Source organism: Stegodyphus dumicola, chromosome 3 (genome assembly GCF_044657685.1).
Source record: "Stegodyphus dumicola isolate Sdum_Otavi_A_Nest chromosome 3, ASM4465768v1".
In the NCBI taxonomy this organism is placed as follows: domain Eukaryota; kingdom Metazoa; phylum Arthropoda; class Arachnida; order Araneae; family Eresidae; genus Stegodyphus; species Stegodyphus dumicola.
Genome location: NC_140770.1, coordinates 203854609 through 203926697, shown reverse-complemented (window position 1 = coordinate 203926697; position 72089 = coordinate 203854609). Strand labels below are relative to the sequence as shown.

General features: G+C 33.1%; 1 protein-coding gene across 1 annotated transcript; it reads left to right on the top strand.

The window, feature by feature from the left end:
• The first annotated feature begins 40298 nt into the window (after positions 1–40298).
• Positions 40299–61424, top strand: GABPI (zinc finger DHHC-type palmitoyltransferase GABPI). Its single transcript, XM_085813781.1, has 4 exons — positions 40299–40386; positions 40579–41078; positions 50188–50364; positions 60317–61424. Exons 2-4 carry the CDS (start codon positions 40600–40602, stop codon positions 60504–60506), a joined length of 846 nt encoding a protein of 281 aa, XP_085669907.1. The 5' UTR covers positions 40299–40386; positions 40579–40599; the 3' UTR covers positions 60507–61424.
• Positions 61425–72089: the final 10665 nt, after the last annotated feature.

Here is a 72089-nt window from a genome sequence, read left to right as displayed (position 1 = left end):
CGAGAGAGGGAAAGAAGCTAAGTCAGTTAAACGTATCAAAAATATTAATTTATTTTACTTTATTTAATTATTATTTTTTTTATAAGCCAACTTCGCTGCGTTAGGTACAATGAATTTTACGCTATTAGTCATCTAGTAATTTAAATCCTCTGTTTAAAATTATTTAAGGGAGCAGGTGTTAAATATGCAGATGGTTTATATAGTTCATTAGTGGGTAGAATGTATAAGTCTGGTCAACGGTGCTAGTTCGATATTGTTTATAATCTCAGCAAATGGGCTGACTGCATAAATACTTTTATAAATTTCCCTTATATGAAATTCAAATACATGCCAGTTTCCCTTAGAAAGTCTTCCATAAAGCCATCCCTTCCCAAAGATGGATAACCTCCACTTCCTTTGCCGTACTCAGTTCAATAATAGCAAGCATATATGAAATGCTAATTATAGCGATATAAAGTAAGATTACATACATCATCAACAGCAAGCCAAAACTACATATTAACGAAATCAGTTTTATGCAGAAGAAAAGAATTTTTCTCGTAAATGCAGCAGAGAATAATAACTTCCCCTCATAAATTTTTGGTATGGGTTTGATTTTGCAAAAATCGATGTTCTACACCAGGCATTCCCAAATCTGTTCTTAGATTGATCCCTGTTAAAGGTTTCTTCATCTACCCACTTACATTTTTCTTTATAATATACAGTCTGCAATATAACAATAATAATAATTGCATATATGTGACTTAAAAATAATAATTAGAACTAAGAACATAAACAAAAATTTTGAAAAAAAATGCACATATATGATTCAAAGATAATATTCAGACTAAGAACATACACAAAAGTTTTGAAAAAAATGGTTTACTAGATTTATGTTTTATTATGTTTCGTATAATTATTAAGTTATTTACAAATATAAAAAGTTTTCAGGGAAAAAATTACAGATTTTTAATTTCCTAAAAGTTCGATTTTAATCACTGCGCTTCATATATTGATGCAAATTTTTAAATATTTAGCATAAAATTGCTTATGCCGTATTATTCTTTGTTTCCCGTAATAAGTTGACTAAAGCTTTCTTAAGTGAGAAGATGGGAAAAATCAATGGTGCTGGGCTAGATAAAAGCTTTTATTTTGTAATACTTCTTTCGAATGACTTTTATTCCAAGACTTAAAGTTATTATAACTATACTCCAAAATTCAACTTATATATATATGCATGTATTGTGAATAAGTCTTGTCTTCCTGTGATATAGCATTATATGAATAACTAATTAAATATCACTTTTATCAAATAAAGTTTCGTAATTAATGGGATCTTTGTTGTACCAATTAACTGTCCATGCAAATTCGGCTATCGACTCTCATTGTATTCCTTGATCATTATTTACCTCCTTTAAAATTTTATCGACAACCAGGGGGTCAATACCGACCCCGCTGAAAACCTCTCTTCTACACCATAATTCTAATACGTTTATCAAAAACAAATACATTATACTTTTAATCATAGTGAAAAATAAAAAAGTGCAATATTAATATTAAAGGGTATCACTGATGTCCTCGGACGGGAATGCGAACATTTTCTTTGTTTTTTCTGGATTCATCATATAATAGCTTAAGTTCTAAAATTTTAATATGAAAGTTATTAATTTTTCGATTCTAGACTTATTTATTATTAAAAATTTTTCCCCAGTTATAAAGCTTCTTTTCTTTTTTCATAGAAAGTAAACATTTAAATGTAGCAAGAAACTCTTTTTCTATTTAAGAACAAAGGCGTGTGAACGAATAGAAGGAACGCAATTGCGAGAATGACCACAGGAGACGTAATCAGCCTTAGGGATAAAGGGAGCAGGAGGGGTGCAGCCAACTTGACCCGAAAATGAGAAAGTGAACAGTAAGGATCTAACATCTTCGAAAGATACTTTGAAAGTTTTCATAAAAATTTAGTTGTGTGTTACAAAAATAATGTTTTAATTTGTAACGAGTTACTATAAAAAATTTAATATGGGACATCCTGAATAAAAGTAATTAGAAAAAAAAAAAAAAAAAAAAAAAAAACCTTTTATGAGTGCCCTCTAAGAAATTCTACATTTTCTAAATGAATTCTACCTAGTGCACTTCTGTTTTGGAATAGGTAAGCAATTCCCTCTTTTTTGAAAGTTATGGATATTATATAATTTATAATAAGAACTTTTTATGTCATTAAAAATTCATTGCAGTTGTGTATTTAAATGTATTTACCTAAGCTGAAAATTTCTGTAAAGGTAATTTGTTCAATTATTAATTATCTGATTAAGAATTGTACTTCAAACTTTTTTTTCTTTTGCAGTAATCTCAGTTTTATTAAATATGCTATTCAGTGATGCTATTACACAGAGAGTTATTGATTCCTCGTTGTGCAGTTAGACAAAATCATTGTCTTAACAAAATTATTCCTTTAATGTATGATATTAATAAGAGGATAGTTATTTTAATTCTTATGTAAAAATTTTTCTTTGAAAAGTAGCTGATCACAAATGATTGATTGAATTAAGATTTGCTAATAATGCCTGAACTTACTTATTTTATAGAGCTGTAGAGGGATAATATCTTATACTTATCTATATGCCGAAACATTTTCATTGTTCCCATATACAGGAATTGAAGTGCTTAAAACTCTTATGCTGTATTAAAAATTCTAAGAAATGTGAGAACCGAGTTAGTGATGTGGGAAAAAGAATAAAGCCCCCTTTCTACTTCTTTAACAGTGAAGAATTAACTGTAAACACGTTATAATCTTTGCTGTTTCTATCAATTAAAAAGAATTAATGTAATTTGACTTTTCACTTAAGAAAGAGTTAAAGTGTAATTGAGCATATTTAAAGTATTATAGAATCTATCGCAAAATTCTAATTCATAAATTAGTAAACTCAGAATTAAAATAAAAGTTTAGAAATAATTTTAACTTGAATTATAATCTCAGTGATTTAAAAGTAAGTTAAAAAAACTATATTATTTTTGAATTTTTTCATGTTTAATAAAAACAATAAAAGGCAAACATTTTTACTTCTTTGAACGAAAAAAAGGATATATTGTAATCACGAAGAATTTCGGGTATCATATTTCAATACAAATATTCATTTTGATCTTTCGCGAATCAATTCGGACAATTTTTTTGTATGACGTCTGTACGTACGGACAAAATAAAGAATTATTTTTTTCCAAAATGGATTGTAAAATGGATTTAAAATATACTCAAAAGGGATTTTTTTTCGTGACGTCTGTACGCCGTACATTGTGCACTCACCCCTTTACCCAGCCTTTATTTTCTCAATTGTTGGTCTTTTCATATATTTTATAATTATAGTTGTATTTTAAATGAAGAAAATATTCACCTCTTGTCAAAAAAAAATTATTAAATAAATAAAATGAAATAAAAAATAATTTTCGTCGAGTATCGAAATCAAACTTTTATTGCGATCTCCCGGTTTCTATACTCGTATTTGATAAAGTTTTGTATTTGTTATAAAAAAAATATATAAGAAGTTTGGCTTCCGTACGATAAAAATTGGAAAAAATATTTTATTTCAAAAGTTGAAATGTTTTATATCATTTTCAACTTGATTGAGGAATTGGTTAATTAAGTTAGAATAATTCGAGGAAATAAGTTTAAATAAACTATAGCAAAGAATGTGTATAATTTAATAGGTCGTATAATGTTTACCGCTATATATCCACGTATTAAAAACTATTTATCAAGACAAAATGTACGTTTTTAAATAATATAAATAAAACACTTAAATCGTACATTAAAATTAATAAATTCTTATAAATCGTTTAAATGAAAATTGCTAAGTGAAAAATTATAAATCCTTTAGGGTTATTACCTGATAGATGTCCGCCATTACCTCCTATGAAGGTACGGACATATACACCAATGCCTTCTCCGATACTCAAACCTGGGCCCTTCGATCTGCTACCTTAATCACTATACCGTCTGGGGAACGTAAAAAAACGCAAAATGGCGTTTCATAGCTTAACAGTTATTCGGTTTGCAGATAAAGTCTTAAGTCTTTCCTAAAATCCAGTTTTATTTGAAATACCATTATTTATATTGAGGTAAAAATGTGAAGTGAAACTATTATACGATAAGTTTTAAATAGTGTTTTCAGACCTTTCTTATGTTCCTCAATGCAACAAAAAATTATTAAATGGACCTTCTTTTAAGTAAGTTTTCTTTTGAGTAAAGTGAGCTAGGTCCAAATATAAGACTATTTGTACATTATTATGTCTTACATTTTGGTGGCTAACAAATTTGTATTCTTGATTACACTAAATTCATAAGATCGCGTCATTCACCAAAGCAAGACATTTTATTTCGTAGATAATTTTTAGTTATTTATAACTGAAAACTGCAAAAGACATTGTAGATGTTGCTCTATTATGCAATTGCTTCATTATGCACCGTGATTTATAAATAAAATAAATATTTACAATCATTTAAAGAATTATGTCTGATAATAATAATTTAAGTAATCTGACTTTAAATGTGTTTTGTAAAGTATTTTAAAAAGTACATGAGAGAGATTTACTTTTTGAAATTCTTAAATTAAATAGTACAGAAAACCTAGTAGCTATATATTCAAAATGACAGAAAATTCGAAACTTTCAAAAACACATAAATTTTCATATTGAACAGGGTTCTAAATGGGCTGTTATTTAATAATTGCTAAGTTATAAAATATTTAAAGAAGCGACAAACAGTGCAGAAGTTGAGAGTATTCCGTCAATAATTAATGCACAGGCGCAGAAGAAATATCGAAAAAATTAATAAATGTTTGTTTTACAAACACATTATGTAATTTAGTTATATAAAAATTGTAACCTCTGTTTTCTATTACGTACCACATTTTATTTTGGATTATATAATAAAAACAGAGTTTCAAAGCTTTACGCATTCTATCTTCTATTACAAATGCTTATATGCTCATAAATAAAACCGCTGAACACTAGTAACTTGATCCAGGTTAAATTTCCAGGAACAAGATGACTGAGGCAGAGGCATTTTGTGGTTTGTTAAAGATTTTTAACGCTCTCGCTGAGTTTTTAGGCTGCTCTTACACTCCCATCTAACGCCTGCTAACTCATGTAACTCCCGTCCCTCCTGCTAACCCACTTTTATTTGTCTTTTTAGCTGTATTATTAAGCATCGCTTTCATGTACTTAGCCACATACAATTCACCAGCAAAATCACAATTTTTTTAAAAGCAGCATATTTTTAGAATTCCCGATGCAGTGTTAAATGTTGCCATATATTTTTATATTTTCAATGTTTTCTCATTTCATATTATCAATGCCCAATATTAGTAAAAGATGGCTTACAAAACTTGTTTCCTGCCTTTTCATTACTAACTTTGTGTATGTTAACTTTATTTAATAAATATAAACTTTCATTACATAAAATTCAATTCAGCAACAAAATCACAAAATATTTGATATTGAAAGATAAATATGCTACATTTTTCAAGGCACAAGAGGATCAAGCCAAAGTAGAACACAAAAAAGGTAAAGCGACAACCTTGTATTTGGTGTAGATATGTAAATTCTCAATCGATGAAAAGGGACCCGTTTGCCTTCGATTGAGGATTTACAAAATCTAAGCTAAAATCAAGTTGTCGTTTTACCTGTTTCTTCTTACATTTTTCCCGAATTGCAGCTGCCTCCCGAGTTGGAGATGAAAATGTTAATGTTAAAATCGAACAGTGTTGCCACTGCTCGCTTTCAAACTTTGATATTGTTAATTAAAAATTAAAGTTTTAAAAATATGAAAAAATAATAAAACAAATTCTAAATTCAAAGTTCGCGCTTTTAGGTGAAGGATTGAGCGGTCGAGCGGTAAATTCGCTGAACACTGGTAGTTCGGTCCGAGGTTCGAATCCAGCGAACGGGATGGCAGCGTGGGTGTTTTCGTGGTTTTCCCCATGTGTAACGTATATACGAGCCAGTTTTCCTTAGAAAGTCCTCTACGAAGGCATCCTCCCCTTAGGCAGATAGCCCTCGAGACTTTGCCGTAATTAAATAACCTAACCTAAACCTAACCAGGTGAAGGATTACATTATTCAAAATTTAATGGCTCTGCGTACCATCGTTTTTTTTACAATACATGCAGATTCTTCACTATTTAATTTCTTTAAAAATAATACAGAGCGATAACATATTTAGTGGCAACAATCTAAAAAGTTACTCAGACATTTAAGTGTTTCCGATGCAAAATCCCGAAACAAGACTAATAGCGCTTATGTGTTTTTTACCTGTAAAAATTTAGCACAAAACACACAATTAATTTAACACAAATACAAAATACACGAATTAACATAAAAATTATGAAAATATATCAATGGAGCAGCACTATGCATCTTCGTTCATTGGTGAACTTAATTATGCAGGTCCGGCGCTTGTCGCTCCGCAAATCCAAAATTCTGCCGCCCAGTTCGTTCCTAAATCTAAAACTTTTGCCGCCCCAAAATTCTGCCGCACAGCACGGTCAAATGCTATGTTGCCGGCCTTGTAATTATGACTTCCAAATGAGAGCTGATTTATTTATGTATTGCTTTTATTTATAAACAGAATTTTCAATGATTTTTAATAACATAAAAAGCCTAGCAGTGGGCAAATAAATAAGAGCGTTGAATACTTTTATTCAACGTGGGTTCGAATCAAGACAAGTAAGCTGCTTGCATTAATGTTTTAAATTTCCACAAAGTGTAACGTAGGTATTAGTTCTCTTAGAAAGAATTATAACTGAAGCTTTTTTGCTAAATATCTTCATTAGGATGTATTTACATGGCTGGTATGTACTGCTGGTACATTTCTCTAGGGTTTCAGGTTAACTTTTCTCGGAGCAAAGCATGAACTTTGTTGGAATAATCATCTCTGAGCAACTTAAGTTTTCACTTTTAGAGCTACGCAAATGAATTGCGCTTTTTAACGCAAAATCGTGGCTTCTCAGTTTCAAAAAGTAAGATAAATTATTATAAAATTTATCTTTCTTTCACAAATATTCCAAATACGTTATTATATTTTAATTTTATCCATTTATTTTGTTCATAATTTAAGTGTTCGAACAAAGTTTATTTTTTCAGAAATAATTATAGTTTCTTCATAAAAACTGTTATCAATTTAACGAAAATCACCACATGAAATAGCGATAGCAAAATATTGTTTCCAGCATGAATAACTTTATGCAGATTTAAGTACTTCAGTAAAATTCACCTAAAATACTTCAGTAAAATTTTATATGAAGGGAGGGTACGCTTGTGTAGAATTTTTTGCATCCTTTGTAAATAAAATGTGAAATTTATAAGATTAATTCGCTTATCATATGCGTAGATAAAAGATAAACCGAGAAAATTCTAGAGAACAATTCCAATTCTACTTCATTTTTGTCATAACATTCCAGTTCTTAACAGAAATTATCTCTTCTTTCTGTTCCTTCATATGCTTTGGACATCAGCACTATATTCCTTCAAAACAAACTACCATTTATTAGCGAAGACACCTAATTCGCATTCTTCACAAATCATTTTCAGCCTCCATACTGTTATGTATTTCCAAAAGCAAAAATGTCTGGATGAAAAAAAATTGAATTTCTAACATGAGTGGCTTTGATGGCTTACAGTTAAAGTATGGTGCATACTGTTCATCATGCTCTCTTTTCCGTTTATTGTACAGTCGAGAACAGAAAGGAAATTTTTTTTCCCAGCCTTTCAAAAACTAGATGAAGGATCTTAACTTTTGAGTTTTTTGTTCCTCTTCGATTCTGGAATACAGTACTTGCCAAGATTGACAGGGTTCCGAAAAGGCTTCAAGACCCCACTATGAATTTCCACAATGCTGCTCGAGATATTCAAGCTTTACAAGACTATCTTCTACAAAACAGAGATGAGATATGCATGAAATCTCTTGAAAACGCCAAGGAACTGTGTAATGCTTGTAATGTCCAAGCTGAAAGACGACAGAGAAAGAAGAAAATGCCTGGAGAAATTGCAGAAGATGTAGGACTCACAGCAGAAAATGAAATGCTGCGATTGATGAAAATTATGCTGGACAAAATACACATACAAATGGCAGACAGATTCATCAGCTTAAAGAAAGTAAATTCTAATTTTGGCTTTCTTTTAGATATAAACGGACTAATGGCTACAGGCAACGAAAGTAGCTTGAAACAGTGCTGCATTTCCATGGAAAACGTTTACAATACAGACTTGGATGGCCTGGAGATGTATACTGAAATAATGGACTACCGAATGCTACTCAAGACAAGAGCTGATGTTAAGCTTTAGACGCCAGAGAACCTGCTTCGCTTTATTGTACAGTACGGAGAAGATGTATTTCCCAATCTGAGAGTAGGTCTTCAGAGTTTACTGACTACTGGAACCTCCATCGCCAGCTGTGAAAGATCTTTCAGTAAACTAAAACTTATCTTGTCCTACCTGAGATTATCCATGGCACAAGAAAGATTGTCTGCCTTAGCTTTGCTCAGTGGGGAACGGTGTGCGGAAAAAATGTCACCCGGAAAAAAGGGAAAAGGAAAGAATGTCCCCGGAAAATAAGGAACGGAAAAAATGTCACTCGGAAAATAAGGAACGGAAAAAATGTCACTCGGAAAATAAGGAACGGAAAAAAAGGAACTCTAAAATCTCGCCAAATAATGTCGCCGATTGGAGATGGGGAAACCTGCCAAACGGGCAGGATTATAGCGGGCTCTCTTGAGGGAGGTTTTAAGGGTAAGACGTTGAGCTGGCTGCAGCTGAGCAAGGTCATTTCGACAGCAGGTTTTTCCAACTTGCCTGCGGAAAATCGTATGTTCTCCCCCGTGATTTGCTTCACCCGTTTCCTTAAAGAAACCGACCCACCTCACCCGGAAGGAAAGAATTCACGGGGAGCAAATGTTTCTCCTCTGTTAAATAATGATTGCCGGTCTTTAAACTAAATTTCATCCATCCCTAACTGGAAGCTAACAGCTTGTTCACATTAAAGTGTTGATAAATGACGAATTGTTAGTAAAGACGGCACACGAAAGCTGCTAAACAGAACTATTGGCATAGTATAGTCTGTTATTTTTTATTACGGTTTAACGAATCTAGCAATAATATTATATTATGCATTCCGTTATTATTTAATCTATCCGTAATATGAAATATAATTTTCTAAACACTAATGATTTTTCATCAGTTAATTTATAAAACGACAGATATTTTATAGTGTCATTTTTTTTTTTTTCCACTTTAACGGTTTATCATTAAGTCCAAAGAGACTTTGATCCTGGAGGACTATTCTTTTCGTTTTGCGATTTAGCGTTGAATCACTATAAACGGCGAATCACTTTTCAAACTGTTGCCACCAAATGTTAGAGTCCTGCATTATATTCGAAGAAATTAAATAATGCAAAATCTGCATAAATATATGCATATTTCTCGCATTGTGATAAAACAACGGTACATAGTCTCAAAACGACATTTTGCGTGGTTTCACTTTCTGCGTTGATTCACTTTTCAAACTGTTGCTAAAAATATTATTGCCATGCATTATATTTAAAGAAACTAAATAATGAAGATTCTGCATGAATGCATGAATGTTTCTCGCATTTTCAAAAAACAACAGTACCTAGAGCCATCCAATTTTGAATAACGTAGTACTCCAACCAAACATGAGCACTTGAAATTCCGAATTTGAAATTTGTTTTATTAGCTATTCCCAATTTTGCAAAACTTTAACGAATTTTTTAATTAACAAACTCATCGATTTAAAAGCGTGCAACGGGAACACTGTACGAAAAAAGAAATGTATCTCCAGCGCCCGAAACTGTGTATTGGAAATTCTTAAATTTTGCGATTTTTAAATATTTTGTGATATTGCTGTGGAATTGAATTTTATGGTAAAGTGCGAAGAACATTGTATTTAATAAATAAAGGTACCACACAAAACGTTAAAAAAAATCCTTTTGGGCGCAATATGAAATATGAAAGCTTTCAGATTTTACTTTAAATAATGAAAAATCTGCATAAATGTATGTATATTTCTCGCATTGTGATAAAACAACGGTACATAGAGCCATCGAATTTTGAATGACGTAATCCTCCTACGAATATGGGCATGTGGAAGACCAAATTTGAAATTTGGAATTTAATTTATTATCGATTTTATATTTTGCAAAACTTTAACGAATTTTTGAATAACAATCTCAGCGATTTCAAAGGGAGCAATGGCAACACTCTACGGGTGGGAAAAACCTTTTTGTCTCCAGCGCGCGGAATTGTGTATCGGAAATTCTAAAGATATGCTGCGGCATTGCTATTGAATTGAATTTTATGGTTTAAGTGCAAAGAACATGATATTTAATAAATAAAGGTAACACACAAAACATTAAAAAAATGCCCTTTGGACGTAATTGAAAATCTGAAAACTTATCAGGTTCAATGTTCCTTCTAACCTTCTTCGGAAACATACAAGGACCTGACTAGGAACAGAGAGCTTACTAAAGCTATGTTCACTAATTGTAGTAAGTAGACAGGATACAGACGAAGGGTATACAAAACCCTTTATTTTTCTTTATATACAATGACTTCCGTACTTCGGAATACAATGACCCTCCACTCGGGGTCTAACGTAAACGATATCAAAAATAAAACTAAACTCTAATTTAACTTTAGAATAATACACGTGTAAGATTGGCCTTATAATAACAGGAAGCGTATGTAGCACAGAGACTGTGAACACTACAATACGTTTAATTTATCAAGAGGATTAAAACCTCTGGCCTGGAAGGCAAATAGCAACTGCGTAACTTCTAAGGTAAGCGGCCTGCTTCGAACACACTGCTTCCTCTCTCCCTTGCTTGGCAAAAAGCCACAACTTAAATACTTGGCGTTCGCCAGACAAACTTTGCATAAAATCCTTAACGCTTATAATTCTGGCCGGAAGTAGAAAATAAGAAGTGATAGTAAAGATTTAAAATAAAATAAACGTTAGTAAAACTTAAGATCCTTACATACTTCCCGCCAGAGTTAATTAGTTTGAAACTGAGGTCTAAAACGACCTTGTTGAAAACTTTTAGCTCTAAAATCTAACGCGAGGCCAACCTTTTACAATCATAACTTCGTTAGAAACTAGAAATTTAAAAGAAAGAAATTTGTTTTTTTTTTACAATAGCAGCTCCCAGGATCTACAACAATCTTTTTTTTCATCTGTACTGCATCTAAACAGGAGCTTTATTCAATTCTGGTTCCTTCCAGAGATCTGGAAGGAAAACTAGTTTAATGAAATGTTACACAATGACATTGCAAATAACATATACAATATACTTCTCTTAACATTCTTATTTCATTCATGACTATTTTAATTATCTCTCCCCGTGCTCTCTGACATGTGTTGTAAAAGAACACCAAACACGAATGTGTTTCTGTCTACGTGTGCCACACTTCCTCCTACAATCAAAACACTAACGTGTTAAAATTCAACATAGCAAGACCTCTTAACACACCCTAATTTCAACTCTAAACCCTGAGGTACTATTCTAAAAGTGTCTAACTCTAAAGTGTAGCGTCAGAGAGCCTAACTACATCATTCAACCTTTAACACATATTCGCCATGCTTTAGTCTTTTTACAGTCACACAAATAAAAAAAATTTTAACATTCACTTTTACCATATCACGGTATTTAACATTTAAAATAACAGTTCACACTGTATATAAGAACATATCAACATGCCGTTAATTTTACACATTTGAAAACATACATTAGTAGTACATTGTTAACTTCTATTCTTTTCAAAGCAAGTGCCAATTCTTTCTACATTGAAATACTACATTTCAAAAAGTCTTTCAGACTAAAACTTCTTTCTTGCTAGAATGTTTTAAATAAAATTTATACAATAACTTTTTACAATATTTAAGTCTTTACACAACGCTATTATACATCAACTTTAGTTTTACGCGCGAGTAATTGAAAAACATAATATCAAAATCGGTAACAACTGATTTCTCGCCCTTTTGGCGATAAAGGTAGACCTCGCATGAGGTAAAACTTCTTGAAATCTGCCACTTGCAGTAAGAATGAAAGATTAACTTAATGTTTGCAAAGTAACATAAAATTTTACTTATCTTTGTGATATTCGGACATCCTTTACTGGGCCCAGTCTTTAAAGGTATTGCAGATCGTTGTGTGATTTATCCTTCTTCTTGTACGGGCTCGCCCTTCAGTTCCTTCCTCTGGAAGCTTCCTTTTTTCACCAGTTCGGTCACCCTTGAATACCTTCTTTTTCTCCTCTGCTTGTGGTCTTGGCCGTTTGATAGCAGCTGGTCTTGGCGGAACCGGGAAACTTCTGTCGTGTTCCTGCTTGGACCTCGTTGTTGGCCGTTCAAATTTTCCTTGTAACTTTTCCTCCGCCGCTGATGGCCCTTCCGCAGTTCGGCTACATTTACTGCGGAGAGTCCTGTCGGATGAGTCGATCTTCCGTTTTAGAGCCGGGTTATAGTTGCCGTCATTTCTCCTGGTTCTCTTCACATACGTCGTCCTTCTCCCTTCTTCATTCTGGGGGTGTTCGTGAACTCTCTTTTCTGGACGGTGGAACGGCTTCTTTTTCTTGCTACCTTCAATTTTTCCGCGGGGCAATTTTCTTTTCACTTGCTCCTGCCTCTTATTGGCTTGCCCTTGTACTTGTCGTTTTCCCACCTCTGGAACTTGTACCTGCGGTGTCTGCCGTGCCGGATCCTGCAAAAGATCTGAAAAGATTTGCATTTTATTACGATCGAAGTAGGGCTTAATTTGATCAATATTTGCGGAACAGATTTCACCATTTCTGGCCTTTAACACTACAACAGCGTGAGTTATTTTTTCTATAACATATGGTCCTTCAAATCGTGGAAAAAATTTGGCAGTTTTATCTTCTGGTGCTGAAGAAAGTGAATGCTTAATTTTTAGTACTTCATCCCCTACTTTATAAGTTACTCCCCGTCGTTTCAAATCATAATACAATTTTTGTTTTCTCTGTGCTACTTCAGTATTCTTCTTTGCCTCCTTAATTAGTTTTTCTATATCACCCATTTTAAATTCTGGGGCTCTTTGTTGCACATAAAATAATTTATCTAACGGTGTTATAATCTTTCTGCCTAGAAATAACTCAGCAGGAGTTTTTCCCGTTGTATCATGTTTTGCGGTCCTAAGGGCGAAAGCAAATTCATTGACATAGTTATCCCAGCTTTTATGAAAATTTTTAACATAACTACGGATAATTTTCACTATATTTCTGTTGACCCGTTCCGCTATATTTGATTGCGGCCGATACGGGACCATTTTTAAATGACGTATGCCCAGTTTTTTGCACATGTCTTCAAATATATTACTTACAAATTGAGGACCATTATCCGATATAACTTTTAGGGGCGCCCCGTATTTTAAAATATATTTATTTAAAATAGAATCAGTAACTAATTTCGCGGAGGCTCGTTTTAAGGGAACAATTTCGGTCCATTTACTAAATGATCAACCATAACAAGGAGATAGCGACTTTTATTTAACTGACTTTTTGGGAAAGGTCCCAATAAATCGATGCCAATTATTTCATTTGGAAATTCGGATTTAATACTATTTAGAAACCCGGCCGGGCGGAAATTAATATAATTAACGGCTTAACATGTTGGGCAGGACTGGACATACGCCCTTGTTAACTTTTGCAGTTCAGGAAAGTAGACTGCCTCGCGTACGCGTTGGATAGTTTTTCGAATACCAGCATGAGAAGCTAAAGGGCTGTCATGGAGCTCTTGCAGGATATTTAATCTAAGACTACCTGGGATAACAGGTCGAAATTCGTTGTTGGAATTCGTAGTTTTTGTATAAAATAATAGACCATCTATTAGTTCGTAATGGGCCGCCCTATTTCTTATCGCCACAATATCTTGGTGGCTAAAATTTTCAGGATCCTTCAAATACTCATAAATACTTCCAAACTCAGGATCCTTACCCAGTTCGGTTATTACAGTTTCTCGGGAATTTATTGTACACACTGTCAGCATTGCAACTTTTACGGTATTACCCTGTTCGTCTAATTTAATTCGTGATAGGGCATCTGCTACGATATTTTCCTTTCCGGGGGTATGCTTGATTACCAGATTATATTCTTGCAGCTTGAGTGCCCATCTTATTAACCTTGGGGATAAATTTTTCCCTGAGTACAATCTAGTTACCGCCGCATGATCAGAATATACTGTTATCGGCGCCTTTCCAAAATAGACTCGGAACTTTTGCACTGCTAACAGAACTGCAAGTGCCTCTCTCTCGGTCGCGGAATAGTTTCTTTGTGTTTGATTTAAAGTTCGGCTAAAAAATGCCACGGGCTGCTGATTTTGCGAAAGTACCGCTCCTACCGCATAATCCGAAGCATCCGCTGAAATTTCTAAATTTTCATCCTTTTCAGGAAATTTCAACACAGGGGCTTGCGTTAATGCTTGTTTTAATTTTTCGAAAGCACTATTGGCTTCGGCCGTCCACGAGAATCTTGCCTTTTTCCTTTTTAATTTTAACAATGGCTCAGCGATAGCCACAAAATAATAATATGAACAAACCTATAATATGAACAAAGTCCTAGAAAAGAAGAGAGCTTCTTTGCCGTGTTTGGAGTCGGATACTTTTGTACAGCGATTATTTTTGATTCATCTGTCTCGATCCCTTTTTGCGATATTTTGTAACCTAAATATTTTAATTCAGGGGCTGCAAATTTGCACTTTTCGACATTAACTTTTAGACCGGCCTCATTTAATAAAGAAAACACCTGTCTTAAATCCTGTATATGTTGGTCGAGATTATCACTAGTAATAATGATATCGTCTAAATAGATAAATGTGGACTTTCCAAGAACAGGTCTTAACACAATGTCCATGCATCGCTGAAATGTTGCTGGGGCGCCTGAAAGGCCAAACGGCATACGCAAAAATGCATAAGTGCCAGACTTGGTTATAAAAGCAGTCTTAGGCACGTCCTCAGGCCTCACCCCTATTTGAAAATAACCATTCGTTAAGTCTAAAGTCGTCATAAATTTGGTTGATTTTATGTTCCTTAAAATTTCTTCTATGATCGGTAACGGATATACCGGATATTTCGTTATGGAATTTAATTTACGGTAATCAATAGCGAATCTCCACCTTTTTGGATGCTCCAAAGGATAATCATTATTTTTCTTACATAAAACCACCGGGCTAGCATAACTACTTGAGATGGGCGTTATGATCTTTTTACGTAGCATATCGGTAATATGCCATTCTATAATTTTTTCCTTATTCTTATCATACCGGTATGGTTTTTGACGAACCGGCAATGCATCTCCGATGTCAATACTATGGTTAGTAACCTGAGTAAATCCTGGAATATCACTAAATAAGGAAGCAAATTCACTTACCACTTGTCGGATTCTATCTTGCTCGTCATTAGGCAGGTGGTCAAGATTTAACCTTGGCGGTTCAACCTTTTCTACACGCACTGGTTTCATTGTCAGCCTAAGGGACACTTCATTAAAATCCAGTGTAGCTTGTGCGTCTGAAAGAAAGTCTATTCCTAGGATTAAATGTGCTTGCAAATTCTTTACTATAAAAAACATCACCTTTACTTGTTCGTCCTTGATACGGATATATAAAGGTAGTTTACCTACGCACTTACATTCTTTTCCTTGCGCCGCTAATACTGTCGTATTATCGGCATTATATATACGGTATTTGCGAAAATACTTTCTAAAAAAGACTTCTGCCACACAGGAACACTGCGCGCCGGTATCCAGGAGTGCGGTGGCCGGGATATTATTTACCAAGACTTCAATCTTCGGAAGAGTTACATTTTTCACCATTACTGTATTTAACTTGTAGGAAGAGGGGTTTTCGTGGCCTTCGGATTTCCGCACCCTCTCGTCAGCAGAAACCCGTTTTAGTTTAAATTATTTTTCCTTTCCGTGCTTTCCTTCTTTCTCCACTGGCCTTGAGACTTTTTTCCTGGGTTGCTATTGAACTGTCGACGTTCGCCGGCTGTTTTTGAATGCTCGGGTTTCCTTGCCCAGTGATTCGCTTTTTCTCCGTAGCCGTATGCTTGAGTTTGCTGTAGTCTTGGCGTATCAAATTGGTTTCGCTGTTGATATTGGCGTCTTCTTTCGACATCCGCCGTTCTTCTACTTTCAAACTGGATTGCTAGCTCAAATAACTTTTCCAGTGTAGTCGGATTTCTTAATTCAATAAAATCTTGCACTTGGGGCAGTAACCTCGGCAAAATCACTTGAATTATTTCAGGATCCGGACGGTTTCCATACAAGAGCTTGAAAACGTGAATTTTTCTTAAAATAAAGCTCGAGAGGTTTTCCATTCTTTGTTGATATATACTGAAAAGTTCTGTTTCTAATTTCGCACGATCCCTTACAACAGGGAAGGGTTTTAGTAGGGCAGTCTTGAAATTTTCGTAAGTATAGGTGGGACTTCCTGCTTGACCCAAGAGACTTCTGCCGATACATTTGAACCAGTTAAGCGCTTGGCCCCTCAAAGCGCTGGTAGCTAAGGTAACTTTTTGAAACTCGTGCACGGGGTAGGGCATGAAGTGGTCATCCAATTTTTCCAAAAAACTGGTTACCGGTGAGTTTCCATTAAACGTTGCTTCTGGTTTCATCGAAGCGCGCATGGTCTGGACGATGTACCCAAATCCTTCCAGGGCGGCAGCTGGCATTTCTGGATTCTGAGCCGTTTCTGCAGGCAGCACAGGTTCTTCTTGAAACTCGGCCATGGTTATTCTTCTTCGTCGGGCGCCACTATCAGGTTCAATGTTCCTTCTAACCTTCTTCGGAAACATACAAGGACCTGACTAGGAACAGAGAGCTTACTAAAGCTATGTTCACTAATTGTAGTAAGTAGACAGGATACAGACGAAGGGTATACAAAACCCTTTATTTTTCTTTATATACAATGACTTCCGTACTTCGGAATACAATGACCCTCCACTCGGGGTCTAACGTAAACGATATCAAAAATAAAACTAAACTCTAATTTAACTTTAGAATAATACACGTGTAAGATTGGTCTTATAATAACAGGAAGCGTATGTAGCACAGAGACTGTGAACACTACAATACGTTTAATTTATCAAGAGGATTAAAACCTCTGGCCTGGAAGGCAAATAGCAACTGCGTAACTTCTAAGGTAAGCGGCCTGCTTCGAACTCACTGCTTCCTCTCTCCCTTGCTTGGCAAAAAGCCACAACTTAAATACTTGGCGTTCGCCAGACAAACTTTGCATAAAATCCTTAACGCTTATAATTCTGGCCGGAAGTAGAAAATAAGAAGTGATAGTAAAGATTTAAAATAAAATAAACGTTAGTAAAACTTAAGATCCTTACAAACTCAGATATTTTTTTTTTCCCCAGTGGCGTGGTAAAATGAATCATTAAAAACGAAGCTGAGCTTCTTAATTACATTTTGCAGCTTTAGAATGATACCGCTAATTTGATTATCCAGAACTCGAAGTATTGAATAAATTTGAGTTAAATAAAATTCAAAATTAATGCGAAAGAATTTGTTTTAGCAAATTTCGTGAGATAGATTATGTTCTGCTGTTCTCTAATTTTTAATTAGGACCGTAAAAGAAATGTTTCTTGACGAAGAGGTGAAAACTGTTGAAAACAGTCAATTCCCTATTTATGAGAAAACTTTATTATGACTTTGGAGATTAAAAAGTACATATAAACATTATAGTTCTCATTTTTCATGTTTAAATAATTAGTAAGAAATATGGATTCTAATGCAGCAATTGTAGTGTAATTTTAAATGAACTATTTATAACATTGTTATCAATGAAGCAACAATCGTATAATTAAAAAAATGAATGCAAAATTCTATTCTTATTGTTTTGAGCTCAAGTTCTATGTTTCAAGAGCTTTCAAGTCTGAATTAATTACTTTTCAGACTTAAAATTGCAGTATAACTTTTGTATTTAAAATTTTGTTAGCAGTTTCTTAGCAGTTCTAAAACAAATATCATGCAGAATTTTAGCAGTATTAGAAAAGGACTCAAAAAGAGCTGACAAGGAAACTTCCTATCTTTTGGCTTTTTTAATTGTTGAAGTGTATGGAGTCAAAATTAAAGCTACTAACAACCAGTTTTAAAGGTTGTTATTAATTAAAACGTCTGTAATTTAATAAGCATCATGTTTATGAGGAAATGACAATTCAGATAATAAGTATTATCGTTTCCTTGTCATTCCTAGTATCATCAGGGCCGGTGCCAGAGCATATGCAATCGGTGCGGCCGCACCGGGCGGCAGAATTGAGAGAACGCAAAATTTTTAGAACTTTGGAAAGAGCTGGGCAGCAGAATTTTGAAGTTGTAAAGCAGGCACCGTGCGGCAAAAAGTCTAGCGCCGGCCTTGAGCATCATTCCAAGTCTTAGTAAATCAGCTTAGAATAATTAGAACTGATTCAGAAGTCAAACAACAAAAATCAGCGTTATATTTACAAAATTTTTCACAGGACTAGTTTCGATGGTTTTACCGAACCACCATCCTCAGCTGCAAAACCGCAAATGGTAAGAAATATTGCGGTTTTACAGCTGAGGATGGTGGTTCGGTAAAACCATCGAAACTAGTCCTGTGAAAAATTTTGTAAATATAACGCTGATTTTTGTTGTTTGACTTCTGAATTAGTATTTATTCGGCGTGTTATTGTGTCTTAGTTAGAACTGATTTATAGGAATTTAGCAAAACTGCGCTGCAGTAACATATCATTGATAAAAGTATATCCCAGGAGAAAATATTCTTTTTATTATACTATACTGTTCCCTTAAAAAGAATGTAATATTTAGCAATCATACTTAGTATTGCCGATTTTTCAAGAAACACAAAATTCACAAGGTTTTGCAAGCGACTACACCATTCAATACTTTACAAATGAGTCGCACTTGATCAAACAAACCATAGGCTTATACACAACCGTCCAGGAGTAATTTAGTCAGGTATTTTTTTAAATGTTAATATGCAAAATATAGAATTAATACTAAATATGCATAAATTTTAGACTTGAGCCTTCTTGACGTGCTTTCGTGGTGTAGTGGTCTGCACGCTGGGCGCATATTCCAGAGATCCGCGGTTCGATACCCGGAGAGGGGGTTGCTCATTTTTCAAGTCTCCTGCTTCCATAAAATATCGAATGTCTCTGCAATCTAAGTGAAGAAATATTCGACATAACAGACATTTAACTTTTTCTTATAATATAAATTTTGCGAGGGAACAGTTTTACATTGAGCTGAAAATAAGTTTATGTATTCTGCAGTAAAAATTTACATTCATTCAATTAATTATTTATGTGTACTAAAAATTGTTTTTTCATTTTATGTAAAATTTATCTGGCGAAATTGAATTTAGAAATTTTCTGCATTGGCTATAATTTTCTTCCTTCTGCAAAGATTGGTATATACGTAAACGAGACTTATTTTGTCGAATGCCGTAACAGCATTGCCGTATCCTTTTGTATTAATATATTCAAAAATTTTAAATGTTATCACGTAAATTACAGCATTACATGTTACATGAAGGGGATTAAATTCAATCCAAATTCAAAATATTTACATGTCTTTTCACTCATATTTCTAACAATTTTATTTTCATAGGGAAAGTTACCAAACACTGATGATATAATAAAATTGACAGTAATTTGTGTTCTATATTCTTAAGCAGAATACATAATGCAGCTCATCAGCACTCCAGCGGTCGCCAGGGCCGTAGCTAGAAGGGGGCAAGGAGGGGCATCTGTCCCTGGGCGCAGAATCCACGGGGCGCCAAACTGATATTACGACATTGTAGAATTAAATGTTTTCCATCCTTGGCAAGCAGTAAAGGGCGCGATATCTTCAGTTGTCCCTGGGCGCTGAAAACCCTAGCTACGACTCTGGCGGTCGCTTAACACTGATAGTTCGACAGGGGCTCAAATCCCAGCAAACAAGCTGGTTGCAAGATAATTTAGTTATTTCTTCATGTGTAAGGTAAATACAATCAAGTTTCCCTTTCTCATACTTCGTTAAGTCCTCCACGAAGGCATCCCTTCTCTTAGACATACAGTTCCCGTGCTTTGCCATGATTCAAATAACCACCAAAGAAGAAATGAGAAGAAAATGCAATAGATACTAGCTATTCAAGGAATAGAACAATTATTAATAGATGTAGAAGAGCATTTTTGAAATCATTTCTTGAGTACCAATTCCGGGGAGTCCTAAATCACCGAGAGTTCTTAAATGTTAAATAACTTCAGTACCTTAATTGGATTGATGGAGTTGAATTTTTTGAATTTTAAAATTTGCAATTTGCTAGAAAAGACGAATTTTCTGCTCAAGTGCTTGCAACAATATTGAAAATTCAAAATTTGCGAATCTATGGGCGACGTGCGTCATTAATTACATCAAATGCTTCTAATAATTCTTTTAATAACTATTTTAGAGTTTAACATAAAAACTCTAAAATTGCAGGGACTGTAAATAATCTAAAGATATTTAGAAATACAACAAGATTTGACAGTTGAGGAAAATTGGAAAATACACTATTTATCATAAAAGATGAACTGAAAATAATTATAATGTAAGAAAGAAAAATGTTCTCCTTTCTTTTTGTTTATTTTCACAATTAAAAAAAAATTATATAAATCTAAAATTTGATTACTTAGGGAAATTGCTATAAATTGAGCATAAAACAAATCAGTGCGAGAATGGTTTTGCATACGAACTGCGACTGCAACACATTTCAACCAGTTTTAACCAGCTTCAGATGTTAAAAAGTTCCAGAATTAAGATCTTCTTATTGTAAATGCACAAAGTTTAAATCTTGGCATAAAATTAAATAACTTGGGCATTTAAAGCCCGAATATTGGAAAATATCATAATTAAGAATTTTTAAATTTTTGCAATAGCATACGTACAAAATAATGATCAACAATTGATTCAAGGCTTTCATACGAATACAATAATCCGAATGGAATGTAAAAGATTATTACTATTCTAATTTATATTGAAAGTTGTTACACGACCTTGAAAAATCAATATTATAATTTATAAGGCAGACATGTAAATGAAATTATTAAATGCCACAAAAATGCAAATATAATGAGACTTTTCTAATGCGACCACTAACGGCCGCTTCAAGCGATTTTTAGGCCACTTATATAGATGGTTGCATTAGAGAGGCAAATGTATAAAAGCCTGTTTATTTATGTTGTAGGAAACACTTTTAGAGTTCGCCGTCATGAGATTCTCTGTACTTATATGTAAAACAGTTACAAATAATACGTCTTACTAAAACGATCTGACATATTTAGGCTTCTAAAATGATGTCAAAAATTTCAAAAAGGAAATCTAACACAAAAAAATCCTGATTTGGTTAATTTAAAGCAGTTAACACAGTTTATGATAAATAAAACATTAATTAAAGCATCACAGGCTTCAGTATGAGAAAAAATTAGCATGATCATCAAATCAGACTATTTAGGTTATGGCAAAGTACCATAAGATTATCTGCCGAAGTGAATATGGATGCCTTCATGGAGGACTGTTTATAGCGGGTAGTAGACAAAAATTATTTCATACGTCGGATAGAAAATGACTCGTATTTATGTTACACATGGAGAAAAACACGAAACTTTCCTGGTAAGCAGCACATCCGCCATGGTTTGAACGCCAGTCGAACTACCAATATTCAACGATTTTTACCTCTCGGCTGCTAGTGGTCAAAGGCCATTTAAGTTATTCTCTGAATTTCAAAGTTATCAGTTTATGCTTTATTACACAATTATTCATGCTCAGATTTTTGGAAACAAGAGATAAATTAAAAACTGGAATTCTAGATAACCAATTTAAATAATTAAATTTATTTAATTTTCCGTTTTGATACGTTTTACGTTATGAATACGAAAAACTCCCACGTATGACTTATTTGGAGCTCAATTTGGAGAGTAGAATGAATAAGCTTCTTTAATTTGGTTTGATTTACTTGATTATAACAAAGCGCACGAAACGTATCTGCCTAAGAGAATGGTTGCCTTCGTGGAGGGCTTCCTAAGGAAAACTAGCTCGTAACCACGTTATATAGGGGAAAAACCACGAAAAGCTGCTTTGCTAGGAATCGAACCCAGATCTAACAACCAGGGTATTCAGCAACTTAACCGCTCGGCCGCTTTTAAGTTTCCATAAGCTTTACACGTAATTGTAATTAATATAACTACTATAAGTAAAAATCCTTTCTAAGATATCCATCAGCCATCCATCAGATTTCAGCCTATCAGCGGCCGAGCGGTAAAGACGCTGAACACTGGTAGTTTGGTTCGAGATTCCAATACCGCGAATGGGCTGGCTGCATGGGCACTCTCGTGGTTTTCCCCATGTGTAATATGTATACGAGCCAGTTTCCCTTAGAAAGTTCTCCACGAAGGCATCCCTCCCTTTAGGTAGATAGCCCTCGTGCGCTTTGTCATAATTGAATAGTCCTAATCCATCCATGTTTCTAGTTGATTTTTGGTATTCTGTGAAGATCACCACCCTAGAAAGATGATATTCAGTGCAAGCGTTTGTTTATACCCATAGAAATGCCTGTCACTTTTGAAAGTGATCGTCTTAAGGAGATGGTCGCCAATCGTTTATGGGCTACTAGATGGTGCAGCTCTGAGTAGGTTACGCATTGGTGCATTGTAAAATGCATTAAATCCTCTCTAATACGATCATCCACGTTTCTAATTATTTTGGTCTTTGGTGGAAGTGGTCGTCTTAAAGAGATAATGCTCGGTACAAGTGTTAATTTCTACTCTGAGAAATTATTTTGGAAGAGGTTGCCATAAGAGGTTTCATTGCATATTAAATGTTTAAATCCAGATCGCGTGGTTATAGGATCCATTTTACTTAGATTTTAAAATTTTAGTAAAATAAAAAATCTGAAAGGTTTTAGATTTTAAATTACGTCCGAAGGGGCCTTTTTTTAACATTTTGTGTGTTACCTTTATTTATTAAATATCATATTCTTCGCACTTAGCCCGCGGGAAGGCGCGTGGGGTGTATCATACCCCAACCCTACATAAAAGTGGAATATTCCTAACTTGTGAAACTGAAATTCTGTGCTGCTTTCAGTAGCTGAGTTTATAGTTGTGGTTGACTTTCAGAACCACTGTTTCTTTGCCTGTGTGTTTCAGAAAAAGATTTATCGGTATTTTGTTGGAACTGGGGTATGACACACACCACGCGCCTGTCCGCGTAAGCGTTTTTCTGATTGAATATTTAGTTCAGAAATTTATTCCTAGAGTGTAACAGTAAATATTTCTACTCCCAAGGGATTTTAAAGTACTTGACATTAAATTCTTAAAAATTTCCAATGGTAATTTTCTAATGCATTATGGTGAAAAGAATGACTCCCTATAAATTGGAGGTGCAACGCCTGTGAGATTTATTAGAAAGATTTGAAAGCGATGAAGATTTCATTTCGGAAACTGAAGATGAAACTAGGAATATTTTCTACAGTGTTTTGGTTTCGAAAAGATAAAACATTAATTCCTGATGTTCCTAAAAAAGCAAAAACCGTTCTTATGCTTTCAACATTATATAACAATCATACTATAGATGATACTATCGGAGAAAATAAAACGTCAGGAATTATATGTTTTTATAATTATGACTAAAGGAGCAGTGGATATGGGGGATGAAATGTCAGCAAAATTATTCAATTGCCAGAATAACAAGGAGGTGGCCAATTGTAATTTTCTTTCCTGCACTGAATGTTGCTCTAATAAATGCTTGAATTATATTACATTCAACTGCTAATCCACCAACCAGAAACAAAAGTCTGTTTTTGAAGGACTTAGCATTACAATTAATGAAAAAAGTATTGAACAAAGATCAGAGATTAGTACTTTACCGAGAAACTAACGTACTGCATGCAAAACAAAAGCAGAAGTTTTGACGAAGAATTAAAACGAATACATGAAATTCGAAACAACTAAGTATGAAAGATAAATTCTTTGCCCTCGCGCCAAGGACAGAAGAACGTGAATGCAATTTTTAAAATGTGAAAACATTCTGTTCCAAGAACACGTGAACTTATTTCGTTCAAAGTGTGAAGAAATAAAATAAACATTCTTTATTAGAGATGCAATGAAACTTAGAGGCACGATGTTTATTTTTTATTATTTTCATTTATCTTAATTTTAACTCTAAGATTATTTTGGAAATTAATTTTTTGAAACCCAATTATTTTTCTCGTATTTATAATACTCGAGAATAAGAAAAACAGCTTTAAAACTAAATAAAACTATTTTTATCGTATTTTAAATATCGGGGTATGTGATACCCCACGCGCCCACTCTAGTAACTTTTCTTGGTGCGCCTTCCGCCGGGTTAAACCATAAAATTCAGTTCGCAAAATAATTTTAAATTGAGCACATTTTTAGAATTTCCTATTCACAGGCTCACGCGCTGGAGATAAAAATGTTTTTTCTGTACAACATTGCCATGGCTCGCTTTGAAATTCTTAAGTTTGTTAATCAAAAATCCGTTACAAAATATAAAATCGATAATAAAACAAATTCCAAATTTCAAATTTGGGCTTCCAGTTGCACATATTCGCAGTAGGATTACGTCATTCGAAACTCGATGGCTCTAGGTACCGTTGTTTTATCACAATATTTGGTGGCAACAGTTTGAAAAGTGAAATGGACATTCAGAGTGATTCGACGCAAAATCGCAAAATGAAAACATTAGTCCCTCAGGGACTAATAACTTTGAAATAAACCTCTTAATTTTAATAACTGTGGTATTCTTGTTTTCAAACTTAAGTGCAAAATTAAACAATTGTTTCCTGTGCAGATGCGTTACTTTTAATTAAAATCAAATGAGAAAAAAAAATTATGCAAAAATTAATTAGGTAAAAAATTTAATCCTATTCTTATCGCAAACCGTAACTTGAAATTGCATCTACAACTGTTTCTTATACCAAAGCTCAGGATGAATTAGTTTTCTGTTGTGCGTCAATAAATGTTTCACTAAACCGCAGCTTAAAGCTATAACAACATGCGGTGCCAGGAGAGTAATTACTAAAGACTTGACAATGACCGACGCTGGACAACCCGCCTTCCCCCCTGGCTTCCATCGCGAAAGCTTCCCTCTCTAAACAACCCTCTATTTTTAACCTTAACGAAGAAACCATGGAGGTAGGCTCCATGGAAGAAACAAGCAGCCAACACATCTTCTTGCTTCTACTCGCACATGTTTCCGGTCATCCGAAGTTACGGTTGTTGAGATAAAACTTTTATCACCCAGCTTGGCGATCTTTCTAAACATGCCTTATATTTCCCATTGCAAACGAAGGGTGACATTTTTTCCGTTCCTTATTTTCCGGGGATATTCTTTCCGTTTCCCTTTTTTCCGGGTGACATTTTTTCCTACAACCGTATGGAACAGCAGGTTGCCCAGAGTATAAATTTTGATGAACTAATCGATAAATTTGCAGCAGCTAAAGCTAGGAAAATTACACTTTGAAATTAGTGATTATTTTTGAAGCATTATGCATGAAACTGTCATTATACATTTTCAAGTTATTATATTATTATATCCAATATGATATTTAAGTTTTCGGAATTTATATTTGAATAATATTTTAGAATAATCATATTTTCGAACTATCATTATTGTCTTAATTATTTTACTACGTTCTAAGTTAGTGACTGTAGAGAAACTTTTAAAATATACGCTTAAAAGTACTTTAAAAATTAAAATATTTAATAATTTAAACTGTTTAAAATTAAAAATATTTCATATTTTTGCAAATTATTATTATTTTAAACAATTAAAATGTTATTATTTTTAAAGTTTTCTTTTCGTTCCCCACTGCATTTTGGCAGATGGGGGGCGCGAAATCTTCACTTGTCTCCGGGCGCTGATAACCCTAGCTACGCCTCTGGTTCTCAATTTTCTGACGTCGTGTTTACTCAGTCTATTCTAACTGGGTTCTGTTAAGGCTTCTATATCCTAAGGGTATATAGGAGCCTTAGCTTGTGCTACTGAGCGAATTATGCTTAAGACACTTTTCTGCGGCTCCGAACGTTGGTATTTGCTCTCAAAGTCAGTGCAATTTTATTTAATAATATGTTCTCAATTTTCTGACGTCGTGTTTACTCAATCTATTCTAACTGGGTTCTGTTAAGGCTTCTATATCCTAAGGGTATATAGGAGCCTTAGCTTGTGCTACTGAATCTCACCCTTTGACTGCTTAGCGCATGCGCGAGAACTATACAGGCAAAACTAGTCGACTTTTCCGTGACGTCCAAAATTTCAAAAGTGTGATAGGGTCTGGAAATATGAAGCAAGTTAGAATAAAAAAAGAAGGGTTTTCAACTCCTCGGCGTCTTCATTTCTCCAACCACTTTACTCGGAATAGAAATATTTATTTTAAAAAAAATTTGATGTGTTTGATATCGTGTTATATATGGATGCACAAATAGAATGGCTAAAACGTTTCTTGGGATTATTTTTCATGGAATTCCGTAAACATGTTTGAAAACATCACCTTGTCATGTACTTTTTTATTCCAGATGTTAAAAAATAACTTCATAGTAATCAAATTATATTAAACATATTTTTCTCTTTCTGTTTATAATTAATATAGTTGTTCTTTAATGCAATGGTATATGTTAGGATTTAAAACAAAGTATTTCTCGATAATTTGCATCACTAGTAAGAATTTGACTTTTATTCATTTTATGAACTGTAAATGTATGAAACTGTAAATGTATGTATGATTTATTAAATACAGTAATTTTTCTTCTTATGCATTATTATGCATTTTTATGTATTGTGAAATGTTATGAATGGAATTTGGGCATTTATTCAAGATAAACTGTTCTATTGTTATAAACTCTTTGCATAAATTGTGTCTATGTTTAAAATTTATAAATTTGTTTTCAATATAAAGATAAAAGAAGGTACAATATCTTCCATAATTGAATATTTGGAAAAATATAATGAGAATTTATATACATAGTTTCGTTAATTGAATTTGAATTTCTTTAATTAAAATTCATACATATGATACAAGTATAAAATAAACCCCTTAAATTTACATAAATCTATTTCATTTTGTTTTAATATTTATAACTTACTGATGATATGTTACTTATATGACTATTAAAATATATGTGAGTTTCGGTTTTAGTATATTACAGCTTAAAGCTGAACTATAAAAATTAAATATTTCGGCATTAAATTATTATAATATTGCGAATATATCAGAACTATATATTTTTAAATGGAAAATTGTAAAATAACAGCATTAGCTATACACATGCATTTAGATTTCACACTATATTTTAATAATTTCCTGTATACGATACATTATAGTAGATATCATCTTTACTGCTTTGAAACAAAAATTAAGCAATTGAGCTGAATTTCAGTGTAAATAACACAGTTTTACTTAAAAACATCTGCATGGAACATCCTAGAAACAAGTACATTTCACAGCAATGTTTTGATCTCATAAACTTGTTTGGCCGCTTGTTGGCACGTTTCATTTTCAGATAATGGGAGAAAATGTGAACCGTCCCTTGTATTCTAACCTCCTTGGGAAATATGCATCATGATAAGGCCAACTAAGGAACTTGTTTCCAATTGGTCACTAATCTCGGAGTGATTCTCAGTAATTCTCTTACATGGACCCCACACATTACATCTATTATTCAGAAGTTTCGAGTCAATTCTTCTCCTTAATTGTTCGAAACTGCATTCTATCTATAGACAACAAGTTACTCCTTTATAACTCCATCTTGCTATGTTATGTCCATTGCTATCTTATGCTTGCTATGTTATGTCCATTGCTATCTTATGCTTGCTATGTTTGTCCATTGCTATGTTATGCATGCCTTGTATGGGCCTATTCCTGTCGTTCAAACAGGAAAAAATTTCCAGACGGTTCAGAACTGCGTTCTGCGCCAAATAACAGATTCTTCATGGTATTGTTACGTTTTTTTCTTCTTACACCAGTTGTTACGTTATCTTCTTCCCTCACGTTCGTACGGGATTTGTGAGGATTTGGAGTGAATAATGACAATACTACTTGATGAAGTATAAAAACACACTTTATTGGCCAGTGTTGTCAAGACAGCTCCAAAACACGTTTTTACAGTCGTCGATGAACTACTATAAACACGCTGGCACGATCAGCGATACAACCTCCAGATTATCAGACTATCACGGTGGAGACAGCTTCGGCAAAGCACTAGAGTACAGCCACTGACTGTGCTTGGTCGTTCACGGAACTCCACGTGCTCTCGAGACTGTCCACGCTACAACACGCGATGTACTCGACGACACACAGAGCACAGCTCCCGACTTTTCGGTGCACTCGGCGACCCACTAAGCACTCGCTGCGCGGCTGTCAACTCGATCGACTCCGCAGGGATTGACTCGCTAGACAAGACACCAACTCGATACTAACTCTCCGCGTACTAGCAGGGTTTATATAGCTTTTGGCTGGTGTTTGAGAACATTCTGGGCTAAACCGGTAAGAATTCGTTCCAGAAGGTTCTCCATCCGTCCATGGCATATCTCCAATTTTGACGCCAAATATCACCAAATAGACGATTTCTCGCCAAATGTGGCCACCTTGCCATTTATGGCAACTCTAAAACTGCTTTGCGGGGAAGCCATCTTACCGCGCTCGTACATTTCTTAACAGTATGTAAGAAACAATAGGATTCACCACGAAATGAAAATGGAATTATTAAGAACTTGTTATTATCGAATTGCAAACAACTTTTATGAACGACAAAAACTGATGGACAACCCTGCTGTCAATTATGCCAATATGATGTTAACAATCCTATGAACTCTGAAAGACCTATGCCAATTCTGAGTATGCACAATGATTAATTTCCGGCTATGTATGTGTGTTATCTCTCCTAATTTCTGCTGTACCTGTGTTCATTTATTTATTGCATATTCAGTATTTATTGTGCTTACATTTAATTATTTAGATATCACATTGTAAGCTCACCTGTACCAGTTTTGTTATTTAGTTATATTTCTCTTTTTATGTATTTACCTTTAAAAAAGCACCAAAGTACTCGTACATTTCCTATGCTTTTCTATTTTACAGGGTGTCCCTTAAATGTTGCGGCAAAATTCTGGGGGATGTAGGGCACAAAGGATTAAGAATTGCATAGGAATCCATGCCCAGAAACATCATTGTACGCCGCCGGGGCGGGTACTGTACAGGAGACCCTACTAAAATTGCCCCATAGAAACCAGTAAAACTTTTTATGGGTACCCATAAGATTTTATGGGTTTCTATTGACTTTTACTGGTTTCTGTTGGTCTCTGTGGGTTTTTTTTACTGGTTTCAAAATGACCCATAGAAACCAGTAAAACTTTCTACTGGTACCTATAGAATTTTTGATGGTCTCTATTGACTTTTACTGGTTTCTATTGATCTCTGTGGGTTTTTCTTACTGGTATCAATTGACACCCATACAACCAACATTCAATGGCAGAACTTTGTACTGGTTTGTATAGGTTTATATTGATTTTTACTGGTTTTCTTACTGGTATCAATATAATAATAAATCTTTTGTTGGTTTATATGGGTTTGTGCTATTTTTTTATCTGACGTTAATATACTTCTTGTAAACAATAAAATTAACAGAATGAAAATATGATCTCTTTAAGACCACCAGAGTAACCTGGAAACGCAGGTGGTCGTTTTAGAGAGGGTTTTTACTAAATATGCTTATTTATTTTATTTAAATTTTTTCGGAAACAATAACAGTAATCATATACACCACACACAACGAGGTCTCTCCAAGGCGACCAACCGCAAATAAAAATTCATCTTTGTAAGTGGTCGCCTTAGAGAGGTGATGCTCAATACCAATAGATACTCACGTTCTCAGATATACGTTTATCTTTTAGAGGTGGTCGTCTTAGGGAGATTGCATCTACGGAATGAATGTCTCTAAGGCGACCAGACACAATTTTCTTTGTGAATGGTCGCTTTACAGAGGGAATATTTAATACCAAAGTATACTTATGTTTTCAGAAATACTGGTTTCTTTCAGAGGCTGTCGTCTTAGGGAGGTGGTTTCTGCTACGAGTTGGTTCTCTGAATACACACACATAAGCACTTACATTTCTGATATTACAAATAAACACCGATATCAACCAACATCTCTTTAACGCGAACAAGTTCATTCACATTCGCAAAACTTTTCTCCCTGTTAACGCTGACGTGAAAAAAAAAATTCCCCCTCCCTCCCCCACTCTTAGAAGTTTCCCAAACAAGCAATATGGCGCCGCTCTAGTTATTGTTGTGTGATGGTGGTGTTATTTTCTTTGTTGACGACAACATACAATATACACATAAAAAATGTTAACAAACGTTAGTTCTAAGAATTTTTTATTTTGAAGGCACAAACATTTTAATATCTTTTAAAATTTTGTAAAAAGCCAATAAATAAAGATAATAAATTTGTAAAAAGACATTAAGAATTTACTATGTTTTCATGGTTCAACATCCTGATTCGCCGGTTCGTATCACGTAACACCACGTTATCTCATCTCACGTAAACTACGCTACAAAAATCTAATTCTCTCAGTAATTATCTACATTAATTTCAAGTTAAATCTTAATTTGGAATACAAGTTTAAATGCAAGAAATATTTCAATTCGTACAAATAGCTTACTCAGAAATTATGTAAAACCTCAGTGCTTTACTTCACTACTGCATTCTCATTAGAATTGATGAATTTAACCCTTCATTTTGCCTTCGGGTGAGTGGTGTGATTGCAGTCTAATTGTCTTACTTACTGTGAATGGTCTTGGGGCATAAATTTTAATTATCTTGTAAAAATTCTATGTAGTTGTATGCCAGTATTGAAAGAAACAATCTGATAAGAAATGGCTGCGACTTGTTTCGAAAATGAGGCGGAAAACGTGGGCAGTGAAGATATTCCATTTGGCATCAGTAGTACCGTTGTTGGTGACTTTATTGCTTGCGGCGGCAAAATGGGAAAAGTACCGTTTCTAAATGTGATTTTAATTTCGCAGGTTTCATGCTTTCCATGTGCCAAGTTTTCACTGCATTTAACACACAATGGGTATTCATTTTCCATTGATAATGCAACATGTAAAACAGTATAAAATAAACTCTTCTTGATATTTACTCATTTTTTTTTTTTTTTTTTTAAGTAGAAAGAGAGCCAATGGTTTCATTTTTGTTTGCATTTTCATTAATAGTTTTTCTCTAAGTTTATTTGATGTTGGTGCATCCATCCCATTTCTCTTACAAAAGATTTTGGGCCATTTAACCATCATGAACAAAATTGCAACGAAAACAAAATTGTTTTTATTATCCTTTGAGACACTACTGAATTTTACAATGCTTAGGAAATGTTATGTGCTTACTTGACAACAAATTTGATTAGAAATAAGAAACATAGTTTATAAATGATGCGTATTACAATTACAAATTGCATGCAAGACACTACTAAGATAGCCGAAAAAACTAAATCTTAGCTGTGCGTATGCAGTTGCTTTGAAATTTGATTCGAGCTGTTTGGAAATCATCAAACATAACACATAAATCAAGTGGAAAGCAATAAAATCAGAATTAAAATCTGGAAATGTTTAATTTAAAATTCCTGGCAAATGTTAAAAAAAATCCTAAATTCTCTTCAAATTCCATATATCTTTTATTGTCAAATAAATTTCTTTGAATTTGGTGACCCCCCCACAAATTTGTTCATGACTCCCAGGTTAAAATTTTGTAAAAAAACAAGTTATCAATTGCATTTTTGAAAAAAAAAAAAAAAAAATGATTTCAGGCTTGTCTTCAACAGAACAGCATACAATAGAGTATTTTCAAATTTACGGGAAAGTACGACTTGTGTGAAAATTGATAAACATTGGCTGTCCAATGTGAAAAGTGAATTACAGTTTAATATGTTATGTTCATAGCTTGTGTATTTTGATTATCTAACTAAATACAGAATGATCCATTCTTGCAAACTTCTGCTGAAATAACTGCTAGAATATCTATCCCATTTCAGATGAACAGAAAGCAAGTGTTGTATTCTTATGCAACAATTAGAATACTCTTGCATAATACTTACAAGGAATGAAATTGGTTATTTAACTAAAGTGCAGTCAATTTTATTTCTTATTTACATGAATGATGTATCACACAATGCTGTATAGGCTGGTGACCTAGCGATGATGACTCAAAATGCATCTTTGCATCCAGGCATACACTCCTTATAAGAATATAACCATGCACTGGAGTCTTAGCTTCAGCAGGTACATTTTGTTGTGCTATGCAATCTATGTGAGTCCTAAATTCTAAAAACTTTTCCGCTCCTAAATTCCAAAAATTTTGCTACTTGATATTTCTGTAAATTCCAAAATTTGCACACCTGCCATAACTGCACTGGCTGTGGCCTCAGTTATCCAATGTTCCAATAAAATCAAATATTGTAACGTTATTTTAGACCAGACTTTCTTAAACTGTAGATCGCAACCCCCATCTACAGCAGGGGGTCGCAAAAAATTTTAGTAATTTTGGTATTTCTTAAACTTAATATAATTTTACAATTACCCAATATTTTTACACAATGTATCTGAAAATAGATAAAGATAAGACAATACAGACAAAGAGAAAAACAAAAATGTTTCAATGCATTCTGTTTATAATATAAATGTTCATTTTACTTGCTTTGCACGTGACGCTGTCATTTCGTCTGTTATTTAATTAAAATTTTCACATTGTTCTATGTCTTAAAATGAGAAATTAAAGATACTGACCTAAAACTGCACAACTATCTTACAAGTGGGAAAATTGACAGTTTCACTCGCGCGTGTGTCAGATTTTTGCAATGCTTATGGGGTCCCATAAAATTTTCACAAATATTTTGGGGTCGTGGAAAAAATCTATGATAAAAAAAAGGGTCATGACTGAAAAAAAGTTTAAGAAGCTCTGTTTTAGACCAATCAGTTTCCTGACGCCAACCCATTTTTTTGCCTGTTTTGTTTCTCAGCCGAATTGTTTCTGTGGGAATTTTTCTACATTTTTACTGTTTCAGCTGAATGGAAAAACACGCTAAAATGTTTCAAATGACTATTAGGAAAAGAGAATCAAATATCCCACATTATTATTATCTCTATTTATCTCCTGTTTTGATTCCGAGTTATGTTTTTTGATAGAATTTTTCCATATTACATATTTCAGTTCAACAAAATATCAACTTTTAAAATATTGAGGAAAAGCATGTACTAAAATGTTTCAAAATGAAAATTTGGGATAAATAAATATATAAATTAGTTTTTTCTAGGAGTGTAGGAGTTCTTATATATAGTATATAAAGAAATTTAGAAACAACTTTTCACAAAGACTAAAAAATTGAAGTTCAAATCTTCATAAAATCCTATAAATGTGGAACAAGAATAATTTAAAATGTAAAAATTAACACGTTGACTGCCACGTGCATTTTACGTGATTTGCGCATGACGCCAACTTGAAATTTTTATTATGCGATATATATTATGTTGAAATACTATCTACAGAACATAATGTTATATAATTGTGCTTCACGCTGGGGGTCACCAGCGACCTCCAAACATCTGTAGACCATTTTTGCGATTTATAATTTAAATTTTTACGATTTATTATTCTTCAAACCATTATAGTAACAATGGTACTATTTAAAAATTTATCAGTATCAATATTTATTTTAATTATGTATTTTACTATTGGTCACGTTGCCAGTGGCACCCACGGCGCTGTAGCCAAGTCGAGTGCAGGTCATCGGTGACCCCCCACGGCAGTCAACATGTTAAAATAAACCATCACAAGAAAAATCAAAAAGTAGTATAAAAGAACAAGAAAGGTGAGGAATCCAACCAACTTTAACATAATATCATCAAGAGGAGGTAAGTCGAATTTAATTACACTTCTCCTTCTAAAACAAAATCCTTGCTTTTCTGTATCCAGAATCAGCTGATGAACCATTTCAATATATTTTTTATCTTAATAGTTCACCAAAAAATTCTAGTCCTCCTCAAAGCGAAGGAAAATCATTGAAAATATCTTCCGATTTAAAAATATTTTTCTAATCTAAAAAGAATCTTAAAAAAGAAAGAAAGAAAGAAAACATGCCCTTAAAAATGTAGAAAAAATTAAAATCCTGCAGTGGAAAATCTTTGAAAGTTCAAAATAATTTTAACACAAAACTTCACAAGAACCTCTTATCAAACAGCAGTAGCAAAGGAAAATGGGGGGGGGGGAAGAAAGTAAAATCATTAAAAATATCTTACAATTTTAAAAGATTTTACTAGTCTAAACAGGGTTTTATCAAGTTAATTTGAATTTCAATTTTTATTCTTTCTGAAAAATTGGTTCTAAATTTCTTTTTTTTATATATTTACTGATCAATTTTTAGCAGCATAATGCACAAAAATTTTTGGAAGGGTTATAAATTTTCCTTTTAAAAAATTATTTGTATATACATAGTCCAAACACATCTGTATACAGTGGAACACGTTTAACGTGAAAACGCTTAAGGCGAAATATCGGTTAACACGAAATAATGCAACGGTCCTGACAAACTACTATGTATTTTCATGCATTTTGTTTCTCTTAACACGAAACAAAAGTCTCTTAACACGAAAAGATATCCTTTCTGGAAATGAACAAAGTACAGAAAACACTGGCATCGCTGGCGAGATTTAAGCGGGTTGTGAAATGAAAGAGAGGTGGTTTCACATGTTTCGTAGAAAAGAGGCTAATTTGGCTTTGAAATACCCTCGGAATAGCCTGTGACACGAGCCAGTTTTGTTTATCTATGGTACTTTCGCCTTCCACGTCTACAAACGCCACACAAACATCTCATCTCTCATCAGTTAGCTTTGAAATTCAGTGATGAGTACATGTGTGTGTGAGTAAAAATTAGTGAGTTTGGCTCAAATCTTGCACTGCATAGAATTCAGCAACTCCAAGGATGAATGAAAATTATTTTCATTACACACAATTCTCAAAAGTATGATATTCTTCGGCGCCGAAAGAAATGGAGAAGTAGGATATTGAAACTGAGCTGACACTTGATGAAATGTTTGAGAAAGTTTATTAATGAACTGCTCTACTGTACTATCGGAAGAATTCGTTGCTAGTTTATAATAATGTGTGTACAGCCCCAATTATGGCAAAGTTATTTTGGAGTTTGTTCAAAGCTAAAAAGATATCATTGATGCAGAGTCTGATGACGAAAATAAAATGAATGCAGTTCCTGTTCCCACGTCATCCGAAATGAGGAATATCATAAAAAGTATGGACAGTTACTTAGAAGCACATTCCAATGGTGAAATGAATAACAAAATGTTTGACATTGGACAATTTGATGCTAAACAAAGACAATGCAAAGAAAAATATCAGATTATTTTCCCAAAACTCAATAAATGTTTTGTTTTTTAAAAACTTGAGAAAATTTTGTATTAAATTCCATTAAGTTCTTGTGGATGTTTTTGTTTTATTGGTTTTTATTAAATACATGCATATATACATATCTATGTAAATAAAATGTACTCTAATAAGCTTAATTTTGTTGAATATATGTTTTTTTTTTTTTTTTTTTTTTATTTTTTTTCTTTTCAATATTCTTTAACACGAAAAAATATTTCAGTCCCCTCAGTTTTGTGTTAAATGATTTTCACTGTATATCTGTTGCACATAAATCCCTTTCTTACATAAAACATAAATGGATGTATAGAATAACTAAATAAATTGTAAAGGAAGTTTAATTAGCAACTATGAAATCTTAAAAAAGTACATAGTATGAAATTTATAATGGCAAACATTAAAAATAGATGAAAGTAAATAAAATTTAAATTATAGAATGTACTTTATAAAATTAATAATAAGTGGTTAAAAATATTTTTTAATTACTTCAAACATGGAAGTTATTTGGCAGAGATTGTTGGATATAAAATTACTACTTCAAATTTTCAGATTACTATTGTTCATATTTAAAGTCTCAACTTGCAGTCTTAATCCACATAACAACCATTGTAAAAATCACCTGTTATCATATTCCAAAGATCAGCAGCATACATTTTTCACAAAATCGTGCATAATATTAAATATTGGCTTTTGATAGTCAAGTTGATACAAATAAGATGAACTGTTTTTATGATTTTAGACTAGTAGTTTATTCTTCCATTCACTTATTACAATATTTCATTTTTTATATGCTCGGCTATCCAAAATTTCAAGAGCTTTCCGGATATTTTTTTTTTATTTTTATTTATTTATTTTTTTTTTTTTGTCGAGTTTTTACTATACATACATTTCAGCATTTACATCGTCACAATTGCACAGACACATACTTGAAGTGAATTTACTTTTACAGCTAAACACAGGAACTGGAAAACAAAAAATTACTTATTCGGAGATTGTATTTCTTTTTCGTTCATGAAAATCAAAGTTCATTACACAAACATGCATTCACACTGCACAAGCATGTATGGAAATTCTTAATACATTTAGTAATCCTGATAATTGATTACGCATTTAGTAAATAAATCAGAAAATATTTTAATGTATAACAAATGAATAAAGTAGTTAAGCTTTTATGAAACAGAACATAATACCACAGTTACGAAGATATTTAATGTTATAAAGTTAGGTAATTTAGTAAATTTCAGTTGTTCACCAAAGCAATGAATTATGAAGTTCCTTGTATATCTTTATAAATGAAATTTACTGCTGTTTTAAGCAATTAAACAACTGTTCAAGTTATTTAAAAAATTTTGAAATATATACACTAAAAGAAACAACAAAATGTATTAATCTATTTGTCAACCTTGATTTTGGCATAAAAGTCTGCACAATGCTTGGTAGTTTTTAAGCACATAAAGGTACTGCAATTCTTTCTTATTCCTTAATCTGAAGTTTTCTGCAAATTTTTTTTTTTTTTTTTTTTTTACACATTGCTGTATTGGCCCCACATACAATTTTTTTATAGTGGCTTCAGATGTGGATAAGTTTTTCGAACACTTTCGTTTGTTTTACTGGCATCGCTGAATTTTGCGATGAAATGCAGCACAATTCTTGCCGAGTGTCACCTTCCAGATTTTTCATACTGTTAATGTATACATCAGCAATGAATTATTCTCCTCTTTCCTCAAATACACTACGGCGATAAACAATAACCATTCACTAAAGATTTTGCGTAAATTGCACCTCATAATAATTTAAATTGCGAAAATCTCACAATTAGTACCTAAACACACTATTCAGCAGCACAATTCTTTCGAAAGCGCGCCGTAGTAGTCAAAAGTGGGGTAGGCGTCTTGCCAGGTGAAACTAGTCGATATTTCCGTGACGTCAAAAATTCGAAAAGTGGGGTAGGGTTTGGAAATACGCATCTCGGTCTTTAGCGAAGAAAGTGTGTTGAAAAAAGTGTGTGAGAATAATCCAAGGACCAGCATACGTCCCACTGCCCCTTAATTAAGAATGTCTCGTACCAGTGCCCAGCGTGTCTTGAACACCGAGTCCTACCACGTCTTTCGTCCCCAAAGGGTTCAGTTATTGCTCCTCGATGACCATCCTGAACGTGGGCGTTTCGTAGGGTGGTTTCTGGAAGAAAGTCCCTGCAATGTTGATTTTACAGATTATGTGTTGTAAGGCCACATTCAATAGGGATGGCATATTCAATCACCACAATCGGTTTTTGTGGGCTCGAGAGAATTCCCATGCTGTGCGGCACCACGCGGCACAACAACGCTTCAAAGTTAATCTATTGGCAATATTGGTCAGCGCCTGCTTAGTCGGGCCATATCTTTTACCCTCCAGGTTGAATGCCGCGAATTATCTGATCTTTCTGAAGCAGGTTCTTGGTGAACGATGTTCCACCAAATGTGCGGCGAAACAATGTGGTTCCAACATATCGAGATGCTAGCTCATTTTGAACTGGATGTTCGTAGGCATTTGGACAGATCGATCACGCATCGATGGATTGGGCGTGGTGGACCGGTTCCAAATAGTGAGTGTGGTGTGGAGGTTCCAAACGGTATGTGAATCCGGTGAGTCTGGAACCGGTTTCAAACCGGTTCACCGGATTTACCGAGCCTTGATTTCTTTTTATGGGAAGCCATCAAAAGTGTCATGTATTACACACAGATCGTATTTTATTCTCGAGTGTCAAGATGTAGAAACATCTTTTTACTTGGCTTCTGATAAAGATCGGGTGGGGGAGAAAGAGTAGGGTGAAAGGAGTGCTGGAGGCGGATGAAAGAGAGTGAGGTCCGCACTAGCGGCGGCGAAAAAAAGGGGGGTGTCAAGTTCAGTGTCGTTATAAGATGTAGCCGCGGGGGGTAAAACCGCAGAGTCAGTTTAGCGTGAATGAGTCAATTAAGGTTGTGATTCTTATGTGGGAAGGATATCACAAGGGTAACGATGTTTGTCTCTGGGACGCGGGGAATGTCTGAGAGTGCTAATAAGGCTATTACTGTGGGTTTTTACTGAATAAAAGAAGTTGACCGCTAATGGTTTAATATACTCTTGAATAAGTTCGATTCGAAGGTCTCTGTGAATATAGATGTTGGGAATATACCAAGGAGCATTAATAATTTCTCGTAGAATTTTATTTTGTAGAATTTGTAATTGTTTAATATTGGTTTTAGCTGCATGTCCCCAGATCGGTGCTGCATACAGGAGAGCTGGGCGCAGTATGGAGCGATATAGAACTAATTTGTTTGTAGTAGATAAGTTGCTTTTTCTACTAAGAAGAGGTCGCATAGTAGCTGTGGTGATTTTAAATTTTTGTACTACGGACCGGAAATGGGTTCTGAAGGTAAGTTTTTGGTCAAGGGTGACTCCAAGGTATTTGGTTTCATTAATCCAGTCTATTTCTTCGTCAAATATTTCAGGGGGGGGGGAGGATAGTATTTCATGTTTCCTTTACAGAAAATTATTGCCTTAGTTTTATCAGTGTTAATTATAATCCTCCAAAGGGTAAGCCATTTTTCCAGTTTTATGAGATAGTTTTGGAGTTGATTTCTTACGGCGATAACTGTGCAGGCTTTAGTAAGTATGGCGGTGTCATCGGCAAAGAGTGCAAGATGAACAGAAGGGTCTTTAGGGATGTCTTGTGTATAAATATTAAAAAGGTACGGCGAAAGTGCCGACCCCTGTGGGACACTAGCATTGATTACTCTGGTGGTAGAGTAAGTAGTACCGATTTTTATTCTGAATGTTCTGTTGCTGAGAAAAGAGGCTATTAAGCGAATAAAATGATCTGGAAAATTGAGTGATTAGTTTGTAAATAAGGCCTCGATGCCATACCCTGTCAAAAGCTTTCGCGTAGTGTATTAAGATCTTTTTGTGTCTGAAATGGATCTTGTGGCAAGGCTCGCCTGCGGAGCTGCTACTGTCAAAGAAACTGCCGGTGTGTTTGAATATGTTCGGCAATCATTGTTCCGTCGGAGTCACACATGTTTGGCGTCTAATGGTGCAAACTTCAAGCATCTGTTGTAACATTCAAGCTATCGTACGCCATTTGTATTTATGTCCAATAAATGTTCCAAATTAATCGCTATCTTGTTTCATTTCCCATCTTTTAACTCAGCTACTACTTACCCCTGACATTTCTGGGCATGGATTCCTATGCAATTCTTAATCCTTATGATGTGTCCTACCTCCCCCAGAAGTTTGTCGCAGAAGTTTGTCGCAGGAATTTACGGGACATCCTGTATATTGTATTAATATTATGTTTTCAGGATCCACAACAGTTCGGCAGCTTTCTGAATTAACAACTTACTACCATACTCATCATAAATGATTTTCTTTTACTCTGTTCTTATAAATAATCAATAAAAGCCTTTAAAATTATATTTTATTTTTCATTATTTGAAATATTGATTAGGAAAGTCTAATTGTTTGATTAGGGGTAAGGTTTCGTTTGATGAGTACACCATTACTTGGAGGAGGTAAGGCCAAATAGTCATTTACAGGCCTGATCAAGGCCAAGATCATGATTGTTTGTTCTGGAAATAAAGCTTTCGTGCAGTCAAAGATAGCTTTCCTGCATCCAAAATTGTAATTTTTAACAGGGAAAGGCTGTTCGAATTTTAGATTTAAAAAAATACATTTGCATTGTAAAAACTTAAAGGTTTTCAAATTTAACTTTTAGTTTTGCTGTGTGGCATATATTTGTGAAAAATATGAAGCGCCATCTCTCGGTCATTATGGACGCACAACCGGGAGATGTTTAAAACTAATTTAGTGCAGTCAATCGTGAATTCCTCTTCGTACGTTTAACGAAAAGGAAATTTACTGTGAGGTTTCTTTACGTTCTTTCTGTAGTTTGGGAGTTTACTAATTAAATGCGATTAAAGTTTATTAACTGTTAATTTGTTTTTTGTAAATGTCTTACTTGTATTACCGACTGTCCTTTTTGGGAACTGAATAAACTGTTTATTGTTTGTGTTAATGGATCCTGAGTTAAAATTGTTTTAACTTTGTTTCAGTGTTCAGTAGATTGCTTCAGCATGGATTTTGAAGTTATAGCTGCCTTTTGTTTTATGCCCCTGTTGATGCTTGTAGCAGCTCAAGGTTGGGCATGGATGATTTGTGCATTTACTTGTTTACCTTTGGTATTGGTGTTATATTACTATAAAATGTTAGCTTCGAAAACCAGGACTCGCTTTTTCCTTGCTTGGAGTATTGTATCATTCTTCTTTTTGCTTGCGGTATTCGAATTAGAAGTTGTTCCATATTTAGAAATCCTATTCTCTGAGAATTTTGTTCTAATGTGTTTTGTGGCTACTATGTGCATATTTGTATATTTAGTTAAAACGAATTCTCAGCCAGCATCGCTTTCAGCTCAGGCAACTGAAAGAGCGACAAATAAAGCTGACCAAACCAAAAAAGTAAAATGTGAAATATGTTCGTGCATTCAGCCTGCAAGAACTAATCATTGCGATCTGTGTGGGTACTGCATACACAAACGTGATCATCACAGTGTATGGTAAGTATTTATCTGTTATTACTTGTTACGGCAAGAACTAGCATGCATTTAGTAATGAGTTAAAGGAAAATTATGAGTGTGCAGTATTTAAATTCGGAGGCTATCAGCTGTTGCTAAACTATTGGAAGATGAGATAGTGTTAAAGTAATGATTTCCATTGCTGATGCTTTCACTTTAATTTTTATATTTGCGCGAGATCTGTATATGTCTTGTGCTTTCAGTGTTAGTATAATACAACATCTCAATATTATTCTTTGAAAACTAGTCATTTGATGTTATAATGAGGACAGTGAATGACTGTTGTGTATCCGTATCATAAAAATGTAACAAAAGATATTTAATTTAGTTTAGATAGATTGTTCATTGTAATATAGATCTATGTAGAATGCTCAAATCATTCATCTCAGTAGAAACACGAGTAAAAAGTAAATCATATGAGGTACTGTGCGTTTAAAAAATGTACTAGTACATTAAAAATTGTGGATATAAATTAACTAGCAATACATTTTATTGTATAGGGCTTGTTGCTTAAAAAAGATGCTAAGCAATGAAGTTAATTTAATAAATTTAATTTTAATTTTTCATATAATTTGAGACATTTTATTTAACTTTCATTATATACTATTTACAGTAAAGTTAATTAATATTTGTATATGCATTAATTTATACTTTAGTATTTGTGTTGTGTAATATTTTTAGATGCTTAAAGATGGGCTAAAAAGAAAAATGCAGTATATAGGAATAGAAGATGATGTACAAGTGAATACAGCTCCTTGAGATGATTTGAGCACCTGTTGCAGAAGCTACATTAACCATTAAATAAAATAAGCGTATGCTTTGGACATCAAGGAAAGGCACACCACAAAAATATCTGATTGCCAGTTTTAACTAAGGAATGTGTGATGCAGCTAAACCAAAAAATTCTGAGGAGTTAGAAGACGATTACGAGCCCCATGTATTGGCCTTTTTAGGTGTAGAATAATAATTAGGATTTAGGAATCTTTTTTTTTTTTTTAATCAGGTTTTGAAAACTAATTCTCAGATAAAAAGTTACTCATTTCATTCCTCAAATGAAATGACACATTCAAAGCATATGATGGTTAACAAAGCTTAACTGCATATTCTGTAATAAGGCTAAAATATTAGTTTTAGATTTGAGTCAATATTTGGGTTTACAATTTTTTTTTTTTTTTTTTTCCCTTACTGAAAAGGAATTTAAAATCTGTAAATATTTATTAGTCAGATGTAAAATGATCTCATGACATTTAGGAGCAGGGAATGCGTAAAATTGCCAAATATAGAATGCTTCCTCAGATAACAGTTTAAAATACCATATTTAGTCAGTTCTTAGAACCTTGTGCTCTTGATTGAAGTGTTCAGATCTGTTTTTAACTCCATGGTATGGACTTTTAAGATTCTGGATGTGTAAGATCTAATGAAATATTCTATCAATTTGTGAAGTGGGGGAAAAATACAGTTTTCGTACCTTTAATAATATTTATTGTACAATATAATTTTTGTTGTTACTTACCACCTCATGCCAGTGTGATGGTAATTTATGGGTACCATTTTTGAAAAATATGTCCTTAGAGGTAAAGAACTCAAGTAGTGGTTAGCTGACATATGTTTCAGTTTTGAATTTTTTTCCTCTTCAAAAATTTTGCAAGGAGAGAAACAAGGGATAGACAGCGTGGTAGGTCTGGTAGATGCAGTCAAATTTTCCAGCGTAGCTCTGCAGTTTTTTGATAAGTTGCTAAAGCAGCATGTGGTCTGGCATTATCATGATGCAGAATAGTGTGCTTGCTATTAAACATTGTTGGCCTTGTTTTTCGACTGCATTGTTTAAACTGCCCATTTGCGGACAGTATCTCTCTGAATTGAGCTTTTCTTTGGTCCTACTTTGGTAGACGGATGCATAGGTTTTTGGTGAAAAAAAATTACATTTGGCGGTTGCAATAGATGATGATCAATACAACGATGGCAACCAATAGTTTGACATTTTTAATAGTTATAGTGTTTGACATTATTTAATTGTTAAAATAATGCATTTTAATATGTATAAATTTTGTTTTTTATCTATTATTTATGGTTGTTAAATTCAATTTCAGATAAAAGTATATTTTAGGTACCCCTTGGCGAAACTTAGTGATTTTTGGTGGTAAGTGGATACCAAGTTTGTGCAATTCTTTGACTTGTTATTTTGGGCCAAAAATTGCCGATACACAAAGCCAAAATAAAAAGATAAAGAATTGCACAAACTCTATATCCATGTACACATCGACCTATTTTCACTTAAAAAAATTAGAGAATTGCACAAACTAGGCTTTGCGCTCCCTTGACTTTGTCCATGTACATATCGAACTATATTCACTTAAAAAGTCAAAGGAGCAGCCAACAAAAAATATATAATCTGAATAAACTACATTTTAAATCAAACAATAAAATGAAATAAAAAGGGAAATTCATCTTAGCACTACATGAAGAAAATATCCACTTTCCTTTATTTACGAATTTATGCATCTTCAGTCAAACAAAATTCCTTAACAGCATCTGAACTAGAATCTGTATACTGGTGTCGCCACATAAATTCACAAAATAAGAGTAAAAAATATCCGATGTTCGACCATACGCATTTCCTTCCTCCAAACTGGACACATAATAATGGCTACTAAGTAAATATTGATTTACACACCAGTCAGTTAATGGTTTTTTCCCTTTCCTTCCAAATCCTATAGAAACTTCAAATTTATCTTACTACAATCAGCCAATTTACCATGTAAATCACAAAATAACAACTTACTAATCCATCACACGCAAGCCTTTACCCCAAATCTGACACACATTTTCCAAATTTTTTCCCATGATTCAAATTCGCCACAACCATTTACATCGTAATAGGGTTTCCATAGGCTTCAACTACCCAGGTTGTCATAAATGAGACAACAACTTGGCGATAATGAAACAACAATTTCTCGATAATACAAGGAGTACCCTAAAGTCAACTCTAACCCAATTTAATATTGCATTTTTATTTGAAATACTGATTTTGTTGTATATGATATTTGAAATAATTGTATGGTGTGGATGAAGTAATCAGTGACATCATTTTATTTATAAATTAATGTGTTTTAATACCTGTGTGTTTTAATATTTATAAATCTTGTGTTTTAAATATTATTTATGGCTGTTAAATATTAAAAACTCGACTTAGATGTCTTGGGCACGTATTATGCTCATTTCCTAATGATTTTTTTGTAGGTAATCCACTTTTCATTTCTAATTATCGTCTAGCCCAAAAAAGGGCTCATTTTTGTTCTGAGCAAGCAACGATGCACATACGATGCCTCAATAAATTTTTCGCATTTAACTCGCAAGGTACTTATTTGGAATATTTATAGACCAAATCTAGTTTCCAAATATGATCTGAAATGGTGTATTGAGCTAAATTAAGCTTTTTTGCAATCCCTGATTTTGTCAGAAAAGGATCTTGCTCTGCCACGATCTTGATGATAAGATGCGTAGAGCATAGCTTGCGATTAACCCTTTTGTGGCATAGTGTGTCTGGTCTGGACACACCTAAAAATGTCCTTCTGTACGCACAGAAAAATTGAATGAAAAAGTATTTATAGGTTACTGTGCACCTTCTTTATTTATAGTAGATGATAGCTCAACACAAACCAGTCCATATATTTCAGCCATGTTTAGTTTTTTAATCCTTTGCAGCGCACTATACGTTAACGTCGCAGTTTCAACAAAAAACGTTGTATGCAGTCTATTTAATCCTAAAGGAGTATACAGGTAAAATTTTGTAAAAATTGCACTTACCGTTTTAATTCTGTGGGTATTCCATGAGGTGGAACACTGCGCCGCCAGAGCTTTCAAAAGTGCGACTAAGTGAGCATTGCAGTGAAGCTCGAAAATGAGTAGAAGCGTTTGTATAAGAATGAAAAAACTCTGTATTATGGCTGTTTACATGGTTTCCTGGATATACACAATATTCTTGAATATATATGGATAAATACGATAAATATCTATATACACGAGTTCTATATACAAAAATATTTACAAATTTTTATTTCTTAGCTTCGTGAAATTGTTCAAAGCAAGTCACAACTTTTTGATGGAAGCACAAACCAACTACGGTTAAAATAATTAACTACGATTAATATTAACAATAAAGAAAAATAAGCCTGTAATATATACATACACGAAAAATATCTAGACAATTATTGAAAATAAACGGGAATGAGACTAAAAAGCGACAGCAAAAAATTTGCGCAGGTCTATGTAAAGATGAGTCAAGCTACTAATAAAATTCCCGCCTAAAAAAACTACTCCCAAAAAATTCGAGATGCCAATATTAAGGCTTTCATAACACAAAACACACCTAACCCCTCAATAATGCTTTGTTTGAATTCATTCCCCCCCAAACAACCATGGAGGTAGGAAAGGGAGGAGGGGCCATTCCGCGCTAGAAGTGAAGCACTGCTTTGAAGCTTGGGTCACCAGACGGGGTGTTTCTTTGTTTACATTCAGAAGCTCGCTTGACAAGATTCTGATAGTATTTCGACACACGACAGTTCCATAGAAATCGAAAAAGGGACACTCTCGCATGAAAGAAACAATCATAGTGTGATGGATAATAGCAATTTGTATAGTTTACTGACATTTACGCAAAAATCACATCTTGGTTATTTTTCGATAACTAACAACAGCGATTTTGATTATGAATTTGTTTTATAAAATTTAAGCTGTTGCACTACAAAAATATAGATTTTAAGAAAAATGTTATGCTTAAAGAATGAAAAATACCTTACGGTACATTTAAAATTGTATACGTCTTTCGATACCCTTGATAGAGTATTCGCTACTTTTATTTTATGTTCCAAACGTCAAAACGTTTTAAATAAAACAAATTTTTTTCACATCCATATATTATTGTAACATGTACCTTTTAAAATTTTTTAGAGAAGAGGCTTTACTGCTGCTCATTTTAAACCCATCGTTTTAATTTTATATATCTGAAAAATAATCACTTTGGGCTTACACGTTTTACTTATTTGGGTTAATTAAAAATAAAATTACCATCAAATGCTGCAATCCTCGTCAAAATTAATAAATATACACGACAAGTTAGCTTTCCCTTCATTTGGAACCACACATTTGTGAATGAATGGTTAAAAAAAAAAAAAAAAAAAAAAAAAAAAATCTGATAAGTATAATTAAAAGAATTATTCCCCTTACATTTTATAATAACTCAGTTACAAGTTTTAAATAATACTTAAAAAAAAAAAAAAAAAAAATATTTTATTCCCTTTCAGAAATGTTCAGAGAAAGTCAAATACTATTTAATACCTATTTAATTATTAGGAATTAGCGAAATACTTATTTAAAGTATTTCACTAATTCCTAATAATTCTCTAATTTAAAATGAACCGAATAGAGCATTAATTTAAATTGACATTTTTCGATTTAAAAGATGCCTCAGAAGCCAAAAAATCATGTCATATTTAAGAAAGTATTTTAGGAAGAAGCTCTATAAATAGAAAAGAAATAATGCATAATTTTAATATTAATAATACAATAATTTTTGTACCTTAACTACATCTTAATTTTTGTACCTTAACCGAATAAAATCGAATTACCTTAATTTTTTTTTTCTAATGTAATTAACGAAAACTTGTGAAAATATTTCATTCAAATTAAACCATTCTGAGAAAACTGTCCTGTGAAAAGCTGCATTTAATTCCGTTCAGAATGAAATGTTGTTTAAAAATATGTTGTTTTCACATACTTAGGACTCTGAAGTGTTGTAGAAAAAGAAAATATATACATTTATATGTGTATTTGCGACGTAATTACAAAATATTTACACCCGAACGCGTCAAATCCCATAGAACTCAATGGTAAATGACCCAATGTTTTGGTCACCACGTAGGGATCGCCGGTGCTTCAGAGCAGGGTACGGAGAAACTTGTTTAGGGCGACTCCTTCTTACTTCCTACCTCCATGCAAACAACGGAAACAGAAAATGTAAACAACGGATGTTCTCTCCTAAGCACAGATGTTCTGATTGGTAACAGCATGAGATTGCTAAAGGCGCAGTGTTCCCGCTAATGGAACACCCGGGTTTATTCAATGATTCTGCGTATGATTTTGTATGAAAGATTAAAAAATATAATAGAACAAATAATCTGGAGTACAGCCAGCAAAATTATGCCTAATTTTTTTTCCAAATAAAATTTTTTATATCATTAAAAAAAATAGAGAAAATTACTTGAAAAAAAGTGGATTTTAATAACACATAATAAATGAAAATTCTGTGTCTCCTTGTGATATGCTGCTATCTACTGTTTAAAAAGAAAAGTTCAAAGTATATTATAAAGGCATTTTTATCTATTTACGGTTGAATTTAAAGGTTTCAGAAGCAATTTGGGTGTTTCATGTAGTGGAACACTGAGCCACAAAGGGTTAAGACCTTTATTTTTCGAAGAAATCTTCCAGATTTTTTTAGGGTATAAAAGGAATTGTTTGAAAAGAAATTTCTATGTTATTTTTTGGCGGTATGCTAATCTCCTTATTCTATATTAGTTTTAAATTATTACCTTGAAATCTTGCCTAAAATCAAACGGCGAACTAGGTGTGACCAGACCGGGCTCACTGATAATTTAGGAACAACTGTGAGTCTGTATTCTTTGTTTCTCCACATTTCATCAGTCAGTTCATTAACAACAATGTTCGTTTCAGCACTCTTTTTGAAGCTCTATTCAATTAGTGTGCCCACTTTGGCACACCCACAGAATTAAAACGATAAGTAAAACAGTTGATAGTTAAACTTATCGTTATTAAATGCAGAATTAAAACCATAAGCTTAAGTGCTATCTTCACAAAATTTTACTTCTGGGCTTAATTAGACTGAATACCTTTTTTCTTTTTTTTTTTTTTTTAAATCAAAACTTCGACTTGCCAGAAAGCGTGCCAGAAAGGGTTAAGCTCAAAATCACTTGCTTCAGATTTTTCGAATCATCTCCTGCACATTCTATCCAAAACTGCATCTCCACCAAAAACTGTCAGGAAATTTCAGCATGCTTCCATTGTGTGGTTAGAGGAGAGAGAAGGGTACCCTTTGTATTATTGCAAAGTTGTTTCATTTATTGCCAAGTTGTTGTTTCATTTATTGCCAAGTTGTTGTTTAATTTGTGGTAGCCCGAGTAGTTGAATGTTATGGAAATCCTATTATGGCGTAATCGGTTGCATGATTGTGGTAAATTCGTAAGGGCTTGTGGTGTGTTTGGTTAGGAAGTATATTGCTTGTTTTGTGGTTTAGATGGTAAAATGGCTGAATGTGGTAAGATTAATTTTAAGTTTCTGTATGATTTGGAAAGAAAGGGGAAAAGAGCATTATTTGACTGACGTGTAAATGAAGGTTTACTTAGTAGCCATTATTAGGTGTCCTGTTTATAGGAAAGAAATGCGTATGGTCGAACATCTGAAATCCGTACTGTCGAATGTCGCTATGGAGGATATTTTTTTACTCTTTATTTTGTGAATTTATGTGGCAACGCCAGTGTACAGACTCTAGAACTAAGAAACTAAGCAAGCAACTAAGAAACATCCTTTTGTTTCATGGCAAATTCTACTGCACATTCACTGGGGCAGAAGAATACGACCAACAATTTTTTTTTTTTTTTTTGTCAACTTCAACAATATTACCAGTGCCCTCTGTTTCAACTGATAGTCTAGACTAGGGCTTCTTAAACTTTTTTCAGTCATGGACTCCTTTTTATCATTGTGATTTTTTTTTTTTGTGACCCCTGGATCCCATAACATTTACGAAAATTTTGTGGGACCCCATAAGCATTTCGCAAATCCGACATACGCATGAGTAAAACCTTCAGTTTTTTTCATTTGTAGTGTTATATACTATTGCAGTTTTAGGTCCTTAACTTTAATTTCTAATTTTAAGACATAGAACAGTGTGAAAATTTTAAATAAGTACCAGGTGAAATGAGAGCGTCACAAGCAAAGCAAGTAAAATGAGCGTTTATATTATTAAAAGAATGCGTCAAAACGGTTTTGTTTTCCCCCTTTGTCTGTATTGTCTTATCTTTATCTATTTTCAGATACACTATGTTAAAATATTTGGTAATTTTAAAATTGTTATAATAAGTTAAAGAAATATCAAAACTGCTAAAATTTTTGACAACCTCCTGCTGCAGGTCCCGCGACTTACAGTTTAAGAAACTCTGGTGTAGACAGTAATGCATGGCGGCAGACTTCCCTTATATAACTGTTCCAATCAATAACAGTGCAGTTGATCTGGCAAAGTTGATAAGTTGATCTAACAAAATTAATTGGAAGTTAATTCTAAATGCCATGTATAATTGAAACAATTTGCCATTAAGAAACTGGTAAATCTCAAAATTAGTTCAATCCTTCAAACCAATTTTGAGAATGCAATCCATTTTTTTTTCCCTCAGCACATCATATCTTCACATCTCCATTTGATTGCTTTCTTTGAATTGAAGAGCTTCATTTTATGGTTTTCTACTCACGTTCTTTTAGAGTGAATATTTCCTCCTCGTTGATTGCATGGAAGATGTTTCATTATTAGATAAGTTCCAAATTTTCATATCCATGGTAAATACAGTAATAATAAAAACACAAATGATCATTACATCTTTAGAATTTGTATTCTCGTTGCTAATTTTGGAAAGGCATTCTTGTACGTATTTTTAAAAGTAAATATTATAATGATTTTAAAAGTAAACATTGGCAACTTCATGTGAACCAGTCTCGTGAGTTTAGCAAAACACTGGCAGCAAGTGCGGTCCCAATAACAGAACAGTACCAGTATTTATAATAAGAAAATTTGAAGGAAGGTTAAGACATAAAATATTAAATATGTGAAATTCAAAGTATTATGAAAGAAATTTATGAAATGCAGCAGTTTAGAATTGAATTTTAGGTATATTTATTTTAAATCTTTCATAATGTGTTAAATCGAAATTAACATACTATGAGAGATATTTTTGGAATTTTATGGAAGCTGCTGTAATAATCAAAATAAAATTTCTTCAAAATTCAGTAATAAATATCTTTATTTTAGGTTAGACATATGTATAGGCTCTAGAAACCAGAGATACTTCATTATTGCTCTCATTGCTTTAGCAATTGCTTGCTTTTATAGCAGCAATTTGACACTGACCACTATTTGCCATCCAACCCTCGTTGGTGGGTTAATTTTGCTGCCAGATGATTGCAGTGACGTATTTGGAGACATTCAGTAAGTAGCTCTTTTAAAAAGTATTCTGTATGATTATTTTTTTAAGCATATGAATTATGCTGTAGGTTTACTGTCCTGACTAACAGCAGATGTTGTTCAGGTGATGTGGAATCAAAAACACATTTTGTGCATTCAAAATTATTGGGTGAAAACTGTCATTTTATGCTATAAGATCAATAATAATGCAAGTTCTGGATATCCTGATTTTTTTTAAGGTGTTATAGGTAGTTTTTTAATACAGTACAAAATCATTACTATATTATGACAAATACAATGCAAGAGTTGTCTGAAATCAAAAGCACTCACTGATACTTATATTCACTGATATTGCTGATAGTGTCAAGTCAAATGCCATTTATTAGTTGCTTTAAGAAAAAGGTAGGTACTCTCTGATTATCTCCCCCCCTCCTCCTCCTATGAAAGTTGGAACTCATTTTTGGTTTAATTTTTTCCAGAATTAATAGGCAAAAGGCAACAGCTTTTTCGAAAAGAATTCCATAAAAGAGCAGTTAATGAATAACGTTTAAAAAGCAAGAAACACCTGCAGCATAATGTATATATTTTCAAAAAATCCTTATGTATTTTATTTATTGTTTTTACTTCTCACTCCATTCCTCTGCCATGAAAATAAGAATACAGTGGCAAGTCTTTGTTCTTTTTTAAACAAGAAATTTCTTCACAAAATTCTTTCTTTTGTACTAATCTTACGAATACATCTGAAGCTTGGTCCAGTTCTTCTGCACTTAAATTTCCCAGTTTGGGCTCCCTGGGATATTTCATTTTATGGAAAAACCTGAAAATAAAGTTTAGTGAAAGTCATAGTTTAATTCATTAGTAAAACCGATAAGCTAGAATGTTTTAATGCTTCTTCAAAGTGCTCATCCACAGGTGTTGTGACCTAGCCCTCAAAAATCGAGCAGGCAGGTCTACTCTACCATAAGGGAATTGTTCAACAGCTGTGTAGCTGAGGTACCTGCAGAATTATTGGTTATTGGAACATACCTCCAGGCAAAATTTGGGCACAAAGAATTTATTAGCTCAACTCGATTAGACACAAAGGTTTTCAGCCCTTCAGTAGTCATCTTGTTTCAGGTTAACATAACCGTTGAATCACTCAACAGATAATTGTAGTTGAACTGGATTTGAAAAACTGGAACTTACCTTTGCCACAAGGCAGATTAAAAGTAAAACAGTTTATAGTTGCAGTTGTTTATACTGTTGCAGAAGTGTTAGAGCTTTAATTGGGCAAACTCTTGATTTGCTGCAAAGTGGACTAATTTTTATATCTCCATTTCTAGAGATATAAAAATTTCTTTGCATTCTGCATCACAGAATCCATGAAGACTAATAATAATGGTATCACATATAAGGACATACAGGGGTTGGACAAAAATATGGAAACACCTTTAAAAAAACATGTTTCTTTGCTTAATATGGTGTAGGAAACCCGTTGGCATCCAAAACAGCTTGCAGTCTTCTCGGAATGGATAAATACAGTTCCTGTATGTTTGCCAAGGGAATATTATACCATTCTTCCTGCAAAATGGTGGCAAGTTCAGATAACGATGTTGGCGGTGGATAACGAGAACGCACTTTCCGTTCCAATGTAGACCACAAAGGTTCGATAATATTCAGGTCTGGTGACTGTGGTGGCCAGGGGAGATGGGACAACTCATCCTCGTGCTCAGAAAACCAGTCCTGGACAATGTGAGCTGTGTGAACAGGGGCTTTGTCGTCTTGGAAGACACCATCACCATCGGGTAACAAAGTTTGTACCATGGGATGAACTTGATCGGCCAAAATGTTCACATAAGTCTTGGTAGTCATGTGCCCTGACACAGTTATCATGGAGCTAGCAGAGAACCACGATATGGCTGCCCAAACCATAACAGAATCCCCGCCATGTTTCGCTCTTGGCAACAAGCAGTCTGTATTATAGGCTTGAGATGGCGTTCTCCAGACGTAAACTCGGCCAGAAGTGGGAAACAATGTGAAAGAAGACTCATCAGACCATATCACTCGCTTCCACTGCTCTATAGGCCAGGTTTTATGACTTAAACACCACCTTTTCCTGTTACGGGCATTAGCATCGCTGATGAGAGTCTTCTCAATTGCAGCACAGCGAGCAATTCCCTGTTTATGAAGCTCCCTTCTAATTGTTTTGGTACTCACAGGGTTCGGTAACACAACATTCATTTCAGCAGTAACTTTTGCAGCTGTGGTCTTCTTATTTTTCGTCACAATTGCCCTTAATGATCGTCTGTCACGATCACTCAGGACACACTTTCGTCCGCGCTGTGATTTAGCAGATGATGTTTTTCCGCTTTTTAAATATGCGGAATAAATCTTCGATACAGTACCTCTTGAAACACTAAACACCTCGGCTACCTTGCTTAATGAAGCACCTACCATACGTGCTCCAACAATTTGCCCACGTTCGAAGTCTGTTAACTCTGACATAATGCAATGACAACCTCACATAACAGTACTCCGACAACAAATGAACTGTTTAGCACATTTACGAAGTTGTATAGGTGGCATCAGTAGTCGAAAACACCAGCGCCACCTACATATTTCATTAAAATCAATCTTTCTTTTCAAACATGCATTTCATAAGGTGTTTCCATATTTTTGTCCATCCACTGTATCTAGGAATTTGTAATTTAATAATTTCTGGTAACTCCTTTCGAAATTCTAACCAGCTCTTTAATTCACTTACTAAACGGAAAGGGATTGTTCGTATTGAGTTTATTCTTCCACATTTCTTGGAGATATAATTTGGCATGAGCGTTTGACAGATATAATTTGGCATTAGCATCCAAGAAATGTGGATTGCCAACAAAACCCAATGGGTCAAAGAGCGGAGTGATAGTTGGAAGAACTTCGCAAAATTGTTGGCAAACTGTTCAGACACTTTAAAATTAAAACAATCTGATGTAAGTTGCTATAATAAACCAAGAGTTTTAATTGTAGACTGCTCTGATGAGAATATGCATTTTCCGATTTTGGCGTCATTTAACAAATTGGGATGATTGGTAACCCATTTATGTAACTCCATAGCAACTGCAGCTAAAAGGTTTTTTAGTTCAATCTGCAAGTTCTTTGCTTCTTTTAAGTTATTCGATCCAGATAAAATGTTGTCAGCATATGTGTTGTTGATTAATACATGCAATGCCTGACCAAATTTCCCTTCTTCATCTTCAGCTTATGCTCACAGTGTTCTAGTTGCTAAAAATGGAGTACATGATGTTCCGTAAGTTACTGTTTTCAGTCTCCACAGAAGTAAACAGCTCCGGTTTTCACAATATCCATTGTAAATCTCTGTCAGCTCCATGTACTAGTATTTGATGATACATTTTCTTAATGTCTGCACTACATGCATACCTATGAGTATGAAATCTTAGCACAATAGAAAATAAATCTTGTTGTACAGTTCCTCCATTTAGCAATGTAGAATTGAGAAAAACACAGCACTTTATTTAGAAGACATATAAAAAACGATGTGGAGGGGAGCTGACATACTCTCAAGACAAAAAATGGCATAGTGAGGGATATAATATTCTATATTAGAACACTTATTATCTCTAATTCTTTCCATGTGATAAAGGGAGAGATAAATGCCTTAAATAATGTTGCCATGGTTTTATTTTTATATAATTTCTTCAAAAATAAATTTAAACGCCTTTCTGCTATTTCTTTTGATGCTCCCAATGTCGACAGTTTGTCTTCAGTTATTGATAACCTTACAATATATCTCCCATTTTCAATTCTCTTGTGTGTAGAAATGAAATATCCCTCACTGTACTGCTTTTCAAATGTTTCATCTCTTGCATTTTCTATGTGATCACCAGGAAAGGATTCTAACTCGAAAAATTGTTTGGCAGACATATCTAAATTATCTTCTTCCGAAATGAACATATTATTATACACTCAAAAGTCTTTAATCCGGACTCGTCGGGACTTCGGCGATTCCGGATTATCATTTTTTCCAGATTATAGAACATCAGTTTAAATCTGGTAAGATGGCATGCAGAAATTATAAAATTAAAAATATGAAACCGTAATTAATGAAATAAAGAGCAATTTTGATCTAAAGGGTATCAAAATTAAAAAAAAAAAGCTTAATATTTATTTGTTTCCTGTATTAAGCATTTCTTTCAATGCGCGCATGCGTAAAGCATACATTACGCTTAGTTGAAATTAGAAAATTGCAACCAGAAAACTATTTGATGTGTATTTGTGATATTTATAATGACAAGGAATTTGATTTAAATCATATCAAAGGTGTAAATCCAGTTCATTGCGCCCTGCAATGTCTTTCCCCCCCTGGCAGAGCAGCGTGAAATTGATAAACAGATTTCAGAATGGTTAGAGAAACAAAGGATATGCCTTTATACATTTTTTGCAGCAATTTCACTTTTTGTGTGATGGACAATGAAACATGCTTTCGCTTTGTAAATCCTTTGGCAGCTCCATAATCGGAAATTCTTTTTGACAGAATCGAAAGTTCAAGCTTACTTTTATAAAATTGCTCTAACAGTCTGCAAAAAATAATAAGCCGGATCCAGTTAGAAGATTAAGGAACGACGCAATCTGCAACATTAACTTAAAGGATCCAATTAGAAGATTAAGGAACAACGCAATCTGCAACATTAACTTAATTAGATAATTAGATAATTTTAGCTTAGCTTATACCATCCGTTATACATTAGGTGTGCATGCGCAAACGTATTACGTGTATGCGTCAACGCAATATGTGTTCATGCATGCGCAGAAAGTTTGTAGCTTTGAGGTCCGGATAATAGATCATTCCTGATTATGGACGTCTGGATTAAAGACTTTTGACTGTATAAGAAAATAATATATGTAAGAATAATGCCAAATAATAAATTGGAATCATAAAAGTCCTCAGTTTTCTTAAATCCCCATTGAAAAGTGAAATTTTTGTTTTGAAGTGCTTTCATAAAAATAGTTGAAGTTGAATGAAAATGCTTGTTAAAGTCACTTGATGCCAGTAAGTCTGCAAGATAAAAAAAAAAAAAAAAAAAAAAAAAAAAAAAAATATGTCCACAACACTTTTTAATGAAGATGGTTTCATTAAGTTTTGAAATTTGGTGTGGGGAACATCTTTTCATATAAAAATACAATTTAGAAGCAATGTACTAATAGCGTTCATTCTTCTCATCATAAGTAATTAACAATACTTTGACATATTTTAAAGCAATATGAAAATTCAATACAAAACATACACAGTCAAAAGTCTCTAATCCGGATGTCCATAATCCGGAATGATCTATAATCCGGACCTCAAAGCTACAAACTTTCTGTACATGCGTAAATGCATAATGTGTTTACGCGTGCACATAATACATTTACGCATGCGCATATGCATAATACGTTTCCGCATGCATGTTTAATGTATCATGAACGGTATAAGCTAAGTTAAAATTGTCTAATTATCTATTTCAGTTAATGTTGCACATTGCGTTGTTCCTTAATCTTCTAATTGGATCCGGCTTATTATTTTTTGCAGACTGTTGGAGCAATTTTATAAAAGTAAGCTTGAACTTTCGATTACGTCAAAAAAAAAATTCCGATTCTGGAGCTGCCAAAGGATCTACAAAGCGAAAGCCTGTTTCGATGTCCATCAAACAAAAAATGGAATTGCTGCAAAAAATGTATAAAGGCATATCCTTTGTTTCTCTAACCATTCCGAAATCTGTTTATCAATTTCAGGCTGCTCTGCGGACAGGGGGACGTCGCGGCGCGCAATGAACTGGAAGTTGATCTGCCAGCACTATCCTTATCTTCATTGCAGATGTTTTTATTTTAATCTTCTTATAATTCCTTACTAAATGTAGTATTTCATCTCGATGTACTCCGTCTTTGATATGATTTAAATCAAATTCTTCATTATTATAAATACAGTTAAATTCGTTAATCCGGACTCGTCGGGACTTCGGCGATTCCGGATTATAGATTATCAATTTAAATCTGGTAAGATGCCATGCAGAAATTATAAAATTAAAAATATGAAACCGTAATTTATGAAATAAAGAACAATTATGATCTAAAGGGTATCAAAATTTACGGGAAAAAAAAGCTTAGTATTTATTTGTTTACTTTATTAAACATTTCTTTCAATGTAAGTTGTTTAAGTTGCTTCGTTTTATGTGCTTCGTTTATGTTGCTTCGTATGTTAATACTTTCTCTTTAATTCTATAAACAGACATAATTTCTTGTTCAGTTACAAAGTTCCGCTGTTAAAGTCCTATAATTGCTGTGTCGAGAATACCAACTAATTTGTCAATCGAAATTTTTTCATTTTCAATAACCTCTGTGTCACTTTCTTCACTATCAGAAGCGAATTATAATGCCGAGGAATTTGATTTAAGTTATATCAAAGACAGTGTACATCTAGAGAAAATACCACATTTAGTAAGGAATTATAAGCCAAATAAAATAAAAACATCTGCCCTGAAAATAAGGATAGTGCTGACAGATCAACTTCCAATTCACTGCGCCCCCCCCCCCCCCCGATCCGCCGCCGCAGAGCAGCATGAAATTGATAAACAGATTTTAGAATGGTTAGAGAAACAAAGGATATGCCTTTATCCATATTTTGGTCCAATTCCACTTTTTGTTTGATGGACATCGAAACATACTTTTGCTTTGTAGATCCTTTGGGAGCTCCAGCATCGGCAATTCTATTTGACATAATCGAAAGTTCAAGCTTACTTTTATAAAATTGCTCTAACAGTCTGCAAAAAATAATAAGCCAGATCCAATTCGAAGATTAAGGAACAACGTAATCTGCAACATTAACTGAAATAGATAATTGGATAAATTTAGCTTATGTCGTCCGTTATACATTAAACACACATGCGTAAATGTATTATGCGCAAACGCATATTCGCAGCCGTAAACGTCTTACGCGCATGCGTAAACACGATGCATGCGCAGAAAGTTTGTAGCTTTGAGGTCCAGATTATAGATCATTCCGGATTATGGGTGTCCGAATTAACGACTTTTGACTGTATCATGAATACTCATCAAATAGTTTTCTAGTTGCTATTTTCTAATTTTGACTATGCGTAATGTACTCTTTACGCATGCGCACGTTGAAAGAAATGTTTAATAAAGTAAACAAATAAATATTAAGCTTTTTTTTGTAAATTTTGATACCCTTTAGATCATAATTGCTCTTTATTTCATAAATTACGGTTTCATATGTTTAATTTTATAATTTCTGCATGCCATCTTACCAGATTTAAACTGATGTTCTATAATCTGGAAAAACCGATAATCCTGAATCCCCGAAGTCCCGACGAGTCCGGATTAAAGACTTTTGACTGTATAATATTATCTTTAGAAAACAATTCAATATAAATGTCTAATAATATGATGCATGCACACTTTGAATTAATTTTATTGGCATGTCCTCTTCAACAAATCAGTGTGACTAATTTGCTGTGATGGAAGGGGTTGCTTAAGTATAGAATATCAAAAAACCTTCATTGCCTAATAAAAGGTAACTGGTTTTTGGCATTGCTCATTTTTATCGCATTTTATATTGTTATTGTACTGAATTTTGTTATTTAGTATGCATTAAATTCTAAATTACATTTTACATTGCTTTACAATTAAGAAAATGTGAATTATTTTAAGAATAATTAATTCAAATTTCATGAATCTGTAAAATAAAACTTTGGCCGTATATTAGGAACATCAATTTTTATGAAAGACTTTCAAGCTAAGGACTGCAAAATATTGATTATGATTTATATTTAAGCAAAGGTTTTATAGAACTGGGAACTTTTTCAGTATTTCTTGAAAAAATTAGGACATTCCTTACAGCAGTGGTGTCCAACTTTTGGCCTCTTGCGAGCACATTTCCAAAACATCAATATTTTCATTAAACATATTTCCAATCTTATATAACACATCTGAAATATTAATTTCGGCAAATGGGTGTGAGATAAATAGTAATATTGGTTGAACTTTATAGAAATCAGAGAAGCAGAGTTCAAAATTATTTTTTAGTGCATTTAAGTTTTCCGAGTGTTTCTCTGTTTCAATTGTCTTGTAGTTATTAATATGCTTGATAAATTCTGAAAATGGGTGAAATTTTTTCCTTTCATCTGATTTATCCACAAATTTAACTTTATCTGAAAAGCAGTTACAGTCCCAGTCAATTAAAAAAGGATTTTTTTTCTTTTCCCTGGAGATCTTCGTTCAGTTTAGCTGTTATATCCATGAGAAAATACACATTGGGTAACCAATTATTATCGCCCAATTCTCTACAACCTTCGTTTCCGGATTCCAAAAACTGCTTTATTGGCGAAAGAAGTTCTACAAATTGTTGAAGTACTTTTTCCCTGCTGAGCCAGAAGCTATAAGATTCCATGTTCGCTATCAAGTTCATCAGTCAGCAATCAGTTATTTTATAACATCTTGCAAGGTATCTCTTATGACTATAAAAGCTTATCATATTTTAACAATTAAGAAATATAAATGAATGGTTATTTTTAAAATATTTTTTGTTCATAGTACCTAATTGGGCTGACGAGCATATACAAAACGATCAGTGAGCACAAGGTTGGGCACCGCTCCTTACAGTGTTTTACAAAAAAATGAACTTGAAGACTTTTAAATTTCAATAGAATTTTCAGTTTGCATTTATTAATAAAAATGATATCTAGAAGATTTTTTATTTAAAAAATTATTTATATCAAATTCCATCATTTCTTTATTCCTCTATTGTATTTCCCTTGTTTCCCTAATTCTGTAATGCTTTCTTCTAAAAAAGCTTTTCTGTAGCTAAGCCTTTTTCTCTTTGAAGGGGGGAATATGTAAGATGATTATGTAAATCAAAATTATAATTTAAACTAACGGTTACTTTTTAATTCTCCTTCCGTGTTCTAAAAATCATAATAACTTCTCTGTATTGCATCATTTTTAGATTATTCGATTTTGCATGGCCTGCACAGCACTAAGATGTAATAATTGGGAACTGAAACTTTTAGCTTGAACCAAAACCTTTCTCTTCGTGTGCTTCCATATTGCATAACTATGCACTTTAGTTTGACTTCTGCACTTGCTTGGGTGTAATTTCGCTGTGCTTGCTTGCTATCACCATAATATCAAAAATGTAAATGTTTTTGAATAAGCACGACTAGAGTGCCGAGTGAGTTGTGGCCACAAATGTCAGCTGGAAAATGAAAATGGAATTAAAATCGTCTCGACTGCCAAGTTTCTTAGATATTACCAAGTCAACATATTAGCATACTATGCAATCAGAATTCTTCCTCTTTAATATGGATCTACGTACACATCAACACTGCTTTGGCTTTTCCTTGCTATTATTGCATATATATATATATATATGTAAGATAAAAATATTTAAATCAAACTGTTAACTGTAATATACAGTACTCCCTTAACTCTTATTTAATTTTGTTATATCGCCTTACTATCCTAAAAATAGTAATTGCTTTTCTTAAATCTCTGGTCACTGAATTGATAGAGTCATGCAACTCATTGATTATGTTTTAATTTCATTGTTAATTTATTTACTATCACTTCTTCTTCAATTATATTTTTTTTCTGGATGTGTAATTTTTTATTAATTTTTTTAATATTACAATGTTGTTTACCTTAGAATTACTACTGCTAACATGAAAAATGTGTTATAGAGCAAAGTGGGAATATTGTTTATAAAACCACAAGTGATATCTCTAAAAAATGTCTCATTCAACTGTATAATCAGATATTTTGAATAGTGTTTTTAGACTGTAATAGGTTTTATGATGTATTTTACATTGCAAGATGTTTTTCTTATAAAAATTTATGGCTTGAATTTCATTAATCAGTGTTCTTTAATGTTGTTTACATTTTGTTTTAATATAATGTATGTTTAAACATAGAGTTTATTTGTTTACTTATTTTCTAGCATAGCTGTTTGCTTTGTGAGTGCCATATATACACTGATGATAGCTGGGTTTTCTTTATACCTCTTACTACAACAACTGTGGTTTGTATGTCACAATTCAACATTCGAAGAGTGGAAGCAGGGGCAGTTAGGCCTATATAGCAATGGAAATTGCAGGAATATCATCGATTTTTGTTATGGGTATTCCTAAAACCAAATATAAGAGAATGAAGCTATCGTTTTTGTTGTATCAGATTATATATATTAAAGACTAAGCAACTACATGTACTAACATTTAGCTGTTTTTGAAGTAACTGTTGGAAAAAAGCAATTTTCCGGTATTTACTTTACTAATATATGTGATAATTTGCTTTGCATTATTCAGTTATTTATTTTATGATGTATATATCTCATATCATTTAAATCAAAATATAAATCTGATGGAAATGAGTAAAATGCTGATCATCTATTTGTAAATATTTATATATTTAGTTTAAATTTTCTATGCATATTTAGTAATTTGATGATGTAACTTATTAATTTGATGCTTTGAATTAAGTATAAAACTTTTTAAACTTTTTTCTAATTAGTGCATCCTTTGTATAGAATATCTGCATTATCTTGTGCCTGTAATCGGCATCAGTGTTTAAAACATTATTTTATATTCTGATCTTTTTTACAAAAGAAATAAGAAAAGCATATAATAGAACAAGTGGAACCTGGTTATATATTCAAGTTCTGTGAAACACTGCCTAAAGTGTGTTATGGCAGATTATATAAATTAGTAATTTTAATACATTCTCCCTTAAGTAATGTAAATTATTTGAACATTCTTAAAGAGGAAATTAAAAAGATTTAAGTGATAGAAACAAAAATTATCTTCCTTATGATTTCTCTCTTTCTCATACTTGATGTGTAAGCAAATTGTTAATTAAGTAAAATATGCTAAATAATTGACAATATATGTTATTAGATAAATAATCAGAATTGAAATTCATAAAATTTGGTGTGGGAATTAAGACACAATAACACGCCGAATAAATACTAATTCAGAAGTCAAACAACAAAAATCAGCGTTATACCTACAAAATTTTCACAGGACTAGTTTCGATGGTTTTACCGAACCATCATCTTCAGCTGCAAAACCGCAAATGAACAAGATAGGAAATAATGATTAGATAAGATAAGAAAGCCTGGACAAGAATAAGCAAGTGGCGCCATCTGTTGGCGAAACCAGAACTAAAACATAATTTCTCTAAAAGCCGAAGGCAAATTTGGATTGGAATTAGGATCGTTAACTAGAACAGAAAGATTTTTATGAATGTGAAATGCCTCTAGAAAATCCAGTTCTCCAATGGAAGATGTTTTTTGAATAATTTTGGCAGCAGAAAAATTGAAAGTGTGATTTTCAGACCAACAATGTTGAGCAACAGAAGACTTCTGTGTTTCCTTTTTTCTAACATATGCCTCATGTTCTTTGACGCGAAATTTTAAGGCTCTCTTAGTTTGGCCAATGTAAATTAAACCACACTGGCAAGGAATCCTATAAATACCCCAGGAATTCATATCCAGAATGGGGTCCTTGAGTATAGAAGTTGGAATTTTATTGATGGGAGAATAAACAACCCGAAAGTTAAATTTCTGCAAAATATGTGCAACTTTATAGCTAATTGATGGAAAGAAGGGAATGACAACAGAATTTTTATAATCTCCTAAAATAAGAGTGTGGCTTTTAGTGTGTTCAGATGAGAATTTTTTAACTCCTTGATTAATAATGTTGGGTGAAAAGCCCCTGTCAATAGCTATTGCTTTTAAATAATTTAGTTCTTCATCAAGGGCTAATTTGGAGGAGCAAACTTGAAGAGCACGGAAAACATAGGAATAAAATGAAGCTAACTTTTGTTTAGTCGGATGACATGATTTAAAGTGTGGTGGAAGGCAAACCGATGAAGTTTTACGGTAAAATGTAGTACTGAAGTTGGATGTGTTACGTGTGACCAGAATGTCGAGAAACGGAAGAGAATTGCAAGTCTCAAGTTCAAAAGTGAACTGAATAGCAGGATCAATAGAATTCATTGTTGAAAGAACTTTATTTAAATCATCTTTATTACCTTCAAACAGGGTAAAAGTATCGTCTACGTAGCGGAACCATGCCGGGAAGTTTAAAGTTTCAAACAATTTTGATTCATAATAATGCATGTAGATATCAGCCAGGATGGGACTGAGGGGGCTTTCCATGGCTAATCCCTCAGTTTGTTTGTAATATTTATTTTGGAAAACAAAATGTGTTTGTTTCAAACAGAGTTGAGTGAGAGAAATTAGCTCCTCAATTTCGATGCAAGAGAAATGAAATTCGCGAAGTCTGGTTTCTAGACATCTTAATGCACCCTCCACTGGGACATTGGTGAATAATGATTTTACATCAAAAGAAACCATGAGTAAATTACTAGGAGAAATGTTTTTAACCTTTTTTACAAACTCTATTGAATTTTTTATGGTGTAAATGTTATTGTCTAATAGAGTGGAAAATCTAGAAACCAAATATTTAGCTAAAGGATACGAGGCAGTACCTAAATTTGATACAATAGGGCGGAAAGGAATACCACTTTTATGAATTTTGGGAAGAGCATATAATCTGGCACAATTCGCAACAGATGGGATAAGCGAATGTTTTAAGTTGCTTGAAATGATTTGCGAAGATTTGATCGCAGTTTTTATTTTGGACAAGTCCGAAGGTGAAGGATCTTTAGGGATCGGATTATATGGTCCTTCGTTTAAGAGTTTAGTGATACCATCGATGTAAGTGTTCTTATCCATGACGATTATCTGGCCGCCTTTGTCGGCCTTTGAAATGATAATATCCGGGTTAGAATGAATTTCGCGCATTGTAGCTCTTTCTCTCGCAGTTAGATTTGGTTTCAAAGGTTTATTATTGAATTTCACATTATGAGCGATAAGATGCCTAATCATTTCTTTCTGTGAATCTGAAACTTTACTGAACTTGAAAGCTTTTTCGATAGGAGCCAAAATCTTTGGAATCGAGGGTTTACAGGTTTGTGAGAAGTTAAAATTATATTTTAGAATTCTCTCTTGTTCTTCTGAAAGACTAACATTAGAAATATTAACTATTGGCTTGATGTTTACAATGGGAAGATTTTTTGAACTACTTGAACTGGAAGACTGTAAAAGAAGTTTTTCGAATTTAACTGCAAGGGTGTTTTTATGACGGTTAACTGCATTCTTCGTTCTAGACCAAGACTTTTGTTCAAGGGCAGTGAATTTTGGATATGATTTAGCGAGTTCCAGATGAAGCTTATAGAGTTCATGTTCAATTTTGGACAATTGTTGACGTGTATCCCTTATCACGGACCGAAGTAAGGCAAGCTTGCAATTTAACCGAATTCTTGAAACGCGACTCGAAGGTTTTTGATTAGATTTGATTTGAATAAAATTGGGGATCAATTTAAAAGATCCTTCACCTTCGGACTTATCCAAAATAAAAACTGCTATCAAATCTTCGCAAATCATTTCAAGCAACTTAAAACATTCGCTTATCCCATCTGTTGCGAATTGTGCCAGATTATATGCTCTTCCCAAAATTCATAAAAGTGGTAATCCTTTCCGCCCTATTGTATCAAATTTAGGTACTGCCTTGTATCCTTTAGCTAAATATTTGGTTTCTAGATTTTCCACTCTATTAAAAATTCAATAGAGTTTGTAAAAAAGGTTAAAAACATTTCTCCTAGTAATTTACTCATGGTTTCTTTTGATGTAAAATCATTATTCACCAATGTCCCAGTGGAGGGTGCATTAAGATGTCTAGAAACCAGACTTCGCGAATTTCATTTCTCTTGCATCGAAATTGAGGAGCTAATTTCTCTCACTCAACTCTGTTTGAAACAAACACATTTTGTTTTCCAAAATAAATATTACAAGCAAACTGAGGGATTAGCCATGGGAAGCCCCCTCAGTCCCATCCTGGCTGATATCTACTTGCATTATTATGAATCAAAATTGTTTGAAACTTTAAACTTCCCGGCATGGTTCCGCTACGTAGACGATACTTTTACCCTGTTTGAAGGTAATAAAGATGATTTAAATAAAGTTCTTTCAACAATGAATTCTATTGATCCTGCTATTCAGTTCACTTTTGAACTTGAGACTTGCAATTCTCTTCCGTTTCTCGACATTCTGGTCACACGTAACACATCCAACTTCAGTACTACATTTTACCGTAAAACTTCATCGGTTTGCCTTCCACCACACTTTAAATCATGTCATCCGACTAAACAAAAGTTAGCTTCATTTTATTCCTATGTTTTCCGTGCTCTTCAAGTTTGCTCCTCCAAATTAGCCCTTGATGAAGAACTAAATTATTTAAAAGCAATAGCTATTGACAGGGGCTTTTCACCCAACATTATTAATCAAGCAGTTAAAAAATTCTCATCTGAACACACTAAAAGCCACACTCTTATTTTAGGAGATTATAAAAATTCTGTTGTCATTCCCTTCTTTCCATCAATTAGCTATAAAGTTGCACATATTTTGCAGAAATTTAACTTTCGGGTTGTTTATTCTCCCATCAATAAAATTCCAACTTCTATACTCAGGGACCCCATTCCGGATATGAATTCCTGGGGTATTTATAGGATTCCTTGCCAGTGTGGTTTAATTTACATTGGCCAAACTAAGAGAGCCTTAAAATTTCGCGTCAAAGAACATGAGGCATATGTTAGAAAAAAGGAAACACAGAAGTCTTCTGTTGCTCAACATTGTTGGTCTGAAAATCACACTTTCAATTTTTCTGCTGCCAAAATTATTCAAAAAACATCTTCCATTGGAGAACTGGATTTTCTAGAGGCATTTCACATTCATAAAAATCTTTCTGTTCTAGTTAACGATCCTAATTCCAATCCAAATTTGCCTTCGGCTTTTAGAGAAATTATGTTTTAGTTCTGGTTTCGCCAACAGATGGCGCCACTTGCTTATTCTTGTCCAGGCTTTCTTATCTTATCTAATCATTATTTCCTATCTTGTTCATTTGCGGTTTTGCAGCTGAAGATGATGGTTCGGTAAAACCATCGAAACTAGTCCTGTGAAAATTTTGTAGGTATAACGCTGATTTTTGTTGTTTGACTTCTGAATTGGTGTGGGAAATTTTCGAAAAATTTTTGCCACTATTTATGCAGTTAAAAAACTTGCTTGTATGTGTATGTTACCAGCAAAATTTGAAATCCGGCAATCCGTAGAATGCTTAGGCATTTTTAGGCAAAATATGAAATGATTACTATTTCACACATTTTCTATGTCAGGAGTTGACAATCTTTTTGGAGTTAAGAGCCATTTTTCTCTGATGTAGTAAATTATTTTTTTTAAGAGCTAAATATCAGGAACATACATCAGTAATATTAGAAAATAATATTAGAAAAAATAATATTAACACTTATCTGCTGTTGAAACATGTATTTATTGTGACACGAAAACATTTCGTTTTATGTAGTAACAGAACATATAATTCAACTTATTAAAGAAAACAGGTAAACTTTTTCATAACTAATTAAAATAAATATAATAGTAGAAACCTAATTTCAGTAGGTTTATGTACCTTTGTTAAACCCTTTAAGGGGGGTTATATAAAATAATTTAAATTGGGGTAAAATTTTGCATTAATTGTAACTTATGGAGCCTAAGAAAACAAAATTGAGACTTAAAAAAATCTAGATTTAAATTAATTTTGCGTACTTTTGATGTGCGTCTTATAGAGATGTGTGCTTGAATATAGTTATGTAAGTCTGAAGACAAAAACTTACATAGCTATATTCAAGCACTAAAATTTCACTAGAAATTAAAAAAATAAAATTTATGTTTTTATGCACTTTGATGATGCAACCCAGCTGAACATACTTATGTAAAACAAGGGTAAAAAGCTTTTGAAATTGATTCAAATTCAATATTATTTTGATGAAAAAATTTAACAAATATAACACTGCATGTATAAACTGTTTCATGCTGTATCTGATTTAGAATAATGTTATAAGGAAATGCAGCTCAGTCAAAAAATGAAACACTACGGCTCAGCTGAAAAAATGTGTTGCATTTTTGAAGTTATTATATTTTATGCTTTAGATAATATATAAAAAAAAGAATTGTATGATACCAAGAATTGCCCCCCCTCTTTCAATTATCAAGGCCCACAAGCACTTCTTTTTTATTTTTTGTAAATATAGGTTGTAATATATCATATTGTTCAGGAAAAAACGCCGTTAAACAATTTTATTATTTGATACACCTCAAAGCTCTTATTTCGATTTTCAGCCCCTGGATATATTTGGGTTTGCATCTAAAACTGGCCTTAGAAATATTTTTTCTCCTATCACTAGCTGTGAAAATTTATTTCGAAAATCACCTATCTGTATCCCAAAACTAGGGAAAAAATTTCTCTTGTGTTCTCTAGTTTCTCATCTTTAATTAACAAAGACAGTATTCTAAAGAATAAAAGCATGCTTTCATATCCGTAGTTTTTCCATTCCACTAAGAGATAGACCTAATGTGCATTTCTATTTCCCATATTTTTAAGTGAGCTTTCTGATCTTTTCACACAAAGGGAAGAAAGCATGACCTTGAATGATAAATTAGCTTCAGTCACCTATTTTCATTTTTACTGCATTCTAGGATTTTGAAAAACACGAAGCAATGGGTGTCTTTCAGAGCTAACATGCCACATTTAACTCAATTTAATACAAATGTGTAACGTTTTGATGCCAGATGACAATTTGAAATCGATGAGTCTTTCTGCTGGGAAAGGGTAAAGTCCTGAAATTAAAATTTTAGCTAAACAGAGACGAATGAGAAACTCGAGTGGAGTAAACGAAGAATAAAAAGAAACTAATATACCTGTATTTAGTCCTAGCACAGGGGCAGTAAACTCCCTATCTACCTATGAACATAATATTGAATCCTGTAAAACTTATAAATTAATCATAAAAAAATTATTGCATAATTAACTATTATAATCTAAAGAAATTCGGTCAAGGAGATATGTTAATTTCCTAACTGCAAAATATTGAGCATTCATAATATAGTGCTGGCATTTAGTATTGAAAGGAAATACTAGAAACTTATGATTACAACTTTTGGTTCAGAAAAATTAGCATTTTTTAGGAGGTTTAGATATTGACAAACATCTGGTATATTTTATGTAACTGGTGTCCTTAAAAGGGTTAAAATATGAATTAAATGTAAAAGTAATAGAAATACAAATATGTAATATTAGTGAGATTTTAGAATTGAGTAGAGGCACAAGGTTATTCTGACCTTGGTGAATATTCAGAAGTTTTTAACTTCATGTAACATTTGAGGCTTTCATCATTAAGCATACTTCTTAATTTGTTTTTAATAATCATCATATCTGAAAACAATTGTTCATTGTAGTAAGTAGATCCAGAAATTTTAAGATGCTAGATGTATCGTTTTCACTTGATCATAAAAATTAGGAAGATAGTTCCATGTTTCAAATGTAATTTCTTGCTTCTTCCTATATTTTGAAAGATACATCCAGTGGTGTCTGGCAGCCAGTTCTCCTTCCTCTCTAGCTTACTTTTGACTGCAAACTTATGAACTCTTCTGTCCATAGATAATTGTTTTTCAAATCTAACAACTGTAACTCAAATTGAGTTCTAGCAGTGGTTGGAAATGGTGTAAAATTCAACTTGCATGCCTTTGCCGCTATTGGCTTTCTTAAAAATGACAGTAGGCTTTTCAGATCTAAAATCTTTAAAACAAGTGTTAAAAAACTTGCATTTTTACAATAGCTGTGATAAAAAAATTCACTGTTAATATTACAATCTGAATTGTTTCTGTAATCTCTTCAAGTTTCAAAATGTACTAAATATCCATTTTCCATGTTTTGAACAAATGATGTTAATTATTTTTCAAACAAAAGTATCACTTCTAAAAGAGTGTATGCCATATTATCTCTCTCTCCCTTATAGATTTTTATTCATGTTGCCTAATTGTGATGTCATAGCAATGGAAAAATAAAAATTTGCATCCTGTCATCATCCTTAACATCCTACATCCTTAATTCAGGCTATTCAGTTCCTTTTTTGAAATAGGAATGTCTTGATATGTTCAAGGCACAAAGCAAGTTTCTTCAGTTCTGAGCCTCCGAACACCAAATGTACTTTGTTATTCAGTTTGCAAAAGAAGATCACAATATTGGCTACTTTCTTCCTCTATAATAACCAAAAAACTGTCTGTGAGAAAGTCCTTTTGCCATTATTTGGTTTATGTTAATGGCTAAATCTATCACACATACTGTAACTTTTGGAAATGACTGTGAGCAAAATGCTTTCTGATGAATCACACAGTGAAACGAAAGCATATCATGATCCACCTTTTCTTTGAATGAAACAAAATCTTTTATTTTACCCATCATACTTGGTGCTTCATCTGTTGCAATAGATGCTAATTTATCAGGGGATACATACCACACTACTAATATAACTTGTGCTACATCTTTTATACATCTTATCTTCGCTTTGTTGACTTGTTATATTTTTTTGCCATCTGGACATTTCTCTCGCAAATGGTCTTTTCTGACATTGGAGTGTCATTGATTTTCTTCATTATGTCATTCTTATTTTGAAAACCTTGAAAGAGGTGATCAGACATATTTAGAAAGCATTTGTTTTTTTATTATATTAGCCATCAGGGAAGGGTTTTTTTATACATTGTACCTTGAGCAACATCAAAACTGGCTGTTAATATTAGTAGAAGAGCATCCAGTTGCTAAATAATGATATTGATTTTTGCATTCTATGACATACCATCAAAATTACCATAGCAAATTGCAACAACAAATGTCAAAATGGTAAAACGAATGCAATCTGCACCTTGTATGGCCATGTAAATGCTCTTGTTAAATCCTAAAAAGCTCCCGAGGTGGCCTCTTGAGGCCCCAGGGAGTTGTTCCTGGTTAGTGGAGGGCGCGGGACACATGCCTGTTTACCTCTGTTAGACATCAGGCGTCCCCGTCCTCCGTTACCAACCAACCTATGACATACCATCACTAGCCTTACTTTCATTTTCTAGGGGATACTTTCTAACAAAAGATTCACGTTTTGTTAAAAAATGACACTCGATATTTGACTTTTTGTTATTTGATAATTTTTCTTTGCAGATTAGGCATGTTGGAAGACCCAGAGTGTTTTGTATAAATGCGTAGTTTTCCATTCATTCACTTTTAAGTTCATAGTGTTCATCTCAAATTTTACGCTGCTTTTTCTGTATTGCCATGGTAAAAATTGTAATTGTCACCAGTGTGACTGAAAAGAAAAAGCATTATTTGTCATTCATGTAACAGTTTTATACACAGGACTAATTGTGTTTTTTAAAATTATCCTTCATTATTTTATTACATACTAAAATGTATTATTTGCCAATCATGTTTTGTTTCTTTAACCTTAAAAGTTTAAAAAAATTCAGTTACCCTCTTAAAACAGTTGATAACACATCTCCAAATTTGTTACTTCTGTTTCTGGCATTTATTGCCTTCATTGCATACAAAAATCTAGCTCACAATTACTGCAGTAACGACAGGTCAAATCTAATGGTCACTCGCCAATACATCAATTTCTACGAAGCAAAGCCATCAGTTCTGAGTGTTGCATCAGTAGGAGTGGGCAGCAAGTTTTAGCTCACACATTTTGATTTGTATGCAAGATTATTAAATTTTTTCCTGGCAATGGCAACATTGCAGCTAATTTTTTTATATTATTAAATGGCTCGAGAGCCACAATATGATTCTTCTGAGCCACATGCAGTTCCCAAGCCACAAGTTGCCAACCCATGTCCTATGCTTTCTATGTAATGCTATATGACAAACTGTCAAAGTATAAAATACACATTTTGTAACAACTATATGTGATATCAAAATTCACTGTATGTCCTAAGAACTTGCTTAGAAACGAAGATATCCCTGACCTTGAAACTTCTTTGTGGTCAGTTGTAATTGTTCAGTTCAGTGGAATTGGCCAAGGATTTGTAACGTGTATGTGTAAAACAAAAGTGCCAAACTATGAAGGGCTTTTGTGTGAAAAAAATAACAGCCTGTAATTCAAAATGTCAATCTAGTCTACCGTGTTGCAAGAAGTAGATTTTTTTATTTTTAATATAAAAAAATTGGCATTTTTTAATATTTTCATTTTTAATGTGTGTATGTTTAGTAAAGGCCTTTTTATGACTCTGTTTTACTTTTTATAAGAACTAAAATCAAGTGCAATTCAAAGTAATTTTTTTTTTCATGATATAACAAGTAGTTCATGTTTTGTTTTGTTTTTTTAACAAGAAAGGCATAAACTTTGCTTTTGTATAATTCTCATTTTCCTAAATGTAATTTGAGTAAAAGATTTTTATGTCCCTCTTTTATTATTTTTTATCTAAATAACATTTGAAGTTCTTTCAAAAATACAATTGCATGTCTTAAGAAAACCTTATCTTGACCTTTTCATATTTTACCTAAGTAGCATGTGTCATTCTATAAAATGCCTAAGTATTACATACCATGTCTAGGGAAAGTATCTAACATATTCAAATAATTCTCATATTTCAAACTTTGCCTGTGCTTATATGTGCAGACAGAAAGTAAGAAATTTAGAACCAAAGACATGAACGAAATGAAGTTTAATACCTGATAATTTTGTTTTAAAATAAACATTTGTGATACTATATATATATATATGTATATATATGCATGCATGCAATAGAATGTTGATTATTCAAATTTTGGTAAATAAAAGTGTTTAGAAGTGTATTAATAGTTAAAATTCTAAGTTAACTTGTACAAAGTGTCAAATTCAAAATTGATAATAACTTTTGATGTATTGAATTTTTAAAGGCTAATTGAAGTTTGATTATATTTAGGAAATCTAGATGCCCAGTAGTTCCCCCTCCCTCTTCTGAAGGCCCATTACATATTTATTGTAATAAAAGTGAGGGGTTTTTATTTATTTATTTTATTTCAAGAAGTTTGTATAGTTATTATTTTTAAGTTTTAGTAGTCAAAATGCAAAACAAAACTAAGCAATGAGATTTTTTTCATTTTTTTACACATACTCTCTTTACAACTACAAAATAATGTATTAAAATAAAGCTGTCAAATTGATTTAGAAAATGTATATCCTATTAACTCAGTTAAGAAATATTACCTTTTATATACAAGAAGGCAAAATACTTTCAATTCAATATTTTAAAGAAAAATGCACATGAAAATAAAAACTCTTCTGCAAAAGGCTAGTGGAAAGTAGCTGATTGTCATTATGTGTTTTAAGACAAAATTCTCTTGTATGATGAAAGATCTGATGTAATATTATTGTATTTGTTTCATCTTGTTTTTGGAAAAAGGTTATTTCTTTTTATAACTACAGAGTTACTCAGGGAGTAAACAAAGAGCAGACCTGCATAAAATACGTAATTGCTTTTCTATTGCTATTTATATTAGAATACTTTTAGCCAATCTATATGTTACATATAGTCATATGAATTAATTTAGTTATTTGAAAATTCGTCCTATTTTATATTACTGAATCAACGTTTTTGTATTATTAGCACTGAATTTTATCTTCTGTTTTGTTTTTATTTATTTTGCCTTAATTTCACAATTTTTTGTTACATCTTCTGAATTGTATTTTATGCCTCTGTTAAGTTATAAAGTTATTTGAGAATGAATTGGGCTTTTGTTATTGCTGGATTATTAGAAATATGCATTTTCCAACTAATTTATAGTGGCTTTATA

Bases quoted from the DNA above. Each gene is read 5' to 3' on its own strand.
- GABPI (XM_085813781.1), top strand. From the start codon at position 40,600: ATGGATTTTGAAGTTATAGCTGCCTTTTGTTTTATGCCCCTGTTGATG. The intron at 41,079-50,187 runs GTAAGTATTTAT...TCTTTATTTTAG, and splicing joins CGTGATCATCACAGTGTATG to GTTAGACATATGTATAGGCT. The intron at 50,365-60,316 runs GTAAGTAGCTCT...CTTATTTTCTAG, and splicing joins GACGTATTTGGAGACATTCA to CATAGCTGTTTGCTTTGTGA.